At 35.0% G+C, this 69,710-nt stretch overlaps 4 protein-coding genes across 4 annotated transcripts; 2 read left to right on the top strand and 2 right to left on the bottom strand.

Annotated features, from left to right (window-relative positions):
- Positions 1-24,355: 24,355 nt before the first annotated feature.
- LOTGIDRAFT_100776 (hypothetical protein) lies at positions 24,356-24,541 on the bottom strand (the record flags this gene model as incomplete). Its single annotated transcript, XM_009054552.1, has 1 exon — positions 24,356-24,541. A coding segment is annotated over one exon (186 nt), but the record flags the coding sequence as incomplete, so codon positions are not given.
- Positions 24,542-35,373: 10,832 nt separating this feature from the next.
- Positions 35,374-35,766, top strand: LOTGIDRAFT_77025 (hypothetical protein; the record flags this gene model as incomplete). The annotated part of the gene is made up of 1 exon (XM_009054499.1): positions 35,374-35,766. A coding segment is annotated over one exon (393 nt), but the record flags the coding sequence as incomplete, so codon positions are not given.
- Positions 35,767-46,140: 10,374 nt separating this feature from the next.
- Positions 46,141-60,119, bottom strand: LOTGIDRAFT_159848 (hypothetical protein; the record flags this gene model as incomplete). The annotated part of the gene is made up of 25 exons (XM_009054553.1): positions 46,141-46,407; positions 46,628-46,767; positions 47,925-48,089; positions 48,200-48,438; positions 48,786-48,979; positions 49,174-49,421; positions 49,876-49,965; positions 50,318-50,421; positions 50,771-50,847; positions 51,307-51,902; positions 52,313-52,572; positions 53,286-53,363; positions 53,553-53,718; positions 54,084-54,308; positions 54,621-54,710; positions 55,159-55,293; positions 55,920-56,058; positions 56,307-56,402; positions 56,889-57,073; positions 57,486-57,678; positions 58,059-58,146; positions 58,275-58,373; positions 58,772-58,861; positions 59,154-59,429; positions 60,007-60,119. 25 exons carry the CDS (start codon positions 60,117-60,119, stop codon positions 46,141-46,143), a joined length of 4,353 nt encoding a protein of 1,450 aa, XP_009052801.1.
- A 4,611-nt stretch (positions 60,120-64,730) lies between these two features.
- Positions 64,731-66,131, top strand: LOTGIDRAFT_214569 (hypothetical protein; the record flags this gene model as incomplete). The annotated part of the gene is made up of 2 exons (XM_009054554.1): positions 64,731-64,898; positions 65,937-66,131. Exons 1-2 carry the CDS (start codon positions 64,737-64,739, stop codon positions 66,129-66,131), a joined length of 357 nt encoding a protein of 118 aa, XP_009052802.1. The 5' UTR covers positions 64,731-64,736.
- Between the last annotated feature and the right edge of the window lie 3,579 nt (positions 66,132-69,710).

Consider the following 69,710-nt stretch of genomic DNA (forward strand, 5'->3'; position numbering starts at 1 on the left):
TAATAAAAGCTATGTCTTATTATAATCTATTATACTGTATTGTACACCGACAGGCTTTAAATGATCATATTCTTTTTACAACCCAGCGGCGCACACCGTAATCAGGTTTTCAGAAAACGTACCCAGGCGTGCGGTGCTTATAAAGAGCTTGTTTAACCTAATTTTCTTTCAAAATTAAATCTTCAAAATGGCATGGGAAAAATGTTGAAAAATTTCAAGCAGCTTCGGTTACTTGTGTTAAGTTAAAGAGACTTCGTTTAGTTTTCATTGAACACATCGGGTATCGTTACGTTCTTGATGGACAAAGGTAGTTGACATCCGGCATCTCCTGATTCAAGTCCGGTTTCTTTTGAAACATTATAGGAATATACGATTGGTGGGCGTTCTAGGTGCTCAAGTCCTTAGAAGGGAGAAAAGAAATTGTACTTTTCCGTTTTGATATCATTTGATAATGAATTTTAGCTCCCTGAACATTTTTTCTCCACAGTGGGAAGCTAAACTACGATTACTGTTTTTCTTAAATCTTTTAAATAACCCGATCCCAGAGCTAAATGATGTAAATTTTGTGTATAGACCTTCCTAATTTTAAGAGACGCCTGAACTCAACTTTTGTGATATTTTCTGGTAAACAATTGAGCTTAATAAAGTTAATATAAAGAATAATTTATTATATTGCCTATATCTGATAACAATCAATATTTCAATATGTAATGATATATCAGTTTCTGCTCACCGATCCCTTTGATGTATATAAATATCATTTACCTGTCGTCTGCCACCCCTCGTGTTGTTATTCTACAACCAATACACGTCACTATCTCGTGCTGGGAATCCATGGATAACGTGCTTGAGTTGTATAGCGCGGAGTGATTCGATGTGTCTCGTGTTATCAGGCTATACATGGCGTGCTTTGATTCTTTTGAGAACGTAGAGTAATTGTATATATATCAGTAAGATATAGCAGGTATCTGTAAATTATACAGATCTTAATCTATCATCCCCACCACCACCCACTGGTTATTGGCCCTTACACAGATTATATTACAAAATATGAACATCAATCCAAAATTTTAAAGTAGTGATTTAGAATTGCACAATATTTTTTGTAAAATTGTAAAATCAGCCTACTAATTTTATCACGTAGTTACGCTTTTATTATTCTGTGCTTTTCTAATTGTAGGTTACAATCTTGTCTTGCAAGATTACTTCCGCTACATTACAGCACAGGTTTCCGAAATAAAATAGCTTCATAGACTAGGCTACTAAATATGTTCAATGCTGAATGAAAATATCGGAATAGTTTTGCTTTTTTTTAATTAAATTTATCTCTCTTAGAATTATCTCCCTTAAAAAGAAAAAAAGTCAAATTATGTCCCTTGGAAAGTAAGAATATTTCATTTATTTAACAACGAGTAAATCAAATTATTTGACGGATGTTTCCCTTTGAGACATTAATATGCAAATTAAGTATATAATAACTTTATATTCTCGACCTTGGTAATAAATAATAAATTTATAATATCATATTTATTACAGGTAATAATAATTACTAGTAATCCTTTGATCTCACCGCCCCGCTACCTTGATCTTCAACATAACATTAAAACTACTCTTGTAAAAGAAATAAAATGTGATGAAATTTGAATGGAGATAAAGAAAGGTGGGTCAGAACTCGTTAAAATTAATCAAGGATAGATTATATTGAGTTTAAAATCTTAAAGTATTAGCCTAGATTTCAGTTGGTCAAGCTTACAGCTGCCGTTAACTGTTCATGGTTTACCTCTCGTTTACATGTGAGAACATACTTTTAACGAACGATTGCTCGCAAGTATTTAACTGAATTGCGTTTCTCTGAGCATCATTCAAACAATTTTCGGGAAGAAAATACATCGTTGAGATGTTGAGATTACTGGAAACAACTTAACAAATAAGGACTATTCTGTTTAATCCCCGATGAAAGACCAACTCAAAGATATGCATTAAGGATTTCCATTCCATCATTAATAGGCCTATCACTTTGATGTGTCGTCATTGTAATACCTTGTAGCATACAGAGCGAGAGTTATTTTTAACCTGATATTTAATATTGCTTTAAAAAAAACGAGCATTGTTAATATTGAAATTGAAACATTATCGTTAAGTATTTTATTGAAAGTAAGAATTCACTTAACAGGAGAAATACATATTCATTCTAGGAAATGGTGTCGCCTAATTTCGAGTAGAGTCTCTGAAATGGTGTCGTCTAATTCTAAGTAATAGATTATCTGACTCTGAAATGGTGTCGTCTAATTCTAAGTAATAGATTATCTGACTCTGAAATGGTGTCGTCTAATTCTAAGTAATAGATTCTCTGACTCTGAAATGGTGTCGTCTAATTCTAAGTAATAGATTATCTGACTCTGAAATGGTGTCGCCTAATTTCGAGTAATAGATTATCTGACTCTGAAATGGTGTCGTCTAATTCTAAGTAATAGATTATCTGACTCTGAAATGGTGTCGCCTAATTTCGAGTAATAGATTATCTGACTCTGAAATGGTGTCGTCTAATTCTAAGTAATAGATTATCTGACTCTGAAATGGTGTTGTCTAATTCTAAATAATAGATTATCTGACTCTGAAATGGTGTCGCCTAATTTCGAGTAATAGATTCTAGGAAATGTTGTCGTCTAATTCTAAGTAATAGATTCTCTGACTCTGAAATGGTGTCGTCTAATTCTAAGTAATAGATTATCTGACTCTGAAATGGTGTCGTCTAATTCTAAGTAATAGATTATCTGACTCTGAAATGGTGTCGCCTAATTTCGAGTAATAGATTCTAGGAAATGGTGTCGCCTATTTTAGAGTAATAGAATTGTATCAATGACAACATTGTAAATATAAATTGAAACACTGTCATTTTGTACTTTATTAAAAGTAAGAAAGACTTCCCGGAGTTTAAGAAAATTATCTCTAGCCCTATAATGTGGCTTTATGTCAACTAATTTGAATACAAAGTGTTTCAATTGATTTTTGGCCCGGGGGTGTCCGGAACTCAATTTACATTGAGCATTGTTTGTTATTTGTAAACATATTAAGCCGATTTAAAAACAAGGTGGGGAGGGGATTTAATTTGGGGCCAAATTATCGTCACCACGGGGGTAGGGGATTGAATTAGAGACCACTGGACAAATTGTAAATTATATTGATTTTAATCATCTTCTGGCCTTGTTAAAGAACATTGATATTCTTGTCTTTTGAATTAGGGGATCTGTAATCTTCTCGAAATGGATTTCTGCCGACTCGACCCCTTTTTGATTTGCCCACCTAGAAAAATGGTTTATTCCCCCAACTGTACCCCCACTTTATTTTTATCACATATCTAAAATATGATTTTATACGTTTTTTCAACAAAATATGCGTCAGAATGCATCGAATCGATTCGATTTGTTTCTTGGGAGAACCTTCACTGACGCTCCATGAAAGGTTTGCTACAAATTCGACAGATTTCAACTTATTTTCTAAGTCAACCCAGATAAAATCATATCGGTCAAACCAAAAATTTTCATAATTTAACGAATACTCGTGAATATTAAAATGAAACCTAAACCAGAATATTTGTGTCCATGCTAGTATTTGAGAAGAGGCGACAAAAGAGCAACAATAGAAAGCGAAAGTTGACGATATTTTGTGAAAGATGATGTGTAAGGTAATTCGAGATGATAATAACGAGTGACCACTTGATCCAGACTATCTCGAGACCACATCTTAGATTGTAGACTAGATTACGAGGGGCTATAGACAGGGTTTGGATCAGTGGTTTCTATCGGGATACTGGCGATGGAATTGTTTTTCAGAGGACTCTAACCTCATATTAAAGATAAGAACTCGCGTAGAAAAACTTCGATTTAAGCGGAAATTTATACTTTCTGAGAAGGGGTCAAGTGAAATTTTGACCAACTGAACCCAAATGTCTCGTCTGAAAGACAAAATAGAGGGCTTAGTTTAAATTAAAGACTAAACTTGACATAAGCACCAACTGAGGTCTGAAAATAAAGACCGGCTGTACATTAGGATCCAGTCTAAATGTCAAAATAGAAGGGAAAGCTTTTAATAAGGATCAAACTTAAAAATATGGACCATAGAACTGTACTAGTCTTCGTGTATGCGCTCCAGTACATAATGACGGTCACGTGATGAGTTTGCGTTCCGTCTTTTACAGTTCTATGTATAGATGATCTGAAAATACGGACCAACTATACATAAGGATCAAGTCTAAATGTCAAAATAGAGGGGAAAGCTTTGAATAAGAATCAAACTTGAAAATATGGACCATAGAACTGTACTAGTCTTCGAGTATGCGCTCCAGTACAAAATGACGGTCACGAGTTTACGTTCCGTCCTTTACAGTTCTATGTATAGACGATCTGAAAATAAGGACCAACTATACATTAGGATCAAGTCTAAATGTCAAAATAGAGGGGAAAGCTTTTAATAAGGATCAAACTTGAAAATATGGACCATAGAACTGTAATAGACCAGTACATAATGACGGTCACGTGACGAGTTTACGTTCCGTCTTTTACAGTTCTATGTGTAGACGAACTGAAAATAGGACCAAGCTAAAAATGATAATCAAATCTGAAAAAATCAATTAGCCCAAAATAGAGAGATAGCCTAATCTTGAACCAGGGTGCTAAGTTGAAAATATTGACCAAACTTAAAAATAAGGATGTGTGTTTTAACAAGGGTTAATGCTGCACTGTGTTACCCCTGTGATAGATGGACACGATTTTTTCTAATCATAACCTTAATCTTCATTTCGACCAGATTTAACTCAAAGATAGGTATTTTGACACTTATATTCTTTCATAACAAAATGTCAAAAAAATCTTTTCAGATCCTTCTCAATTACTTACTCTTATCATAATTATCTCCCTTTGTTCAATCATAATTACTCCCCTTTATTACACTCTTCATTTGAAAACCACAAACAGTCGTTAAGTTTAATTTGAATGGTTATGAATGGATTTTTTATATAGTAAATCTATTTAGTTAGGGTTGAACGAATTTGTACTAAGTTTTGTAACTAATTCATTATTTTTGACTGAAAAGATGAATGATGTTTGGAGTGGGGTCGTTATTTTTTCAAGATTTTCTTAAAATCGATCATTATTATCATTAAAATCATTAAGGTAAAGTGCATGTCATATTCCACTCCCAAAAAAAATCTATACACTTATTTTCATACACTAGGGAATGTTCCGGGTTAATTATAATCAAAACAAAATCATAAATCGTTTACAAATTGGGCAGGTCTTGATCACAACGTCCATTTCATTGAGATTTATTGATTTTGAGGCCTATGTGCTAACAGAAATTAATATTACCTTCCGAATCTGAAAGTTCCATTTTGATATGACATATTATTTCGGTATTGAATCTTGAAGTCATAGACTTCATAGCTGCAAAATTCGATCAAATTCTTGTTAGATCTGTACGATTACAGACACCCCCTCCCATGAAAATGCGGCCGCCGCCTCCCCCCTTCCCTTGGCACATTGGGTTGGTTACGTCCTGATACAGGATCAATCGCTCTTCATATAAAGACTGTTGTTGATTGAGCAGTGGGGTGTGGGATGTACACGTATTTCAAATTATATTTTACAAAATCCTTCTACAAATGTTCAGGATAAGCCAATTACACCGTAACACCGTTTGATATTGTTTTTCGATATACCTCCTAATTTTGACACCGGCGTAAAATATTAGTGAGGTAAAAGGAGTAATACTGATAGAATTAATAGTGTATCCATACATTCCTTCAATCTAAAATTAATCTGTCCTAAAAAAAGGGGAGGGACGTCGTCATATTTGTTAGTGGCTGTGTATCGGTAGATTTTATTCATTAAAGCGATTAAGGTGCTGGCCTAAAATATCAGTGGATTAAAATGGGGTAACACCGTCTTGAAATTGATCAGGAGGATAAAGTAGAAGTCAGAGAATTAAGACGTTAAGCCGCCGCCACACGAGAGGTAACTGTATCAGTCTGTATAGAGGTAATCCTATAAATCCATAACGAGTCTAGTGGTAGAGCTAGGGTCGGGTTTCAGGGCGTCCACCGACTCTATTGTAACCTTATATCATCCCCTAATTCTTATTCTAAACATTTAACTTATTACGTGGGGGATTAGATAGATCTTTAGTCAAATACTCATATGGAATTATAATTTCGGATATGTTAAAAAGGTCCTTGGTTATACTTGAGTGGAATTATGAATATAGAAAGAGTGTCGACATACATGTTACAATTATCACCAAGAGCTCTTAGACAGTCCTTCAGAAAGCTGATAAAGTTCGTAAACTCTTGTTACTAAAAGGACGACGCATGCACCCACTTCCACCGACAACTGTCTTACACATACAAATACTTTATTTGATATAGCGCGATTTAGGATATTACAAATACATCAACAAAGGCGCTTTACAATAATAAAAAAAATCACATGCATATACATATAATTAAATATCAATCTTTGTTTCTATACACCAAGTTCATATCAATTAAAAGACAATACGTAATAAGAAGTAAGCAACTCTTCTCTGATTTGAGTAAAAAATATAAGATACAAATGTCGTATCATTGAGTTTCCTTATATTGCACCCTCCCTCCTCGACAAGTCCCCCACCTGATCTCTTCACAAAATCTTGTATAGAAACGACATTGGCCATCTTTCCACTCGATTCCGTTGTTGAACTTAATCATGCCGAGAAATGATAATCACTCGTTAAAGAAAATATATGAAAATGTTTTTTCTGTTTTTGGGTGTTCCTACATTACAATTAAATTGTTTACACATAATTTCACTTTTAGACCATATAATCTAGTCCATTGTTCAGATTAAAAACATGAGGCATATTTTGTTTCTTGAATTCTGGGAGGGTTCGTGACGATAAACTATTAAAATGGCTAGAAAAAGAATTGACAAAATAGAAAATAATATACAAAAAATAGAAAAAGGAAAAGAAAAGGTGTATTAAAGGGATAGTCGCCTGTCCTTTAACCATCTGATAGAACTTCAAAAATGATTTGCCGTAATGGTCTTTTTCGGCCCTCTTTCCTAACAAAATTTCCTCAAAAGTATGAAATGAATTAGGCGAAACCTCGTTGTTTCTGTGGTGGATTCATTTCCTCATTTCGGAAGATTATGGATTTGCATTTCAAATATTCTATATCATTTTTTAAACTAATTTCACAAACACTGCTCTATCACTAGAGGTTACGCCGACATGCCTGTGCCTGTGCTTTCGTAATGCTTAACCGCAATGTTACAACCTTAAATTACCACTCTTCCAATCTACCCTCTCTTGCATCTTGTGAGATATTAGTAGAATACAAACCCTCATTTAAAATCATATCAAGCCTTCTGATGTCACCTCAATGAATCAGATGACTTCTGGTCTTTCATCTCGAATAGTTGGGGCAGACGACAATGGCAGAGGTCAGATTGCCGCCTAACACAGATGTGTTAAAACCCCTGATCTCTTCTGTAGACACGCTTCATATGAATCTGATATCGTCCTCTCATTATGACCATGTTTATTCTACTATTTTAGGGAAGTTTTGTCAGCTCTGAGACAGAAATTGTCCATTTTGAATGACAGACCTACATCAAATATACTCAATAAATACTATTATACATGTATATATATATTTATATAGGCGTAGACTCAGTCACGGGAAATTATTCTTCGAAATAAGGAGAATTCTAGCCATGCAATGTCCATCACTCCGACATGCAAGCGCATCGCCATATTTCTACACCATTCTAGTAGGCTATCATCAGTCGAACAAAATCAAAGATGTAGGCCTAGGCCTAAGAATATCTATCTGTCCTTCCCTTTTTGAGGGCTCGAAGAATAGACCTGGTCTAACAACAAAATTATAATGCTTGCAGAAGAAATCGTCCAATTGAAAGGTATGGTACTATGGCTTTAGACCTGAAGAGTATGACGCTGAAAGTAGAAATTAAAAAAAAAAAACAAAATTCGAAATTAATCAATAATATTTCAATATCTTGTTTGAATTCAATATCTTGTTTGAATTCAATATCTTGTTTGAGATTATATAAAGCTCTCAGGATAATCTGAGATTAAGGATTAAATTGACCCATCCTATAAGAATCTATAAGAGAGTAAATATAGACTGTTTTTATTGTTATTGATCATAAACCAATCATAAAATCTTATCATTCATCATAAATCGACCTATTTACGATTGTCGTAAACTGGGTCAGTGTTGTCAAGGCCGCCATCTTGGAGCCATCTTGACCTGAATTGTTTAAATCTTCTTATTTCATTGTTTATTTCAGCGGGTGTGTTCACCCCGAAGCTGTAGAGTTAATTGAATAATATGGTGAAATTCAGTGAAATTGAAATTATTGGATTTTCCACCCACTTAATATAGACCTTTGTGAAAAAATATATCAAATCTACGAGCGTGTCGTTCCTATTCGTTGTTGAAAATGGCAATAGTTGTGTGTAGCCTATTTTATGAAAAGTGACTGTTTATTGATTGTTTATCAGGTTATTTTATTTAAAAAAAAAAAACATTATTGCTTGTTTTGTCATTATGTTTATAAGTCTGATGACCTTCATCGATATTCTCACCACATTCTACGAATTATATCCCAAGAAACTCTGGTGCAGACATAACCCAGGAAAACCAATTCCTAGAGATGTGGTCAGCTTAAAAAAAGAACCACCATGTTGATAACAGTTGCTTGTAGGCAGTCGATTGCTCGATGTGTTGATGTCCAATGTGATGGAGCTGATGAGATGTTTTGAATCACCTTGGTTTATTATAAATTATTGTGAATTATGACTTCCTCTTTGATTTTATTAAGATCTTCCTGGTTTTCTATTTTCATGTTTTCTTTTCTTTTTTTTTTATTTCTTTCATATGAAAGATAATTTCTGAATCTTCTGAAGTCGATCTTCCTTTCTTACTTTCTTTCACTCTACGTCACACCCGGTTTTGCGATTAATTAATTAAAAATAATTTCAAACACAAATTAAAAATCACAGAACAATTTCTTGTCCTTAAAAGGATATCGTCAGTGGCCAGTTTTATCCGGACTCTCTTTAATGATACAATCTAACAGAATGTGATATTTGGTGTTGTATTTATGATATATGAGCTAGAGTTGACATTTACTTCAAGATAAGATAATACATAAAAACTAATATTAATGTGTTTTAAAAGAGATGGTGTACTTTATCAACCAGAGAGCCAGGTTAAGTTTAAGGATAGCCTCACCCCTTCCCAACACACATGGAATTAAAACAATTCAACTACCTTTGACACACAGAAACTTCACCTTTTCCACTCATTTTTACGGCATTGTGAAAACTAAAGGTAGTTCAATGAGTAACATTGTGGTCAAATATTGTTCAGAAATGAAGGCCTTGCATGCAATACTCGGTTTTAAATTGTAATTAATAGTAACCAGGTTAGAAAAAACTCAATATTGTATGCCCCGGGATAATAAAACATGGCACCAAGCTAAGGCGAAACTTTCTAAACGGACAACTACAAGGTTAGATATATAAAAATTAGCATGTACATATACAAAATAACATGTCAAAAATGCATTAGTAAGGCAAATTTTAATCTATGTTCATTGTGCCCTCCATCTTCTTCGACCACCAATCGCAGCTGGTTGTTTTTTCATTTCGAGATGCCAACAAGACGGGGCCATATCGCATAGTAGCAAGGTATCCCAAGCATATCTGGAGGAGGCTACACCAGAATCTATTCACAAGAATGACGTGCTGCCCCATACCCAGATCGAATTGATTATGTCATATGGGATTCTCTAAAGGAAAAGGTGCACCGGGTTCAGCCAGCCAAACTGACTGAAGAGGAACTGAAAGGCAGGATAGTCGCCCGATATATGAAGAGTACGGAATTTAATGTGTGGTATTGGATAGAGTCATTGTTCTTAAAGAAAATTCTGAAAGAATTTATGTAGGGAGTTCTGAAAAACATGCTAGACATTCTAAATTCATGTTTGAAGACGAGGCAGTGCTTTCGGGCCATTGTCTTAGAACTAGCACAAGATGCGAAATCGTTACACATACTTACAACACCAAGTCCCTGTCCTTGACATCTAAGAATTTAATGAAACGGCAAGGGTCTAGAATTTACAATGCAGAGTAATAGTGTTATCATCAAGTCGTGAAAACGCCCTGCTAGATAATTTTAATGTCTTTAATATGTTGAATAGCACGTTTGTAAAATTATCTCCGACATAAAAAACAGGCTGAGAATTTACCGAGATTGTCAAAGGACATGCATGGTATAACATAACAGCAGAAAACTGAGAGTATATTTCACTCAAATCGTCTCGAAACATGCCGATATCAGGGTTTTATGTACCAATAATCTACAGTGTCCGGTTATAATGCTCACTTTATCTTATTACATGCGACAAGGTAATCCGATATCATAGTGTGCAGTTTTGTGGTTTTCACAATACACCATCTTCACAATGTCAGGTTATTACGAACTTCAACTTATACCTTGACTGCAATAGCTACCTTTCTTGTATCACATCTTCACAATATCCAGATATTGCGGACTTCGTCTTATACCTTGACTGCAATAGCTACCTTTCTTGTATCACATCTTCACAATATCAAGCTATTACGGACTTCGTCTTATACCTTGACTGCAATAGCTATTTTTTTTTGTCTCACAGGAGTTTGTAAGTGCAGAGATTTGATTGACTTGTACGCTACCAATTCATAGATCCCGAGTACACGCGTTGCCAAGTTTTTTACAGGGCGACTGTCTTGGACTCTTTTTGGCTGAATCACTAGCGTACAATTCAATACAAGATACAAGAAAGGTGGCTAGTGCAATCAAGGTATGAGACGCAGTTCGTATTTCTTGATATTGTGAAGATGGCAACATGGTAACCCGATATTGCTCTGTGCAGTTTTGTGGTATATGTATTTTGTTCAGTATGTTTTTAACAATACACATTCAGTAAGAGATTTTGTAGTTTGATATTGCATGTTTTATTTATAGCCCACCCCAACGGAGAAATCTCGTAAATCATTACGCTTTGCTAATAAAAAATAATTATTTTGTTATGTTGAAAGCTAAAAAGAAGGGTGTCGATGAGCAGTTGCGTCTGTAAGAATAAAGGAATCATTAGGTTGTGGGGTTAGAGGAACGGTGGGGGTTACAGAAGGGTCAATTGGTAGGGTAGGGGTCACCATGTTTAAGAACTCGATGATGAGAGAAATGAATTAATTGAAAGTCTTGTTTCTGTTCGCCTGAATTTTGGTCTAGATCTAATTTGTAATTGTGTAAAACCTTAAATCGTCTAAATTATTGCTTTCGCAGCTAGTAAATCTACCATTTAACTGTGATTATCTGTTTTCAGAATAAAATCCCACCTTTTGTTCTTAATTTTCTTAAGAATACATTTTGCTGGAAGTGACGTGAATCCGTAATTAACATTTAACATCCTAGAGGACACGTGTTTTGATAAGAATCTATCCAGACCCTTTTCTGATCCGGCGTTTAATCAAGCCTATATCACAGCAGGCCCGTACCCAGACTTGTTGGTTTCGGAGGGGCAAGTAATATATGCGGAGGGGCAAGTAATATATCCGGAGGGGCAAGTGATATATCTAGACGGGCAAGTAATATATGCGGAAGGGCAAGTAATATATCCGGAAGGGCAAGTAATACATGCGGAGGGGCAAGTAATATATCCGGAGGGACAAGTAATATATGCGGAGAGGCAATTAATATATGCGGAGGGCCAAGTAATATATCCGGAGGGACAAGTAATATATCCGGAGGGACAAGTAATATATCCGGAGGGACAAGTAATATATCCGGAGGGACAATTAATATATGCGGAGGGGCAAGTAATATATCCAGAGGGGAAAGTGATATATCTAGAGGGGCAAGTGATATATCTAGAGGGGCGAGTGATATAGGCAGAGGGGCAAATAATATATCCGGAGGGACAAGTAATATATCCGGAGGGACAAGTAATATATGCAGAGGGGCAATGGTGTACGGTGTTTAGTTGCAGTTATGGAGTTAGTCGATTAATGGAGTTAACCGGTAAATAATAGAAATGAAATGACATGAAATGGAGTTCAACGTCCTACTCGTCTGCTAATGAAAACAGGCAACTCAGCTGAGGACGTCAATATCACAGATTTTGAATATTATTCGTGGAAAACATAGTGTAACTTTGTGTGACTTAAGCCGCGTATCGAGAAACTCTCGTGTGTCACTCCTCATGCATTGCTATCAAATATTTTATCTACTATGTATTACTGCAATGTTAATACGATATTGAGAGCCTATCATCTCGTCTTAGATTTTTTACCTGTCTGTATACAAACACGTTGTTTAAATGTTGATATCCAGCTTAGAGACTGTCAAAATTCTACTCGACTATCTCAAGTTGTTGTTTACGAACACTCGCAGATAAAAGGAAGGCAATTATCTTTTAAAAAATACAGTTGATGCGTTTTAATATCATTTTTAAATGGGATGGGGCGGATCTTATAGAGAGCAGGTTGAATGTCTTCTGACCTAACCAAATGTTGCAAATTTACTCAAGACGCATATGTTGAAAGCAGTTTCTATATTAAGATTGTTGTATGGAAGCTATTATAGGGGTTTCCACATTTAGGGATAGTTACCACATTTAGGGATGTTACCACAATGATGTTTGTTACCACAATAGGAGTCGTCCACACAACAATGATTGTTACCACAATAGGGATATCTACAACAATAGCGGTTGTTACCACAATATGGGTGTTTACAAGGATTAATACTGTTACCATCATACGGTTTGTTGCCACATTATGGGTTGCAACCACACTATGGGTTGTTACCACAATAAGGAATGTTACCACAATACGGGTTGCTGTCACTAGAAGGAATTGTACCAGAATTTGGATTCACCTATGTAACCTTAAGAGATATCTAAAGTCGATTTCCAGTTCTCTGAAAATGAAAATGTACACTTTAAGATAAATTAAAGTTAAAAAATGGAAATAATAGCGTTGTTTGAGATTAATGTATTCAAATTTAATCCGAATGACTTTTAAAATCATGTCAACGACGTCAAAGGCTTAGTCTTATCTCTATAGTGTATCTGGGCAGCTTAAGTTTGACGTGTTGGTGCATTTTCTGCGCTCTTCCTTGTTGGTTTGTTTACTCTTGGGTGTGTCCGGTTGCACTAAATGGTCATTAGGATACAGTAATGAGAACCCGTATGTTTAATTGAGCGCTTAGCTGGAAGAATAAGGCTACTTGTTGGTGCATTTTTTGACATTTCTCCAGCTTATTTTGGGGCCCTAATCGGTTTTCGGCTCCTTTTGGTGCATTATATGGTCTATCACAAAATACACATGTAATGCATTGCATACAATGTGGAAAACTACACCCTTCCGATTCACTCCATGTTAATTCATTCCTTCAAGTAAAACGCCATTATACGGTAGTACCAGTGGGGCATTTGCCCCTCTCTAAATATTGTTTGCACTTGTTCTACTTTATTTCTAACAAAGTTAAAAATATGTGTCGGAATGCACCAAATCAATTCAATTTTCCGACAATTTTATCGAGAGAACTTCTCAGAAGCTTCACAGAGGTCTGCGAGTATGACACCTCCACAAGCTGTTGCATTCTGAATTCAGCCTCGACAGTTGTTCCCCCCCCCCCCCACCCCCCATTAAATCAGTCTGCTCCCTATTTGTACCCCCAGTCTCTAGAGGCTGGCGCCGCCACTGCATTACCACATATACCAACCGCAAGTATCAAATTTCGTAAACAATTGTTATGCCTTATATTGTGGATCATTATATTTTCAAAAGAATCTTTGAAGGAATAACCCCCCCCCCCCCCCCTTTTAAATGTGTTTGTGCTGAACGATTCAGTTCAGAAAACTAAAACAAGATATCAATACATTAGCCCATTATATTTGTATTATATGCCCTAAAAACTATAGGTATCGTCTTACATCTTCATATTTACAACAATAATGGATTTATTTTTAAAATTCTAAAAAGATGGAAAGTTTCTATAAAGGGACGCTTTCGTCAAATTATTCCTGTCAAGGCATTCAAATAAAGAATAAGATTGGGATGCCGAATAATCATACGACAGCATCCCTTTAAACTACTCATCTTTTTTTCGTGGAATTTTGCATAACCGTATGAATAATGGCTACAACCGAAACGAAATGAATAAACTTGTGCGTACTGAAATAGGTGGAGCAGAAAAATTCAAATTCTGAAATCAAATTAAAAATCATAAAAAAATAAATTGGGTGATTATTATTTTCTATAGTACTATATTAAGTTAACAATGTAATCTATTAAAATATGAATTTCATACCAGGATAGATTTTTAAAGAACTCATTAAACGTGGTTTAATGGGGTTAGTTTTCTTTTAACAGGCTGTCGAAATTCTTCAAGCTCTCGTATCATAGTGCACTTATATTGCACCTTGGACCAAGGTATATTTTGAAGAGATATCATCGTCTAGATATTTAATATTTAATTCACGTCACATAGAGCAATTTCCGAGAATTCGGTGTGTTGCTATAGCGTGTTCCAGAAAAACACAAAGGCGGAAGTGACGTTGTCCATTGCTGTTAACTTCCCCAAGAAAAGTTATCTCAAACTGTGATCGCCGATGGTTGAATTTGAGCTTTATCAACTAGCATAACAAATATTTAGAGTGGCTCGTCTGTTCGAGAAAAACGAAAAAGTGAGCGTTTCCAAGTGATAGCTTTCTTACTGATTCTAATAACGTATAACTAAATCATCTAGGATTACAGATATTTAGACGACTGTATTACTTTATAAGGGGTCTGTTGTCTTGTGATCAAAACAGTTAGATAGTGGTAAAATACCAGGAACTCGAGTTGGTTTCCGCATCGAGTGCCTTCACATGCAAAGATTGACGCTTTCAATACTGTCTGTCTGCTATGGCTAAATATTGTACTGAAATTTACAACCAGTTTAAGACATATATCTGATATTTTTCATGTTTCTCACTTATAACAAATTTTAGCACAAGATGTTTTATACATGGGGTCCTGACATCAAAAGCTTTAAAAAACGACACTATTCGATGGTGTTAGATAGTGTTTTAATGGTAAAATAACTATAAACTTTAATGTTGGCGTCTTAATAGTGGACATAAACCTTGATAAAAAACAACATGATTCTATTTGTTTAGTAAAGAAAGATAAATACCTGCCGGATTATTCACTTGAAAAATTAGTCGCAATAAAATAAAAGTAAAATAAAAGATTGATATGGAGAATTGATAATGTTGAAGTTGACCACCTACTAAGATGTAAGCTTTGATCTTATTGGTTTAGCACCCTGAGTGAAATAAAGTACACCCAATAATCACAGAGCTTACAAACCTAGCATGGTGGTATTAATTAAGGTGGTTGAATAAGATGGCCTCACGCGGATTTACTCTGAAATTAAATAAAATGCCTAAGGGTCTTTAACGTGTACATTCTGTAGCACTCGGGATCTCGGTTTATCGTCTCATCCCAACGACTTCAGAATTGTTCCATGTCAGACCCTCCGACTTACTTTACTGACAGGGGGAAACCAGAATCTACACAGAAAATGACAGTGTCTCGTGTAAAGAAAATTATAGGAAAGACACTGGACCTAACTCTTTATTAATAAATACATGAGGAAATTGTATAGAAAGTTCAGCCATGTGTTCAGTTTGTGCTGTCGAGGAAACTGGAATGATTTGAGCCTTTCAGAGACATTTAAGTAGGCTTTGTCTGCAGTGTACGTTGTTTGTACGATATTCTTACTGAAAAAAATCAATTCAGGATGGTCCAAAGCCAGTGGTCACATGTTAAAATTCGGAAGGAACTAAAATGTCGGGTTCCACATGACTAAGTCCATGCATAAAACTTAGGATCAAAAGATTACAGTTTCTGCTTGAATTCAAATAGTCAGTAGGTTGTCCGCCCTTGATCAAAATGGCGACACTGAGATGGCGTCCTGTGATGGTCATTTCATGCCGATTTAACTTACAACAATGGTGGATTAAGCTGGACGTGTGGACAGACGGCTAAAAGACCAACGTAAACCTTTCCTGTTGTATCAATTTTCTTTTATGATTTGAACATGTAAACAGTATATAACAAATACATTGTTAGGTCAATAACTACGCCACAGGAAATAGTTCCTTTGATTCTGTTAAAAAGCTATTGTGAAGATTACATTGCAAATATTTTCGAATACTGACGATCTACATCACAGCAAATTCCATCAAGATCAGGATGTTGACATCTTTATAGAGCACTGTATATCTTGGTCCGCAAGTTACATGGTTTATCACTACGCGATTCCGTTCCGGAAGTTGATGGCGAAACTAAACGAGCTGTCCAGTGGGTGTGAAGGGGTGGACATCCTGCTAAATTGTTTATTTATGTTTAAGGTCGTCAAATCCATCCATCTATATTTTATTTCAATCAGAAACAAACCTCTTGTGTTTTTTTTTGTTTACATGTAAGTTTTTTTTTCTAGCTAATTGCTATCTTATGGTTTGGTCTATTTTAAATCCATTCATCTCTCATGTCAAACAGCAAACAGCAAATAAACAAACAAACCTACAGAGAATAACACACACTGGTTCCAGAGGCTCATCTAGATGACTGCGAGCTCTGCTCCGGTAATTATTTTTTCAACGTATCTATCATCTCCTGCATTTGCCTTTCAATGGAAGATTTCAACATTTTCAGTCAATAGTTAATGCAATTTAGACTCATTTATAACTATTCTACTAGTTGCGAGAGGTTGAGATTTTGTGCTAAGCGCGACCTCGAGCACCAGAAGCGCGAGTCTGCGAAAACAATACTTGGCAATACTTGTCAACAATAGTTGTCTGTCGAGTTATTTTTCGGTCGCTTAGAAAGGCCCCAAACACATTCACAAACACACTCTCAAAAAAGGGCTCGTTCAACGTTCATGTGCAATAAGTTTATTTTCGTGACAGCACTCTAGTCGTGTTTTCCTACTATTGTATGATTTCTAATTGACTAGAGCTCAATTTTTTTTTAATGGACACGTGTTTTGGCTTCAAAGCCACTAGTTTTGAGTAAATTACCAGATTATCGTGTGCATCCACATCTCCTATGAGTGCAACAGATCTTGAAAATGTTTTAAATGGGACGATTTATCGGATTATATCATGCCTATCAACCCGTTACGAATAATATGTTTAATTTCTTAATCTAAGTTAGCCAAGCGAAACTACGTTTAATATTACACAACTATTTTAATATATTCCCTAAAAATCTAAAAACTAGTTTCAAGTAGGTTTTCAAAAATATGACATTTTTTTAACTGCTTATGATATGATAAAAACGTTATATACAGACAGTTGCGGCGCCACATGGGGAGGGGGGTGTACAGAGGATGGGCCCCAATAGTAACCCCTCTGTTTGAAAAAATGCTTTTTATACGTTTTTGACCAAAAATTTGAGTCAGAATGCATAAAAGCAATTCAAATTTTCTAAAAAGTTCTTGAGAGAAGACGCCTCATTAGAGACACCACCATAGAGAAGCCAACTTTTGAATGATGTTACGTCTTTGGAGGAGTCCAGTACTACACAACTTTTACTACAGATTTTGCCATATTTTGGACGACATTTTTGTCTTGCTTGCACTTATTTTTATTATTTATATAAAGTGCAAAGTGGCGTTTCTAGAAAACATCAGGTAAGGGAGTGAGAAGCGACAAAAAAATGTTCAGGAGGGCCACAGACCATTCTTTCACTATGTAAAAATGATAACAAAAATTGAAGGTGGGGGAGGGGGTGGGGACTGACAATCGTGACCAGGCTATTTTATGTCCCCCGTAGAAACGCCGATGATAGTGCGCCTAATGGTCGTGACGTGCCATATATTCGTTAATTATTTTGGCTTTATACAGAAAGTTAGAGCGTAATCAAACTCGAACGAGAGTATATAATTTTGTTTTAAAAAAAAATCGAAATGCATTCGGTGGTTTCAGCCTAACCATGATTTTATTGTGAAAAATCACTTACTGAGACACCGTTAATTGTATACCAGGATTATAACGATATCTGAAGCGTGTATTTGCATGTGTATGGCGCAATGCACAAGCTACACACACGCATTTGCACACTGCATGGAGTTTCACGAATCATGAACAGTCAGAGGGAGGCAATACTCCATTTCATTTCATTGTAATTTTCGATCCATTGAAATCATAATCATTATGTAAAATAAATCGTACCGGGTACCTTTTTTAAAAGCCGCTTTCCTGTTCTGCAAAGTGAAAACACTCTTGTATTGTTTCAATTCATTTTCCAAGTTTCTGTGCAGAAAAGTAGGACGTAAAACTCCATTCATTTCATTTCAGTTTCTGGTTTTACAATCACTAGGTTATTATATTTTTTTTGTAAACAATATTTTGTTCATAGAAATGAAAGGGATTGGGGAACAGGCTTTCGCCTATATTACCCCTCTCCCGGGGGTTATTATATGATACTATTAGAGAATTATTAACGATTTGTACCTACTCACATCACAAGTAATAGTTTTTGTGTCTATGAGGGCGTTTGTAAATAGTTCTCTTTGATATATTGTGTGGTGCATTCCACTGAAATTCACTTTCAAGATATCAATTTGAATATCGATAAAAATCAGACCAACCCCTTTAAAACCGAACACGACAGACGCCGCCATATTGACTGTTTATTTAATTAGCATATTTATATTTACAAATAATTCTTTTGAAAATCACCCACCAAACATAATATGAGATTAGATTTAAACCGAACCTTGTTACGGGCCAATTGAATGTAAATTCAACCCCTATATAAGAACAATGGCTCGTCTCCGCCCAGTATTCAATTTGAGCCTGAATCAGTGTGTGTTCTATTGAAATTCCCTGCCCCCTGTAATGCGGGGTATTTGATTTAATACGACCCCTATTAAGGGTTCAATAGAATATTCATACCCCCTAAAGTCAAGGACAATAACTCCCCACTGAAAGTCTTATTGAATATTTCAATGTCTTGCTGTCAAGAACAATAACTCTTCCTCAAGTTGTATTGAATGTTCCAGCCTATTGTAGTCCTTAACAAAACGAAACGCCCCAACTGATAGTGAAAAGACAAGGAGTTTTACGTCCAACTATTCTTTATAACAAAACACAAGAAATTATTATGGAATATAACACACTTTTGTTATGTGTGCTCCTCGCTTCTATATGTCGTTCAAACCTTACAACTATTCTTTAGCTTTGACTCATGATTTGAAATAGAGGGTGACGGTCAAATGAAGTGTACATTTTCGGACTTTTTCGAAATTTTGTTATTCTGAAGTTTGTTGAGTAATGAAATGAAATGCACCTAAAATGTACACTTTATTGTGATCATGGAAGATAAGAAGTGAGAAATACAACATTAAAAAGATAGAAAACCACTTTACAACCCCTTTAAGTCTATTAAGAAGGCACATATCAGACTGTTTAAACCCCGCTGTGTTCTGTAAATGAAGGGGTGAATGACCGAAATTTGCAACAACAAAAAAAATTATTGATTTATAACACCACAGTGTGAATATATAAATGTATACAATAAAAAATCTTGCATTTTTAGGAAGTTTAAAAGCTGCCTCTGTGCTATGGGCTATGTTTGTGAAAGATCCTTCGACAGTTTAAAATTGAAAAAGAGTAGTCGAACAACTTTTCCTTGTTGCATTTTCTGAATTAGATTATTCAGATGCAGATATTTCATTCATTTTTTCGTTCATAGCTGACTGGGCTGGTTTTCCGCCTTGAAAGTGGAAAAGAGGCTTTAATGGTTGTCTTCACAGCTTCCTTATAACTGAAGTAATTTTCTTTTGATCTGTATATCTTTTGGAATAAGGCTTGGAATCCAAATTAACATATCCTGCCCATAGATCAGAGGTCAGATTTTAATCCTGGTCAAACCTGGATATTGTTGCAGCAGTGGCGTACGGTAGGCTGCGTTGAGGGTGGACCCCCGCTCCAAGCACCGCAACAATCTTACATATTCAAAAATATAAAGTTAGTCATAGTATAGAAAATAAAATTTTATTTCAAAATAAACTATTTGTTCTAATAAAAAATACACTAACAATAATGAAACATGGCCCGAAACATCACCAATAAAGATATCATAACTTATAATCTCATATCATAAGTAAAATCCCAGATATATGATTGGTCAATATGCTTATAAACTGGAGATTTGTCCAATCAAATTTCGAGAAAGCATTAAGCTACGATGATCTTAAATCGTGATATTTCTAACACCAAGTCATAATATTTCAAATCTAAATCTTTCCATCTAATTTAATAAACATTTTGACACAATCTGGAAATACTTAGCAGTTCATATATTTAGTTCATGATCCACAAGAATCATTTTCAGTAAAATCAAAATTAGTCAACTTTCGATAGTAGATTCGAAACGTTGCAAAATTTCGTTTCGGTTATTCCAGCATTACATTTAATTCTACGTTTACTCATATCACTACAATGAGTGAAGTTATCCACAAAAACAATTAAAACAGAATGTCTCTGCAGACTAGGTTACCATTTTCAGTTGCCCACAAAAGTTACCATGATCAAGAAATGTCGTGTTTTTCAGCTACATAATGAATTACAAGCCATTTGATGTCTCCACTGTTCGAGTTTTACAGTTGCCCACAAATTGCACCACCATTCTTCATCAAGCGAAGCAATTCACAGAAATGATTGAATCAGAATGTGTTGGGCAGATTGGGTAACCATTTACAGTTGTCAACAAATGTTACCATCATCAAGAAAAGTCGTGTTTTTCAAGAACAAAAAAACACTTCTAGTTATTTACAAGCCATTTGATGTCTTTACATTTTCTAGTATTGCATTTGCCCTCAAATTAGATCACCATTCGGAAAGTCATTAACAATATCGTGGTTGACTTTGATTTGCATTTGTATTGCTGAAGTTGTCCAATCACTGCATAGCAGGCAAATATCCATTTAGCAGTTTTTGAAAAAAAAGTGTTGCACAATCCATTAGAGAATATTATATACTGGTTATACAATGTTGCCCTATATCTCAGGAATATCATCATCTGGAAGAGAAAAAGAAAAAGTTTTAAAATTATGAATTTAAGACATTAATTGATGAATATTATTCTGATATTTTGTGGCCAAAAACTTAGTCGAAGCCAAGTACATAAATATAATCAGTCGGAAGGGTCAGGTCAAAAGATATAACAAATTCAAGTGTCCCAGCCTTTGTACGTGTAACGACCAACTGGGCTAGGATATCAGAGTAGTGCAGATAGAAGCTATAAATGTCCACGATACACATACAAAGACAAGAAAACTCTTATGAATCTCTGTAGTGACAAATAAAAGACCAAAGTACTAACGATCCGAACCGCAAAACGAAACCTACAATCCAAACGTAAGCTGTAAAACTAAAGAATTTTTTGTTAGTCCAGGCTGATAGACCTAGACCTTGCTGATGAAATGAAAAGATGGCGACGACATTATAGTTTGAATGAGGGTTTGAAAGAAGGATAGTGTTTGTTGATAGTAGCCATAGTTTGAATGGGAGTTTGAAAGAAGGATAGTGTTTGTTGATAGTAGCCATAGTTTGAATGAGGGTTTGAAAGAAGGATAGTGTTTGTTGATAGTAGCCATAGTTTGAATGAGGGTTTGAAAGAAGGATAGTGTTTGTTGATAGTAGCCATAGTTTGAATGGGAGTTTGAAAGAAGGATAGTGTTTGTTGATAGTAGCTATAGTTTGAATGGGGTTTGAAAGAAGGATAGTGTTTGTTGATAGTAGCCATAGTTTGAATGAAAGGCTGTATCTTTAAGATGGTAAAGTGAATGTAAGTCAGTGGGCCATATGAAAAGTAAACCACGAGATAATAAAATGGATAGAGAGACACATACTGTAATAAATGTCTACAATTAAAATTTGACAAATATCATAAGTGACAATTCTTAAAGGCATTAGCGTTGTTAGTAAAAGTCGGATAGGATTAGTTTTTATACGTTGATGCCACAGCAACTACTTTCTTGATTAGGTCCATTATTGCCCCAAACCCCATCTATCTAAACGCATGTTAAAGAAATGAACAAGCACGTGAGTAGTGAAAAAACTTTAGTCATGAATTTCAAAAACCCAAACACCAAAATAAAAAGTTTAAAATGTAATTTTTAGACAGAATTCAATGTAGCTAGTTTCTGTTATTTGAATGAAATGAGATTATACGGAGTTTACAATTCTGAACCTTTGTAAAATGAAGAAAAAAACTGTGCAAAGAGTAAAAATTCTTCCATAAAAGTGGTGTTATTCTTTAGCTACGAGCAAGCTTTAATACCCATGGGCTTTCTTCTTGAATAATTAACTACAATAATTAATCACAAATATCGATTTGAAATTTTGTTTTGTTATCCAATCAGATAACTGTAATTCTTAAAATCTGGATTTTTCTTAGGTAAAGTTTTGGAGAATTAGGTCCCAGTTTTAGTATAGCAGCTTCGGTTAATCATCCTTCCAAAACGAGTTTGTTTCATAAAATTATTTAAGGCAACTATTAACATTTATCATTGGCTTTACAAGTAAAAACCATAATCATGTTATCAGTCTAATGGACGAGAAGGTTGTGGTATAATTTGTCCCACTTAGTGTTAAAACTTAAAATTTTATGGAAACTCGGATAAAATCTGATAAACTTTTAATCCGTTTTCAATTATCGTAAGAGGTTAGTAATAATTGAACATAATTTTCATATCAACTTCTGTTTAAAACCTTAGATTATAACAAGTAATGGCTAATGGGTAGTGGGAATGGGGCACAGGGTTCAGATAAGATAAAAGCTAATTATTATTGATCGTATTAGCGAGGATAAATATGTAAGGCAGTGAAAAGGATAATCCTGGAATGTGAGCGAATTTAGGTGCAAAAAAACGGGTGGTGTATGGTTCGGGGAATATCGATACAGTAGACAATAGAAGAACCAAATACAGATATAGATCCGGACACGATTCTTCTGTTCCTCTGTTCACAGCTTATTGATTGAGGTGACCAGCTGAGGATGTGAGGCTTACTTATGCGCAGAGCTGCTCATCGTTGCTAGAAAGTGTCATCCTTTTTTCATAACTTAGTCAGAAATTTGAATAACATGTGTACTGAAGCGGAACATCTATATTTGAAATACTATCTGATTGTTTTATTCATAACCCCGATCTCTAGAAAGTTTAGGCAGAAACGGGTTAAAGCTGATCCTTAAGGCTGATTGTGGGTCTCGTGTTGATGAAGACAGAAGACAAGCAGGTACTTCATAGCTTCATTAAGTGGTGTATTGGGTATAATTCTATACATACCTGGATATTTTAAAAGTTAGATCTTTCGACTAGAAGGTACACAGTTTTTTTTTTCAGTTTTCACAGTTTCATCTCCTTAATATATTATAATTGGGTATCATTCCCCTCAGAATCACCACACGTCTCCATCTCTCATATATCATTGTTGAGGTGGCGATCATCCTATTGCATCTCTTAGTAATATGACTGCCAGCCTTGATAATACTGTACTGTTTTCCTGTTGGTAAGAAGAAGTCATGCCCTGTGTAAGACCACAAAAACTATAGCCAAGATCTAAGCCCAATATTGTCATATAAACGTAACTGTTAAAATATGTATTTCAAGGGCACAGCGTGATTTGTGCTGCATATACCACTATGTCCAAGATATTGCACTTTTGGAAAGTCTTTAGATTCAAATCTGGTCTCACGGAAGAAGCTCATCCAGGTTCAGATTCATCAAATCATCCGTGCAACCGTCCGAGAGGAAAAAGTCCGATACTGGACTAAATGCGGATTCATCTCCTGACGAACTGCTATAATTAGATGCACCACTTGAGTGTCCACTTTGAATGGGTTGGTGACCCAGAGAGTACGCCTCATCTCCAGACGATCCACTGTAATTTGGAGAAACGCTTGAAGTTCCTCGGTGTACGTTCGGATCTAATAAGGAAAATGCTTCATTATAAGACAGTCCATTGCAAACTGGAGAAACGCTGAAAAGATCCACATCCTTGGGTTGCTGAAGGACACAGTTCGTGGCATCTTTAGTCGAACTGTTACAGCTGGTAGCCTGAAGTGATGATCCATCCTGAAGGGGCTGTGGAGTGACAGAACCAGCTTCGTCTCCAGAACTGCTGTAGATCGACCCACCACTAGAATCCACGCTGCTGATGGGTTGAGCACCATCTGGATATCCTAATACATCCTGTAATGATTTGATGTAGTTCATTGCCAGGCGTAATAAAGTCAGTTTCGTGATTTTGGAGCTGTTTCCCATTTCGGGTAGTGCCGCTTGAAGCTGTTCATAGCCTAGGTTCATGTCACTCATCCGACCGCGTTCTCGAGCGTTTGCTGACTTTCTCCTGTATTTGCTCAACGGTGGCGGCTTCACTTTCGGTTTGGGTTCTTTTGGCTGTTTGATTTTCTCTTCCACTTCAATTCGTTTGATCAGGGAACTGCGTCTAAGATTGTACTTTTCAACCTTGCTTCGTTTCGAGACTGAATGTTCTGCAATGTCTGAATTGCTGGAACCCGATGTGCTGCTATATCCAGGAAGATCGCGTTTAACACTTGCTGCCGGTTCTTTACTGCGTTGATCAGGTGGAACGGATTCCATTTTGATAAATCGTAAGTAGAGTTAAATTGTTATTTAAGGTAACACACCTGTGTAAGGTAAAAATAACAGTACAAATATCTTTCGTCGCGTGTCCAAATTCTAACTACAGATTTACTTGTAGTAAATTTATACACTACTTAGATGTCACACTCGAATTAATTCGCTTGAATATCATCTTTTAACCAATGAAAATCGTTTGGCAAGCCACGCCCCATATTTGAATTAAAGCCCCGAGGGTTATCAGCCCACTATCGACTATGTTTATGTTTTCTATTTGATAGATCCTACGCTCGTCTACCTATATTTTAATGAATTGTAAGAACTAACAGGTTTTCACTGACCTTCAGATTCTTCACATTTTTCTTCTCTTGTGAATTTAAAGGGATGGTGTTGGTGAAGCGGTTAGTCTAGTTTCGATAGTGGGGTAGACTACGTCAAAAGTGTGTTAGATGCCAAATATGGTAAGAATGAATAGGTATATAGTTTTTATGCAGGAACGAATATGGTGACCTTTATGTCATCTATCGGTCTTGATATACCATTAAGAAACACTTAAATCACACTTCATGCCAATAGGTCAAATGTTCACAAAACTCGATTCAAAGCATCAAGTCGTATCATGGATGACAAGTTTTAGTAACCTCCTTCAAAACAACGAAACAACACTCTCATATTTGTATTTTAATTAGATTTTCAAAATGAATTGAAATGAAATGAATGGAGTTTTACGTCCTACTTTTCTGCACCATGTGGGCTAACGCGATGTAGGGTGCAACGAGGGAAATTTTGCCAGGAGATTAGATTGTCAAAGAACACAATAATGCAGGTAAAATTATATTTAATGAAAATCGGAAGTAGACATGGTTAAGAATCCGAAGTATCAGATGGAGAAGAAAACATTTGTGATGCCTAAAGGATTGATACATAATCTCTTAGTAGCATTGTGTCCAAACTTCATACTTCCTCGAAACCATGTCATAACCTGTATTTGTGATACGATGTCTTTGTAGTGAAGCAACCTCCATAGAAGTTAATGTAAGACCAATTTAATTCAAAACCAAGAATTAAGAAATCCAAAGCCTGTCTCTTTCGCCCCTTATGTAGCAAAAAACTCGTCTTGACTATAATTCTTACAACTCAATAGGTCATTAAACTATGTTCTGTTATTACTAATTAGTTGATGGTTGACATAAATGGGTGAATTGTGATAAAACTGTTCATTCATAATCCAAGCTGAATGTCACCACTCCTTGGACCACAAACCATCATTTTTAAATATCCTAAATTCATTGCGGTCAAACGCCTACATTATTTCATGAATGGAATTTTTGAAATCTGAAGTTTATGAATGGAAAGTCTTAAAAGGATTGAAATTATCAGGATAAGCTATTTTTTTACGAGTTCGCATTCATGGAAATCTTTTTATGAATTGATCATCTCGGTCAATGTACGCAACATTCAGAGCAACTTTGACCAAAACAAATCTATACATACAAATTTGAATGGGAATGCATCCAACAACAAAAAAAAAGTACACGAGGGTCCAGCGTGTTAAGTAAAACTAAACGCCCCAGAAACTTGTTTTTTTTTAAATAAAAATTTCTATGAAGCTCAGATGTTTATCCAATTCATCCCAGTATATTGGGGGTAATCAATACTTATATCAATACAAATCCTGAAGGCTTCTCCGGTGCCCTGGTCCAATACATCTAACCCCGAGGTCTGGCTCCTCCCAGTTCCTGGGACGTATATATATTCTACCATGTCCCTATGCCTCACACGGCACCACATTATAATTAATGGTGTGAATTTCGCTCCTGAAATTCCCAAGCGGTACTAGTGTCCTAGCTTGAGAACTAAGTTGTATAGATGTTCGTATTTGGAAATTAATTTGTGGTAATGGGTGCAGTTGTATATTTGAAAAGGACACTCAAATTAACCCTCCAAAAATGGCGCAACTATCCCTTTAAGAAGTATAGGAGGCATCCAAATAAGAGAATTACGCATTACCACAATTACTAACTTATATAGTATATAATTGGCTAACATCCAACATCGCGACAAGCCTGTACAGTAATCGGAAGGTAAAAAATTGAAAGTAGAAGAATACATTACCAAGAAAGGTGCGAGGTATATCAAAAAGAATAAACTATAAAATCTGACCCATTGAACTCGAAACTTACACAATTATGCAGAATATGTAGATCTTATATATCATCTTCACAATGTCAAACGATTACGACCTCCGTCTTATACCTACTATAGCTATCATATATATATTTGATTGGACTGTACGACAGCGAATATAGTCAATCAGAGCTCTCGATAGAAGGACTAATAGCTTACAGACTTTCTGTGGAAGACTGGCTGCATTTGCTTGCGTACAATCCAACCAGTCAAGATATAGGATGGAGTTCGTAAAAGCTTGACATTGTTAAAACGAAGTTCGTAATAACCTGACATTGTGTTGACGAAGTTCGTATAATCTTGACATTGTGAAGACGAAGTTCGTATTAGCTTGACATTGTGAAGACGAAGTTCGTAATAGCTTGACATTGTGAAGATGAAGATTTTAATGGCTTGACATTGTGAAGACGAAGTTCGTAATAGCTTGACATTGTGAAGGTGATATACATAATTGTTTTTAATATTATAACGATTATATAATATATTTTTAATTTTCAATGATAATGCATGTAGATAAACCCTTTTAAAGGTGGGTCCTCGCGGTTTATTTTTTAATATATTCGTGTATTCAAATGTTTTCTATTGTTGGGTGCCATAATATGCAAACTATGTACGTTTTATATCCTTTTTAATTCTGATGATAACTTTTCTGATTAGCCCTTTTAAAGATGGGTACTCACGTTTATATTTATTCATATATGTTCATAGTTGGCATCGTCACTTTCAGCGACGGAGATGAACAATTGTGTCTTTTTAGAAGGATAAACGATTAGGAAGCTATCTAATCTTCAAGAGCCTTTTTTCCAAATCTGCCCCTCCGACCTGCATCACTTATAAGGGGAAACCGAGTTGAAAAATTCGAATATATTATATCGACCAATTCCCAGGTTGAATCGTGGACCATCAAGTTAGCGAGCAAGCGTCTAACTCATTGTACAAATCAGTGGATTAAGGAGACCCCAAATTTAATTGAATACGAAATTAAATCTTCAATATTCTTTAATGCATAGTTAATTAAGATTTTAATTGATTAGCGTATCATATAGCGATCAGTAATCTTAATAATATTGATAAAGGGCGTGTAATAATTCAATCATAATTCAAAGGGATATAGACGTCTAGAGATTGGCTCCTCGAGTTTAAATAGTTCTATTGTTAGTAGCTCAACTACCATAGGGATTGGTTGAACCAAGTTCACGGACATTGTCTTGCCTCGGGACGGATTCAAATCCACGACACCTCACTCTCTACCGACTGAATTATTCGACTGCCACCAAGTTCTTATTGCAAAATTTGCAATAACAATGTCAAGATCAAGATCAGTCTGGATTTTAAGTATTATATTTATGCACGAAACGTCATATTTCAATCTGAAAAGTACTTCGGACAGATGAAATATGCTATATGTTGGGAAAGCAAATATTTACACTACCACATCCCTTGAAGATTATTACATCACATTATAGAGTATATTGTCTTTGCTATTTACTCTGAATAATAATCGGGTTATCTTCTTTAATATTTATTTACCTTACACTTGTGTTTGAAATTAGCCAGACATCTACCAATCAACTTGGTCTGTATGAACTGTATGTATGATCCACCACAACGACTAGGATTTGGCTAATACACTATTCTGCTAGAATATTGCGTTTTGCAATAAGAAGGCTCAAATGTTTGGGACGGTGCTTAATCATATTGACAACAAGTGATACCATATGCCTATAAGATAAGTGGGTGTGGCCATAGAAATACCATTTCGCATCGGTAGTTACTTCTGAGTGAAATCCAAGATACGTCGCCTCTCAAAAACTGTCTCTGGTGTACAAAAGGGGAAGGATATATTACAAGGATATGTGCCTAACAAAACTATCCCTGACCCTTCCTGACCTTAAAATATTTTGGGGAAATTACGGGCCTATCAAGATACAAATATCTTGTTATTTCAGTAAAGCCACGTGTGTTTAGCGGCACCTTTGATCTTAATGAGACTTAACGGATTATATTTGTTCGTGGATTGTTTGTTTCAATCTTTTTCCATCCTAACCTCTCACCCCACCGCCTTACAGACCTCACCCCTTCTTCAATCATACAGTACAATCTGAAATCGTGGCTGTTTTATGAATAGAATTTATCTCAAAGGGGTCAAAAATCATCCAAACTCTCACAGACTAGAACAAAATGTGTCTTGATACAATTTGAAGGCTTCCAAAAGATGCTTGTTCTTCATTCTTTCAGGGGTAGAGCTAGGTTAACATCTAAGGAGGGGTGGCGGGGTGGGGGGGGGGGGGCGAAATATCTGAGGTTGCCCGAATTTCTAACCTAGTAATGAGAGTCATGCCCGAAAAACTTGCGAGGGGGCATTATCTCAAAGGGCCTTATATTATATTAGCAGCTTTTGCGATAGCGTCTGACTGAATATTGCAATGGTGTAAAATGCTTTCAATGCCCTCTTTACACACTTAAAACGTTTAGAAACCTCTTTGCATTCCCTTCAATCCATTTGTTTCGACGATATAAAAGAGAAGTATGAAATAAGTTTGACCATGCAAAGTGAAATATTCGAAGTATTTTGTCACTATGAAGCGAAGATAACCTAACTGGTATCTAAATACCCTACCAGCAATCTATTTCATCAGGGATAAAGCCTCTTGAAATCAGAGACAATCCAAACAACACTGATCCCAGATCAGCCCAAATCATCCTTTTATATTCATAATTGAAATTCCCTATCTTATCACCTTAATCAAGTTTCAATTTCAACCGTTACAATCGTATCATGATAGAGTTACCTTATCTTTGATAACTCTTCAATACGGGAGACGAGTAAGGTGTAACATTTGACGTGATGATGGCGAAGCCTTGAGTAATATTTCAAAGGTCTGAAAATGAAACGGCACAGCATGGGTTAATGAAATGATGCATTCAAGAAACTGCGATGTTTGTTACTACTGAAATTGTCACAGGTTTACCTTACCAAGCCGTGGAAACGATATTTGGGTACGAAGTATACAGGATAACCTTTATAACGAGACAAGCAGTCATACTGGTTTAAAATCTCAACATTTGTCCTTTAAACATTTAAAGCTTATTTCTTTCACTTTCTCACAATCTTCGTGAAGTGCTCGGAGTTGCACTCGACTATCCTTTACAAGTGCAGTCACTCATCTCGCAGTTCTCGGATTACACATACACTTATTTGATAGTTTGTAAGATTAGCCTATTCAGATTGAATTAAATTCTTTTGCACTCTGGCATAGGTCGAGATGATATCTTGGAGATTTACAACCCGATTTCTCCCTGTCAGTCGGAGTCGGGTAATGAATTTAGCCCCCCGTATGAAAGATCAATCGACAGTTAGACATAAAAAAAAAGTCTACGCTTCTATCGTTGTAAAATATCCACCATTGCATACTGATTTATGCTGTCAGCCTTCATTATATGAAACCGGAAGAGCAAAAAGTTCTGATGTAAAACTTAATTTCATTTCAATTCTGTTAAAGCCAATTCAACTTCATAAAAATCATATATAAGCTTTATCTTTCTTTTATCTTTCTAAATATTCGTTTGTTGTATTTAGCTTGTCCTACTGTGGACTTTTCAAGGATTGTCTAAAGATAGCTTAAGCGATACTACCTCTTTGAATAATCATACAAACTTGACCAATTAGATTATGTGACACATTCATCTGTTGAATTACCTGGTGTCATAACTATACAGAATCTCTCTGTAAATCCATTAAATAATAGTTATATAATTACTTAGTTTTACGTTTTATCAGGTTATATAGGGATTCTGTTGAATATATACAAAGTTTTTGAATTTTACGTTCTTTCTCAGAGGTAGTACAATATATTTCTTTAATAATCTATACCAAATATTTATGATTTTTTTCATAATTAAAATCAACGCAATGATCATACGATGTCGTGGTTAAGTTACAAAACGCCCTTAATCTACCGTCATAGACTGTCTGCATTTTTTCGACCACCCAAAAATGTATTTTTTTTAATATTTTTAACAAATAGTTTACTTTTTATTGTAAATTTCGATGATAAAGATGTTAAATTTTCGACGGGGAGCTGTGAACACTATTACAGATTGGCTTAGCTGAACAATTCCCGTTTCTGAGACTAACATATGATTAGGCTAAAAATTCGCGCATCTGCCCCTTTAAGCTTGGTACCTTTCGTAAAAAGCCTCTGATCTACCGTCATAGAATAGACGGCCTGCATTTTTTCGACCACCCAAAAATGTATTTTTAACAAATGTATTTTGAACAAATAGTTTGCATTTTATTGTAAATTTCTATAATAAAGGTGCTAAATTTCATGTTTTTCTTTATGGAGAAAAATGATATATGTGCATGCCCTATTTTGAGTCACAAGGCAGAAAGATTGGTATCCTTATCTGGGTGTCGAGTGCTCCGGGTTGGAAACAATAATACACTATTGAAATATATCTTGCGTGACTCCTGCACATAATGATATAATGAACTGCCACAAAGTTATATAGACTAATAATTGGATTTTTTAGATTTAAAATAGATATTAAATGGGTGTTGTCATACTAATGACTAAGTAAATGTTCATATAATTAATAAGCTTATCTATTGCTCTCTGACCTAGTCCAGTGCTTTCATTGAGACCCGTCTCAATACACTCTAACATCAGGCATAAATTTGACACCCCATCACCTTCGTAAAAACGTCACTGCCCGTTGGGGATATCAGGAAACACCACAGGAAGGACTTAAAATATGCCTCTTTCACACTGGAGTTTTACGTCATACTTTTCGCAATTTTAAAAAAAGATAATGGAGACAACTGCTGAGGCTGAATTCAAATTCTGTCTACTCTGTGGTGTTGTCGTAGTTGGAAACCTCTCATAGAGTGTCTTAGAGAAAATTTTTTAAAAAATGAATTGATTGTATTCATTCTGACAAATATTTTGGAGAAAAATGGTAGACATTTTGATCTGTTGAAAATAAAGTGGGGGTACAATTGGGGGTGCAAACCACTTTTCTAGGAGGGCAAATGCCACCCCCTGTACCCCCACTGGCGCCGACACTGCTCACGGTATATCTAAATATGGAAGTGTTTCGACCACATCGGATGAATTCCACCCCCTTTCTACTCGATTGTATTGAGATGCATTTAAAGTGAAAATAATTCATTATATGATTTGTTTACAGGGTCGGTTTATATGACATGTAAAAATCTTGAGATGTGTCGAATTCAGTGCAGGTAAAGAACTTGAAAAATGGAGTCATTGTTGTTCTGGGTTTTGAGTTAAACAGTAAGGTCATATCTGCCATTATCAGCCTGGTGATGACGTCAACAGACCTCAATATACGCCATTGTCTAGCACGTGTGTAGTGCACCCGAAAAACGCACATAGTACAAATTTCAATTCTTTGCACATGAACTGTCAAATATATCTTCATTAATGACAGGTTGTGATATCACAGATCTCTTTGGTGTGTCAGTTATAAATAAATTTCAATTTCAATATGTGCACGTGATGATACTCTACGTCTGCTTCACGTCTGCAGTCAGACGTCCATTGATAAAACCACGTTTTGATCTATTCTCATCTTCAAGAATTAACCGTTATTTATTTTGATCAGAAGGTTGCTTGAATGATTTTTTATTGTGAAGATGCAAAAACGGATGTAGTCGTATGTTTCAAATATATCGCTGCATTAATATATTGAAGGGCAACTGAAGCCCACGCAAACAGTAAACTTTCTGAAATTTTCCCCAGTGACTAAAAAGCCATAAGGAATACCAAATACTAAATATGTGTTCTTAATGGCACAGACACCCGAAATGATCAACATTCATTACAGCACAGTACCTCGAGATAAAAAAAATGTCCATATTAATTGTGTTGTTTTTTGTCAAAGTGAAACTGGTCACAGTAATATTGTCACAAGGGAATTTGGTAAAGTAATCTATTTGGCTTAGCTAAGAAAAAATCCCGTTTCTGAGACGATGGTATAGATCGCAAAACTCCCCTATCAGTTCAATGTTACAATATACACTTGATAAACCCAACCCTTACAATTTTAAATCATAAACCTTTGAATAAAAAACGAAATCAGCATTTTGAATATCGTTTCGATTACAGAACGCGAGGGTACCAATTTAATTATCAATGAGTACTACAGTTTATTTAAGTTTTTATTTCAATCCGACAGAAGTATATTTTACTCTGTAAACTATAGCATTTAGTCCAACACGAAAGTTGTCTAAATTAACACAAATTACCTAGTGAATGGGAGTATTGTCCCTTGATCCGTTCAGTAAATAGATGGCGCTATTGTCAATAGAATATAGTCACGTAGCGTAGAGTTTATTCACGAGACTTGAGCAATAGAATTTGTGCATGAATAAGCGAGAATCAATACACGAGATAATACAGACCGTTTCTAGATTTCAATTTACTTTGTTGATTTGTAGTTTATTTTAGTGTGGGGCGTGAGGGTGTGGTCACCATTTTATTCAACCTGTCACCTTTATCAGCTCACCGGTAATAATCCTCAAAACTAACAAGTCCACTTCTGATAATGGACAAGACTGTAGACGTGATGTTTTGGGAGGAAACGGGCGAATTAATAATGTGCGATATTAATAAGGATGTGTAGAGAATATTTATTTTATCAACTTGGTTGGTAGTTATACATTAATATATTTGATTTGGGAATAACGAGTGTTCGAAGTGATGCTTGTCGTCGTTTGGTGAACAAGAGAGCATCGCTCCTCAAAACTGGTACAAAGCGATCGCGCTGCCATAGGTTGAAAGGGAACGTTGAGTAAGGCCTATTATAGATCTCAAATTACAGAATAAAAACATAAGCCAAAGATACGCCAGATCAAGGAACGGATATTTGGTATTGCACCTCACTATCCCCTACACACTTCATTACCATGTACATATTTCACTTAATTAGTCCCACAGCAGGCCTTTTACGGGGAATGATGTTTTATGGTGGCTTTTTGGCAATGTGCCCCGACGCCCCAAAGCTGGCTACAGGCCCGAGAAAGTCGATGTGACCCAGTTAACACCTTAGTGTTGAATTTTACTACTTTTCATTAAAGTATTCTTTAAAAATTTAATGTTCTTGCGTGATTAAAATCAGAAGATACTATCTGAACAACATAAAAGTGTCATTTAAAACTAGGTCAAGGCTATGGGAACAATACAAATATATTCGATTCATGAACTACGGCTTTGTCGTTCCGATTTGCCTAACCCCCCTCATCCTAGCCTATATAGGAAATTTATTATCTATGATCCATAAGACACTCTGTGATTAAATACATTTTTCGCCCTGTGATAACAAGTCAAAGTTTCATTCAATTCTGTATCCCATAATTCAGCATTTTTGGGGGTTTTGAATCTGAGATTTGAATTTTTTTTATTGGTACTGGGCCCTGAATCTTTAAATTGTTTGCCTACGTATTTTGAAGTTTGCCCACGTATTTTGAAGTTTGCCCACGTATTTTGAAGTTTGCCCACGAATTTTGAAGTTTTCTACATATTTTGAAGTTCCTACATATTTTGAAGTTTGCCTACGTATTTTGAATCATTCCCGGACGTGCTCATAACCAAGGTTTGATTATGACGTTACAATAATAACGAAAACGTCATAATACGTTTATTATCTCAAAACGTCTTCAGAGTCGACTGGAAGTAGCATCTACGTCTTGTAGTATATATTTCTTTTATGATGGAAGGCGATCAGTTGATATCAGAATCTGATAAGAAGGGTTTAGGAAATCAAGAAAATCTTGAAGATAATTCAGATTCTATTCTTAATACCACATCATTTCCAACATTTAAACACATTGCAAAGGTTAGTTTCTTTCGAAAACGTTTTTTTTTTTCAGTAACTGGTAGATCTGGTGATAATTTGGCTAAATTTACCTCATTGCGAACTTTATGGCGATCTCATTAGTTTAATAGAAATATTTTGAAAAATTCCATTGATTTGATGCAGTCTGACACATATTTGTATCATATCATATTACATAATATCTGAGGGGGGAAGGGGAAGAATGCTAAACCCTCATGCCCCCTCACTGTCGCCACCACTGATTACATGACGTTTTACTCCAATAATAATTTATTTCATGCCTTATGTCTGTATTCCAGGCGGCTGAAGAAGAGCTTGCAGAAATTCCATTTGAATCTCGGAAGATCTTGTTTAAGGATATTCCATTACTGTCACGAACATTCAGTGAAACATTTACACGACAGTTTAACCTTCCACCAGATGAAGCTATCAGCCATGTCTTCAAATATGAGAAAATCTTCACGAAGCTTGCAGAACAACAAGGGTTACTGGATTCTAGTCAACATAGACCAGACCAATGTCCTTCTGAACCAAGTTGGTTGTACCAAATTCCACCAAGACCAAGTTGGCCCTATGAAAGTCCAGCGATATCAAGTTGGCAGTATCAAGGACCACGTGGACCAAGTTGGCTGTACCAAGATCAAAAACCAAGTTGGCAGCAACAAGGACCACCCATACCAAGATGGCAGTACCAAGGTCCACGTGGACTATGTTGGCAGTACAAAGGTCCACCAATACCAAGTTGGCAGTACCAAGGGCCTCGTGGACAAAGTTGGCAGTACAAAGGTCCAACGATAAAAAATTGGCAGTACCAAGGACCTCGTGGACCAAGTTGGCAGTACAAAGGTCCACCAATACCAGGTTGGCTGTACCAAGGACCACGTGGACCAAGTTGGCAGTATCAAAGTCCATCACTTCCAGAAGAAGTTTGGAATCATATGTCAACTGAACAGAAGTCATCAGCAGATAATACCAGTAATGAAAATAAAGAGATGGGTGATTGGTGCGTAAATTCTACAAATAAAGGGGTATCCAATGATTTGGTGGCAGCCAATTATCCCTACCCCCAGTCCTACTCCGCCCCGGCTGGATTCTGTTGTGTTACACCGAAATACATCCATATTCACCAAGATGAAGATTATTTCTGCACCCCGTTTAATGCAAACACATTTTCATCCACCGCTTCCACTTTTGCAAACTTTCGGACACCGATTCACATTCAACATCGAGAAAGATACGATCCGGTGACGCCTTTAAAAGAAATTGAGGTGGAGATTTTAGAAGCAGATGCAATCGAGTTCATCCATCACCAAAATGGCGACTATTTCTTGGTGGGCGAGGGAACATACGGCTCAGTATATTTAGCACAGATGAACAATGTGTCTCATTTAGTTTGTGTCAAAGGTTATTCGGCAGAACTCTCTCCAACAACGGCCATCGTTCATGAAGCTAAAATCTTAACATATCTTCAAGATACTGGACTTGTTCCAGAATTCCATGGAATTTTAAGATTAGGGGATTACCCTGGAGATTTTAGCCTTGTACAAGAATTCAGTTCCAATGGCATCACGTTTAGAGATCTTCTAAAAGGACCTGAAAATGAATGTAATAATCGAGAAAGGATTAGGATTTTACATAATTTGGCGAGTGGATTGAAAGTTCTCCACCAGAAAGAAGTTTTGTGGAATGATCTGAAGGCTAATAATGTTCTTGTGGACATTGAAAACAAACATCGAGTAACTTTCATAGATTTTGGGGTGGCGAGCTTTAAATCTGGTCGACGATTTTGCATCACTGGTGATACAGAACCATTTCGTTTTCTAGCACCAGAAGTTCGAGGCGGTTTTGCCACGTCAGAGGCCTCGGATATATATAGTCTTGGTTACCTAATGATGAAATCGTTGAGGAATCAGCCAATTTCTCAAAATCTTGAAAATTTGATGCATGAATGTTTGAATGATGACCCAAATGACAGGCCGTCTACACAAAAAATAATTAGTATTCTTGAATTATTCGTATAATAAATGTATATTGTATAATCCACTCTGTCTTTTTAATATATACATGCACAAATTTCGAGTACATCGCTGATTTACATCTTCACATAGTCAAGGCATTATAAATTGCGTCTTATACCTTGACTCTTGTATTAGACGTAGTTCGCAATAGCGTGATATTGTAAAGAAGCAATGACTCTCATGTTTCGACTGCAATGTCATGAATGCATTGTACTATTTCGTGTCGGATCGGAAAGAGGATGGAAATAATTCGCCGATCCCGATACTGTACAGGGCAGAAAATGTGAAATCAGCTGTCTAAGAGTTGACAGGAATAGCTAGGAATATACTTCTCAATATTGGGTAGGCATCCAAAAATGGTATTGCGGGTGACAAAGAAGCTGCAGGGCTTGAGAAAAGGGGAGCACCGTTTTTAATTCTACATCCAGGCAGATGTACATGTCTGTGTGTTCAGGGTCTTCATCGATTTCAATGCTTTCAACTTCAATCTGCATCAAGGCTGCACAGACTACCCATTCAATACTCAAGAATGAATGAAAAGAAAGAATTCATCACACCTCATGCTCAATATATGCTCATATTTTGAAGATGGGAACGAAAAATGTGATTCTTCGCTGTTTGTTTTAACCATTTGATTATCTTAAATATAATTAAAGAGGCGCTGCTGTGCTAAATGGGGATTTTCGCTGAAACGCTTAATGATAGGAATTTTGGCGCCCCCTTGATCACTAGAATGGAGTAATGCCTTCTCGAATTTCTTAAGTACAGAATACAACTGAAAAGAAACAATGGTGTAGAATTTATAACTATTTATATAAGCTTTCTATTGTTTATCATAAAACTCAAATCATCTTCTTCAGATTGTTAACAATTTTTAACTCCGAAGCTACAGTCTTCATATTTATCAACGTAGAATTCGTCGCCCTTGGTGCTGTAGTGAAAACAATCCTCTATCTCGACAGAATTGAATGTGGTGAAACTCTGACACTTGTCATCTTCGAGGCACTCGGATTGACAGTCATCGAATCCAAGACTTGGGTTAAAATAAGTGACGGGACTGCCATACCTCAAACAGGTACCATGGTCAAGCACGCTGAATGTACATTCATCGTCGTCAGAACAATCCAGGTCACAATTCGTTTGGGACGATGCGGTCGTTGCAGGTAGTGATATATTGAATGGGAAGTGTAGCTCACCGTTCGTGACTTGTATAGTACAAGCTCCTGCAAAGAAACAAACATGGAGGGTATAAAAGGAAGGATACAGTAACGATCACGTGTTTATTTAACTCGACAATGGACTCAAGACCACTAAAACATTTTATGCATATGATACTGAATACGAATGTAGTCTGAGATATTTTAAAAATTTTCTCCCTCCCTTTTGGAGTATCTGAATGCCTAATTTTGACTAATGATAGTGATAGTTTTATTCAATAATAAAGAGGCCACAGGCCCATTATACAAATCATAAACATTTACATAATATAGTAACTGGTCTAATTTAGCCTTTGTTAGTAAAAAATAACTTTCTCTTTTTGAAAGATAAAAAGGTATATTTTGCTAAATTATTCAGGATGGCAGTATTTTGGGAGGACATAAGCATGGATAGTTTTTGATGGGATGGGTATTCATAATAATATTTGGGAATTAGTTTTTCCCTAAGATCATGGTAAAATGCACAAATTAAAACAAAATGGTACTCCGTTTCAATATGTGGTCTGATGCACAAAGGGCATAGTCTTTCACCTCTAGTTAGTCCGAGTTTTCGTCCCTCTTCTATCAGTAAGTTGTGGTTTGAACACCTCAATTTGCATAATGCAGTGCGAAATTGATTAATACTAATACTAAGATACATCTCGTTATTTGGATATAGTTTAAAACTGTGATAAAAATCTAATTTAGAGGTTGTTTCTAATATAGAGTGCCATTGTTGGCTATCAACATCTATACATCGTTGTCATGTAATTATTTGTACTGATTCTGAATTTGATGTCGGAAATTACGTTTTCGTTCAGATTTGTTTGTCTCTGACACCCTGACTTCTCCTGTCTTCCACTAGGATAAAGTCCTGGACCTGCGAAGTTTGTGTTACGACGCTTTCAATTTCCACCAAGGAAAATTAAAGTTTAGCTTATTCGATCGTATGTCTTAAACGACTTGTTTACAGCAGAAACAAAATGGCAACCCTCGCAAATTTGTTCAGTTTATTTGTGATATTTTTATCACCTGATGTTAAAAGTATCGGTTTCTCAAGATTAGAAAAAATATCCGAGACATATTTCGTATTACTGATTCATTAATACACATGAAAGCTCTACTTTTAATTTATGTTGTCCAGCAACAAACATCAACCAATCAGATTAAATAGCCACTATAGTCTCGGCCAATTACATAGATTTTCAAAAAACGGTCCAGCATTCGGCTCAACCTTCGCCAATATTCGTTAGTTACCATTATGTTGCACATACACCTACAAATCACTGTGAACATGTTATTAGAAAATATGCATGACGAAATAGTTTCATGAATAATAATTGGTAGTTTTATTATGGTATATGTTTTTTTTTATAATATATTATATACTGAAGTAACCACTTTAAAAATATAGATTCACAAACTAGATTGGCATGTTTGATAATGTAGCTCTGGCGTATTTAATTTACTAAAAAAAGACATTGCGTCATTTGTACGGAAACTCCTGGAAATAGTTTTGCATTATGGCGATCTTCGGTCAATATAAGAGGGTAACTAGCAGCATTATAGTCCCGAAGTTGATACGAATGTCGGAACAGTACAGGCCATCTTTCGTCGAAGATTTGCGTATAGAAAGTTGGGTGGTATAAAAGGATTTACAGGTGGAAGAGAAGTTGTTTAAAAAGTCGTTTTATGAGCAGTGACTGTCGGATGTAGTGATTTACTTTCAGTGTGGCTGGCTGAAAATGTCCATGGTCATGATCGTTGAATTTTTGTTAAGAAACTAAGTATTGGCCAAGCTTTCATGTGGTAGCCCCGTCACACCAGACTGCGACCATTTGCGATCTCATGAAATGTATATGTCGCGGTCAAACGTGAGGAAAACTAGTGAACGTTTCCCCAACACATTACAAACTTATAAACAGTCGACCTCTATAACCAAGAGATATGCGACCATATTGCGAAAAAGAGCAGGCTAATGCCGCTGTCCTGGCAAAATTTTCTTTCATTGCACTTTACATGGCGTTGCCCATCTTCATTAGCCCACATGGTGCAGAAAAGTGGGACGTAGAACTACATTACTGCTCTGAGCGCAGTAATATCGCCTTTCTTGTGTGATGGAACCCTTATTTGATATTTTTCAAATATCCGATAGCAATTTAAAATGTTCCAGTAGTAAATCTGAAGAAGATCTTGGCAATGACATAGAGATGCCATATATATCTAGATTTTTTAAAAATTCTCACGAAAAATATATAATAAGATTTGATTCGCAGATCGTCGTGATAAATTTCAATTTTTGCAAAGGAAAGGAGATATTGGACGGTAAAAGGGGTCATTTTGACTCGTTAATTGCGATGCGATACTGCTTAAATTAAACCCTGATCCCATTTATTTTACTCTTCAATTTGGTGCTGAAATAACTCTGTCTTTTCATTCGCCCCTTTATATAATAATCTAAGTCTTACCCATCACAACTCTAACATAGACACTGATAATCAGGAACACTGGGATAGTGTTCTGATTCATGGTGACAGTAGTATATCTGTACAGTCGGTCTGTTAACTGAATCTCTACAAGGTTCTAATAATATTCTAGATAATCTTGACTGTATTTATAATGCCTCTCGTCTAATATTCTTTTAGTTTATTACACGTGGCTCATTTTAACTAGTTTAAATTAAATAATGTTTTGATTGGCTTCAATATGTTTTTCTTTTTTTTTAAAATCTTATTAGTCTGCGTCCCAACATACACAGATGGTAGGTAGCGTTAAATTGCTTTTAAAGGGGTTGTTAAAAGTTTTTCTAAGCTCTGTACGTTTTATGACGTCACTATCGCAAGCAGTTTTGGGATGTATTGAGCATTTTTTTTAACTGTGGTATTTCATATCACTCTACAGTTGATGTATTAAGCACTATCTTAACAGTGGTATTTCTATATCACTCTATAATTGATGTATTGGGCACTATTTTAACGGTGGTATTTCTCTAATGCTCTACAATTGATGTATTGAGCACTATTTTAACAGTGGTATTTCTATATCGCTCTACAATTGATGTATTGAGCACTATCTTAACAGTAGTATTTCTATATCGTTCTACAATTGATGTATTGAGCACTGTTTTAACAGTGGTATTTCTATATTGCTCTACAATTGATGTATTGAGTACTATTTTAACAGTGGTATTTCTATATCGTTCTACAATTGATGTATTGAGCACTATTTTAAAGTGGTATTTCTATATCACTCTATAATTGATGTATTGAGCACTATTTTAACAGTGGTATTTCTATATCGCTCTACAATTGATGTATTGAGCACTATTTTAACAGTGGTATTTCTATATCACTCTACAATAGATGTATTGAGTACTATTTTAACAGTGGTATTTCTATATCGCTCTACAATTGTTGTATTGAGTACTATTTTAACAGTGGTATTTCTATATTGCTCTACTGTTCTTGTATTGAGCATTATTTGATTATAGTGGATTAAAGAAAGAATATATCTGAAAATTGTTGTTTCCTGTACAGCCAGAGGTTTATATCTGGTAGTGTTCTACTTTAGATATGCCAAACTTAAAATGTTCACGATCATGATATATTAAAAAACTAAGTATTGGCCAGGCTATTTCTGGAAAAAGTTATAGAAGGTTGAATTTCTTGAGTTAACATGGAGATGATAAATGAATTAGCATAGTGGAGTCGGTCCAACTCGCGTTAGTCATTTAATACTCTGTAGATGGGAGTTGTGTCCCTTGACGGTCAGCGTTCTAGTGAATTGTAAAATATACAGATGATTGGCTTTCATGCATCACTTTTTGTGCTCCAGTGTTTGTCTGTGTCTTTCTCTCAATATTTCAATGTTGTACAACGTTAACGTTCTGCTTAATCAATTTAATAATATATATATTATAAGACTAATTTAGTAAACTATGTAACTTCGAATCTAAATTATCAGAAATAAATAAATAGCATTAGAATACTGATATTAAACAAATTCACAATGAAATATGAAGATTAAATATATGAAAAAACAAAATAATAAATAATAAATAATAAATGATAAATACAATATTTATAGAGCGCATTATATAATAACAACAATTACTCTAAGCGCTTTGCATAAAACATAAAATACAAAGCACCGACGAATAAACAAGCAGATGCTATCACTCTCTATCTATAATGTCTACAGAATCGAGTTTTGCCAATCATTTTCGTTCGAATTTAGTCCAAGACTCGCAGTACATGAAAATACCCCGGGGTAGGAAAAACGTTTTTATGTGTAGGCCTGTCTCCTCGGGTCAATTATTTTGCTCTATTTTCACTTAAAAATTGCAAGATTTGAGAATTTTCATGTTTTAGTTTGCTATGAACAAGATTGTCGTTAAAGTTCTGATTTTTTGAATATCCAACTATCATTTTCTGACATGGGGGAATTTATCTTGAAGACTCTTATAGTGGTCATGAACTATCTTGCTTGCTAAATTACTGGTTGTAATGAACGAGACTATTTACATATATCCAAGACCCAAATCAACCCCCGAATAGCAAATCTGTCTCTTTAAGCAAGTTAAAATATGATTACATTTTTACAGTGAATTAATGCATATTTCCACCAAAAAAATTGACAATAATTGAATAAAACCCACGTGACAGACAATTTACTCAGAAAATAATTTTTTCTTCTAATCAATTAAAATTGTATATTATGATGCATTGATGCTTTAATAACACTTATTATTTAGAAAACAAAATAGGTCTGCTTGCCCGCTCATGGTCCGCCATATTTACTACTAGCAGTCGCCATACTTGTTAAAAAATATGGCCGCCACCCAACATAAAAGACAGATGAGGCACGCCTATTCAGACCTCGGACTGTCAACATCGAGAATAATCGGTGTGTGGTGGTCATATTTCTTGAACAAGTATGGCGGCCCAAAGGTTAAATATATTTTTTGATAATTGATTTTAGCCTAATCAGAACATGATAGCTTTAAGTAATACTAATCGTATGAGCTGCATATGGTAATAGTTTTTATTCAGCACAAAAAGAAACAATGCCCAATAGAATCTTTTGCCAGGATGCATTATTTCAGTTTAAAATTTCCTTTTTTTTTCGACAGCCATTAGTTTCTTTTAATATGTCATTTCGGAGTTACCCCACGTCATGTTGCCCTCTATTGTTCAACGTCAACTTGGACACGTGATCGATCATTTTTTGGGGCACATTGGTTTACAATGGGGCGAAATTGGAAAGAAACGACTTAACTCCGGTTTTTGATAACAGAGTGTTCGTCCGATGTACGGAAAGGTGTAAACGTGTATCCATCGACGGAGATGTTTATTTGTTTACCATGGAAATTCCACATAAAAAAGGTTTTCATATTTTCTTATCCTACTCCGGCCGACAACTTTTACTGTAAAAATAGCTGGCAGGAATAGAGGCAGATGTTTCGGACTATTTTCAACATGGTGTATATTAATATTATTGTTAAATACAATACTCAAAAGTTAAAAGACAGACATTTTCAATTAGAAAGTATTAATGGAACATTATCGATTTTTATAGAGCTACATGGTTATGAGTTTACGTATATACCTACAGGGGAGGCAGGGGGTGGGGGGCAACGCCCCAAGTATTATCCTTTCTGGCAGCGACCGAAAAAAATATCGGGCAAAAACCCCAAAACAAAGATAAGTACTGGTAAAATGATCTAGAAACAATTAATACCCTTCAATCTGGTAGCCCCGAAAGAGTTAAAATGGTGCCAAAGCCTATTAGTATTAGCTATGCACAACCTCAAGCCTGAGACAGATGAGAGGATAGCTGAGTTGCCTGCCTCAAGAGAGCTGAGCTGTTTCTCCCGTTTACGCTGAATTTTTAGTGAGATTTCTTCCTCAAGAGGCTCTGAGGGAAATATCTATCTTGTTTGATATTTTCTGAAATCTGAGGCTTGAAATTCACCGAGTGCGGACGTCAAAGCTGCCTGCTGAGCTAGAAAAAGTAGCTTACCAATAGAAACGCGTTGACGGATCACGTGGTATCAGTATGGGAACAGTGAATGACGCAATCTGTACAAGTCTTATCTATCCGTTTTTATACGCTGTTTATTCTGTGGAATTCCATAACAGGGAGATGGGGCCATTTTGATTAGTTATGTGGCACGGATGCAGTCCGAATGTTCTTCGTTTTTTTCCGTTGACATAAGGAATTGGCCGGGTATTTCTAGTGAGACAGGCGATGTGCGATAAAAAAAATAGTGAAAAATGTTGCTCAGCTGACAACCTCTCGAGGTAGGCATCTCAGCTAGTTCCCGTCGTCTGCGGCAGGCCTTATCCATCGTTCATAAAATACCTATTCCGCTTTCAGGGGAGATAACAACAATTAAGCATATTTAATCTACCGCAACAAATTAGTAACCCCAACAAGTTTAGTCAGTTTATTTGATATATTTATCCATAGATTTATTTATCGATTTTTCGAGAAAATAATTTAAATTCGAGTACATTGTTATAATAAATGAAATATTTTGTAGAGACTGAATTCAAAATGCATCTCTATAGTGTCTGAAAGGCTTCTCTTCGACATTTTTTCGTAAGATTGAATTGATTTCGTTCATTCCCACAAATAACTTAGGACAAGAAGATATAAAAATATTGTTTTTAATTTGTTAAGATAAAGTGGGAGTACATTTTTCGAGGGGGAAAGTTCAGAATATTTTTTTTTATGCTACAAGTCATAAGTCTGTAAATCATTCAATAAAACTTTCTGATGGAAAACTTTCAATCCGCTTGCCAAATTATATAAAGTACGAATCCTGTCTCGCACACTACACTCGTTACCAGGTTCTTTTAGAAGATCTCTTAAAGTGATGCCATTTGAACAGAATTCTTGTACTCCAGGCTACCCACCCATTTTATCAAATATAATCCAAAAAATGTTTCAAAAACTGATCATCATAAAATTACCGACTGAATAAATTGATGAGGTTTGTCAACGTTTAAACGTTTCGCTCTGCTTAAATCACATGATATCGTCTGTTTTACGTCTTATATCGCGAGACCTAGATTGACCCCGATAAAGTGCCGTGGGTTCGAATCCTCCACTGATGTTCTATGGGGTATATTATAGTATAGCATAGTAAAATTGAGAGTAAAAAGTTGCATAGTAGTGGACTCCTTCCAGAGAGACGTATAATTAAATATTTTGAAAAGAGTGAAGCTAGTCTGCTTGTACAAGCCACCACCATAAAGTCAACATCACAATATAAATTAATAAATGGTTTATTCGATAATGATATAAATGAATAACATTATAAACACAAACTAAGCTTAAATTAAAAACTTTACAATCTATGTAATTAATATTGTCAATTAACAAGTTCTGTCTGGCAACAATGTGTGAGAAAATAGGTTGTCAATCAATTTATTAATAAATAGATTGGTCCATGGTTCACTTTATCTAAACAAAAAGACCTTTCTTTATATATAATACTCACGAGTGCATGTGTTTATAATTACAAAATAAAACGTATAACCTGGATAATTCTGGACGTACTTAGATTTGAGTGCTAAAATTTCAATGGTGACTTGTGAACACTACTACTGATAAGCTTCACCGAAACATATTCTGTTTCTTTGACCAAATTAAATTGATCATTTGAATGGTAAATGGCATGCAAACTTTCAGTCTTAATTCTGAAGTGTTACAGATGCCACTGGAACAGGTGCCCATTTGAGCTAATGCAGACGTGCAACACCAAACAGTGTGAAATGAGGGAAATTTATCAGGACAGCTGAAATAGCTTACATAATATGCCACCTTAGAATTGATCTAGATTACAGATTTTGAGCTCACTGTTTCAAGCTCCAACATAGCTATCTGAAATGAAATGGTCCTATTTTTCTGTAAACACAGCACAGTGTACAATGGGGTACATTTTACCATGACATCTGCACTAGAGAAGGGGCTACATGAGAGTCAGTTGGTTTCAGAAAGGCAACAATTATTTTGAGTTTCTCACCACTGTATAACATAGTTATCAGAGATAAATTATAACCCGAAAAGTTATAGAATAACAAACTTAATGATGGAACTAGTGTCTGGATTTTTTAGATGGTGGTGGAACATAATCATCAACGTCCAACGCCAATTCTTTGACACGTTTCTGAAAATATTTATTGAGTATTGTCCCTGACTTGTACTGAGGTGTGTTCCTGTTATTGTATTCCACACAATTAAAAAATATTAATTTCACATCTTCAACAATCTGATTTGGATCGCGATATTCAAACTTGTGAATTTTATTTTTGATCGTTTGGAAATCCATTGGTTCTTTAATGACATCATAATAATCAGGAACCTAAAAAGATAACAAATCATAATGCAAATTTTCAAAATTCAAACTATTGAACACAAAAGTAGAGTTGGAATAAAATCTAAGTGCACCATTTCAATTTTTAATTACACCACACCATTCCTCTTTAAAACCTCTTTATAATTTCTTTAATGTTTTCAATTGGTCTCAGATGTCCATAATTATATCATTGCTGGACTAGACAATCAAATCAATAATCCCTTACCTCTCGTCTGTTGACTGGTTTTAAAAATGGCCAGGCATCATCATGCTTGACGAGATCAGCTATTAATTCTTCTGCCATCTTTAAATGCTGGATTTTAGCGTTACCTCTACTTCCGCTTTTAGATTTCTTAGCACTGTTATCTATCAAATAGATATTTTACAATTCATTATGGTCGGGTGGTAGGAATTTGAAATTTTACAATTCATTATGGTAGGAATTTGAAATTTTACAATTCATTGTGGTAGGAATTTGAATTTCACATTTCATTATGGTAGGAATTTGAAATTTTACAATTCATTATGGTAGGCATTAGAACTATTACAATTCATTATGGTAGGAATTTAAAATTTTACAATTCATTGTGGTAGGAATTTAAACTATTACAATTCATTATGGTAGGAATTTAAACTATTTACAATTCATTATGGTAGGAATTCAGACTATTACAATTCATTATGGTAGGAATTTAAACTATTTACAATTCATTATGGTAGGAATTTAAACTATTACAATTCATTATGGTAGGAATTTGAACTATTACAATTCATTATGGTAGGAATTTAAACTATTACAATTCATTATGGTAGGAATTTAAACTATTTACAATTCATTATGGTAGGAATTTAAACTATTACAATTCATTATGGTAGGAATTTGAAATTTTACAATTCATTATGGTAGGCATTAGAACTATTACAATTCATTATGGTAGGAATTTGAACTATTACAATTCATTATGGTAGGAATTTAAACTATTACAATTCATTATGGTAGGAATTTAAACTATTACAATTCATTATGGTAGGAATTTAAACTATTACAATTCATTATGGTAGGAATTTAAACTATTACAATTCATTATGGTAGGAATTTAAACTATTACAATTCATTATGGTAGGAATTTAAACTATTACAATTCATTATGGTAGGAATTCAGACTATTACAATTCATTATGGTAGGAATTTAAACTATTACAATTCAATATGGTAGGAATTTAAACTATTACAATTCAATATGGTAGGAATTTAAACTATTACAATTCATTATGGTAGGAATTTGAAATTTTACAATTCATTATGGTAGGAATTCAGACTATTACAATTCATTATGGCAACTCTAAAATGATTGACAGTAATTCTGATCTGATGCAAATGTGCTATATTGTTTGCATTTTTCATGTAATCTTTATAGAAATTTGAACCAAATCTAATTTTTTACACATTAATATGGCCAATGGGGAATTTCTAAATTTAACAGCACTAGTGCTCACATGGAAAAATCTAATCCAAAACATACCTTCTTTTTCTGTTGTTCGTGGAGTGGTTCTCCTGGATTTGGCAGATCGTACTGGAGTATCATCATCAGATTCACCTTTAGTTGATGATCGAGGTGTTGAGGCAGGACTGTGTTTCGGACTATTTCTAGCTAGTACGGCTAAATTAGATTTGGAGGATCTCTTGGCTGTCAAAATAAAAATTTCAATTATTTCAATTTTAAACAATCTGCATTCGCATTTTAATCATATTGAATTTTAAACTCTCGTTCAAAGAGGAGAGAAAAAGTTTCCTTACCTTTTTGTTTCTGTCCAAATTTGACTTTGCCAACTTTATTGATGCCCAAACATTCCTGGCAGAGCCATTTACCACGTGGTATTTTCTTCAAGGCAGGGATAGCGCAGGCCAAGTGGTACGATTTAGGACAACAGTCACAGCAGATCAACATGCCTGGTGTATTACAAACTGAGCAGGTGTTTTCATTGTCGTCTTCCATTGACTCATCTGCTTCTTCTTCCTCTTCCTCTTCTGCCTCACTGGAATTATTACAAATAAAAATATTAATTGAAGTTGAACAAGACAACAAGTTTGCCTTCATGAATTATCGTCTATTTACTGGAAGTTATCAGAAGTTAAGGTGGCTAATAAGGCAGTGAGTTGGACAAAGCAACAATCTTGTATAATAGTTCCTTATAAGGATAATCTGCAACGCCGGTTTCTGTAGTTAAAATAGGAATGTCAAGTTCATTCTGGATAGCATTACCCCACACAATATTACAATAATCCAATCTTTAAATCTTCTACCTGGAACTTCAGATTAGCGAGAAAGCGTCCTACCATGGATCACTTCCCCAGAAATGCAAGAAGAACTAACAACTGTTACCTTTCTTCATCAACCTCGCTGCATGCATCTTCTTCCTCTTCCTCTTCCTCTTCAGCCTCCTCTTCCTGGCTACTCCCTTCCTCTTCCACTTCCTCATCATCAGTAAACGTACGTCTCCTCCCCTTCCTGGGGCTTCTGATGATCACTTCTTTAGGGCGACAGTTAGGACAGTACCAATCACCCACTGGAACTTTCTGTAATTTTGAATAGGGATTTTAAACCCCATTGCTTTTAACTTATTGGACTCATGAAAATGCAAAGCCATTGAATTAAATTAAGTTTTAAAGGAGTGAATTAAATGAAATTAAATGAAGTTTACATCACACTTTTATATGCCCTATAGGACTTAAGAAGACAGAGAAAACTGAATGAGATAATCCTTTCCTACCTTTATAGGTGGTTTCAAACAATCCATATGATGACCTCTATCACATCCATCACATAGTAACATACGTTCAGCATCGCCTTTTTTACGACACAATCGACAGCGAGCATGGAGAGCCGATTTGTCCCACATGACGCTCTTTTCGAACGTAGATAAATATAAGTAAACTTGGGATAAAGACGTCACATGTTTCAAAGACTCCTGCCATTTATCAAATGTCGTTATTTTCTTTTTTTCTTCTTCTTTGTTATCTAGAAAATAAAAATACAATATTAAATGGCTTGTAGGTAGTCCAAATTTGCATAAAATAAAGTAATGAAAATCAAGTCCTCTGTTGGTTGAAGAAAAATGTAATAAATACAAACAAGGATTTTCAGTTTCACTTGATATAATTTTTTAAAGGCAACCCAGAATTCTGTGCAATGATTAGTTTTTAAGGGTATCACAAACAAGATTGTAAATTTGAGCTTTTCCAAGTAGACCTTTTGCTACAAATTTCTCAAAACATAAATGAGAGAATGGACACACTGCCAAGCTATAAAATCCACAAACTTAAGACCCTGTGAATAATAATAATTTCACCGCTCAACAATATGTAATTTATCATTTCTGATGTGTTTCCTATGTTATTGTCTCCTCAATCTAATAAGGGGAGATAATTAATAGTGAGTTACACCAAGGAAAGATAATCACTGGTATACTTACCATCACTGTCGTCTCCATCCTTTATCTCTTCTTCCTTCTTTTTCTTCTTCTTATCTCCCTTACCACCCTTCTTCTTTCCATCAGATTCTTCTGCAAAAACAAACAAGGGGGAATAAAAAAACAAGCGCCACGTTTGAATTGGACAATAAGCTAATATTTTTCTATAGTCTGTGCATGCAAAATTTGTAACAAATGGGAGGTGGCTCGATTGGTTCTGCACGTTTGGAATCATGTAATCAACTGAATTTTCAAAGAAACAATGTGGAACAGTGTTCAGAACACATTCAAAGTGTGCCAAAAAAATTTTCAATGTGGCATATTTGCTTCTGTACCTTTCGATTGAGGTCAGAATTGGAAAAGACAGGATCAATTCAGAACTACCCATTCAAGCTTCACCTTTGTTATAGAGATTATCAAGGGCAACAACTCTTGTCATACTTACTTAAAGGTAATTGAAGATATCTATGGTCAATGCCCTCTGATATTTCAAACAAGGCTTGTGATAATTCTTTAACACTGTCCTTTTCATTCTCTAATGGGGCATCACTGAAAATATACAATTTGATAGTTCAAACGTCAGACATATTAAATTTGGCTTAAATCTAAAAAAAACCCAGACAATTACAGGGATTCCTTCATGCCAGTTATGGCTCCAATTGGAGAACAGGTACATTTACCTCACAGGCGGGTGAGCTATCAGACTATCCATGGGAGGCGTCTGCTATGGTGGTTAAATTTTGGTAATTTAAAAGGTCTTTGAAAAATATCCGACTGACAAATAACCAGTCCTGATCTTAAATATCCCAATTCCCTGACTTTTTAAAGAATCTGACTAACTGAGTGTGTAATATTGTACAAGATAGCAATCAAAACAAATCAAAAGAATGTAACTTACCCACTGTTGCCACCATTAGCTAAATTTCCTGAAGCATTTGATTCTATTTTAGATCTCCACACCCCCCTGTCTTCAACCTTAAATAATAAATGGTTTCAATACTTTAAGAGTTCAGGGCCCTGTTTCTCAAAAAATCTTACGATAAGAATTTGTCATATTGTGAAATTTTACTTTGAGAAATACCATACAATACATCAAAATTGATCGTGAGGTTATTTTGAAAAACAAGGTCCAGCATTCTTTAGTACCCTACTGTTACCGTCGGTAACACAAAAGTAAAATTCAGTAATAAACGTTCAAATATACAATTGGATTTAATGCGCAGAGCGTCATGATGAATTTTAATTTTGGCCAATCATAGAAAAAATTAGAGCACAAAAGGGTTATTTTTAATCGCTAACTGTGATGCGATACCACTTAAATGGAACCCTGTGTATAATGTTCGAGTTCCATTGCTCTAAGAGTTGCATATCAATAAAGAATAATCATATAATTACTTAGTAACAAAACTTTGAATTCCATAAACAGTGCCATACCTTTAAATACCCCAGAGCTCCAACAAACATTCTGTCTTCAATATCTAGAATAGCATCTCGTAAATTTAACTCTAGGTCTACATCTGCTGAATCACGTTTCAAAGTGTCTTGAGCTGCCTTTTTACTGGCGATACCTCGAGTTAGCGCTAGCGCCTTAATCCTCGCTTCTTCCGTATCCACTCCTGATTGACACAATTCCTCCGTCTCACATCTGTCTAACGAATTCACGACTAACGGCTTGATTTCTGTGATAGTCTGTTTCAGAGAACTTTCGCGGAACCCACGAGGATTGAGTACATTCAATAACTGATCCAAACATCCTGGTGAAACAAAAGACCAAGAGTACTTCACTCTTTCCTTGATTTGTAAAATTGCTGGCGTGTCTGGTATTTTAATAAATTGTTCTTTTCCGTCATTTGACCTACTTTCATCATCACTGATTACAATGCAGTTGTCTCCCTTGTCATCAGGGTACAAGTCATTTTCCTTGTCACTGCTTGTATTGTTTTTGTCCGTGTCACAGACTGGAGTCTGACTTTCGTAACAAAATAGTTTTTCTTCATCAACAAATAAAGAGTTATCTTCCACAAAAATTCCTGCAATGACAACATTTTGAAATTATATTTTCAATTCATTTGAAACAAAATATTGAATACTAGACACGTTAGTAACGGTTAAGGTCATAGAAAACTAAGAGATTTGACCTTAGACTTTATCTTAGAGATTTTTAAGTTATTCTTTCAATGCTTTTTCAATGTTTTTTTACAGAAAGCATATGCTTTACAGATAACTGTGAAGACCAGATGCTGATTTAAGACTCTATATTGACAAAATTTAACTTTAGAAATTTATCTAGAGATTAACTGATTTATACTAAAAATGTGTAAAAGATCAATGTCAAGAGGTTTGGCCAAGGACCAGCTGGTAGAAAGGATCATAAATAAACATAAATTGTTATCCTTGTTAAAACCAATTGTTTGTTTGTTTAATTTAAGAGTTGTCTTACCATTCATAGACTTGAACAACCAGTAGCGTCTGAACATTCTATCACGACCAAGAGGATAAGTGGCTATATTTTGTTGTAATTCCATAATCTCGGTCATGAAGTCTTCCTCTTTTCTGGCAAACTCTAGCTTTTTCTTCACTTCTTTTTCTTGATATTTTCTCTCCTGAGCTTCTTTTTCTTCTGCTGTCAGTTCTTCTTCTTCCTCTTCATCTACCTCCATTTTGTTTTCATTCTGATCTTTAACTGCTCCTTCGATGTTTCTACAACAAAAACAACATTCAAAATGGTTGTCTATGATGGGACGAATACTCTTGGTGTTAAACTTTAAATCACGTTGTATGTTCTGTTACTTATGGTGGTATTAGGGGGTGAGAGCCCACACAAGGCGGACTCTAGAAAGCACTGGCACAGGCATCAGAATTTTGTTCTTACCTTGAAGAGGATTTGAACCCATGGCACCTAATTGACTAGCAGATGACAATCCAACTCGCTACCGACTGAGCTATTCCACTGCCACATAAAGACAGTGTCCCAACCCAGAGTTACAGGGAAGTATTGATGTTTACGCAGTTGAAAATTTGTTAATCCCTTCCAGGAGATATTCATATATCACCATATATTCATGGTGGTGTTTGATTGGAAAGTTCTAACTGATTCCGCTTGTTCTAATTTTGGCCTCAAAAGAACGGTGCTGAAGTAGATTATTTCACATTCAAAATTTTCCCTTCCAAATCTTTCTCGGCCATTTTGAATTCTTTCTACACCATCATTTTTTTGGGCACAAGTGAAACGCTTTCTGAACTATGTTCGATTTTGTTTACATTAATGTCTGATTGATTCCTTGAATCCTGAATGTGCAGAACTCAATCGAGTGGCCCCTGTATTTTAAGTTTTAAAAAAAAGTAACTGTAAAGGTTACCTGTATATTTATACTGTGTAAATAACAACTATGTATAACATATAATCTACTTACGCTTTAGGATTTTGTTCCATCAATAATTTCATTTTTTTCATTCTTTCTTTCATCTTATCTTCTTGTTGCTTTTTATACCTGTGAAATAATTGAAATTTGAATTATAGTTCACCAATGTATTTATCATTACAGTTACTATAGGATATTTTTCTCTTATCATACTCTTGCGTTATCTCCATCGCGCACTTCTCTTCATTTCAAACACATTGATTGGATTGTAAGCTAGCAAATACAGCCAATCAGTACCCTAGATAGAAAGACAGTTACCTTGCTGCAGCGTCTTCTCGTTCTCTACGTTGTTCTGCCCATTGTAGTTGTTTTAAATCATATTTCAATGTACGTATTTTATCAAAACTTTCATCTATCAAATCTCTAATAGCAGCGTAAGATAATATTTGTTGTAACAAGACACTGATTATTTTTAACTTGTCCTCTGAAAACAAAGTTAGAATTATATGATAAAAGGCCTGAAACCACTGTAACTCTGGAGTACCATCTATATATCGGTTATATACTTTGATATGCCAGTCTCTCTAACTAGATCATTTAATACCCCGGTTCCCAACTTACGGTGTTTTCACCCCTTGGGGGTGTGGGGCTAGGGTGTCAGGGGTGTGGCTAACTGGTGTAGGAGAAGAATTTATTTTGAATTGAGAGAACACCTCACATCATCACATGCTGGAAATGTGGATGAAACATTTTTTTCACTTAGCAATTGCAACATATCTATGCTCAAGTGTTGATATTCTACCTATTTTACAAATCTCCAGATATTTCATTTAAAAAAAAAACACACACCTGGTTGAAGATCATACACGTTTTTAGAATTTAACGATTTCAACAGATTCATGTCTGTTATTTTAAAATCTAAACCAGCGTCATCTTGTGAAGTATAACCACCACGCTGTTGATATCGGAACCTGGCGTTACGTATCGTAGTTTTACAACCGGCTGACATCAAATGAAGTCGAAGAATCTCAGAAAGAGTAAATTGATCAAGTAGCATCTTTTTTAACGGCAATCCTATATAAATATAATATAAAAAATTTTTAACATGCAGTACGGATGTAAAGCCAAATGAAGATATTAATGCAAACACATCAAGGTCCAATTCAAACAGAAACTCAAGCAGTCCACTTTATTTATAGGTAGTTTAAGTAGTAATCAACTCAATGTACATTTAGTCTGTTTGTTACTATTACTATTTATTCTACCTATAAATAAAGTGGACTGCTCATCTTTATTAAGGTTAACCACTTAACTGTCAAGGGAGGTAACTCTTAATGCAGATTTGAAATTTTAAGACTACAATATTACAATGAATCCATAACATACCATGAACTTGTTGTGGAGTTTGAGCTATCATTGTAGCCTGTTCTATCAGCTGATTGGTTAATGATTCATCTTGATCATCATCACGTATTGCTGAAATAACGATTAAAAAATCATGTAATTAATCAGAACAATAATTGCACATACATGAGAGTTAATATAAGATGAGATGAAGGTCCACTTTTTGAGAATTGTTACTAAAGTTTAAATTGAAGAAACAACACATATACAAAATTGAATGCAAGAATTTTTGAGGTGCAAAGCACACATCCTTCAACATCAATTAAGATCATGATAATTTTATCAAAACTGTGCAGGTTTTCAAACACATGAATTAATATAGGACCTTTCCTCAGCATTAAATTATTAACTTTTTGAACATTGAATGCAAATATTTGTCATATTTGACTGTTCATATGAAGTGACAATGCCAATATAACTCTATCTTAGTGGGTTATATAACAAAATGATGTTTGACACCCTACAATCTTCTTGTATCTTATTGGGCTAATAATAAAAATGAAGCAGGAGCACAACTTACACGATTCAGTTTCCAGCTCTGCCACCTCCTCTGCTTCTTCTTCTTGAAGAGTAAAAATAGCCACTAGTAACATCTGTAGTAAATCACATAGTGGACCATCTGTATCATTATCTAATATAGCTGATTCTAACATACCTTTAATATCAATACAGTAAACAACTTAAACTGGGCCACTGTTGTGTTCGCTTATCCCTACACTTTCAACAGGTAAGGTCTTAATCTCACGGTCAAAATATTGACAGTACGATTGGGCACAACATCGTCTATTTAGTGTTGACAACTAAGATCCCCAATGACGTTACTTTGGTATTTGACGTGAATTTTGTCCAATCAATGCCAAGATACCAATAGCTTAATCCAGTTCCTTTGATGCAAAGCTTTAGCTGGTATGGCGGACCAAGTTTATAATACACTAAGCCGAGTTTATAATACGCTAAGCCAAGTTTATAATACGCTAAGCCAAGTTTATAATATGCTAAGCCAAGTTTATAAAACGCTAAGCCAAGTTTATAATATGCTAAGCCAAGTTTATAAAACGCTAAGCCAAGTTTATAATATGCTAAGCCAAGTTTATAACCTGTATAATAAACGTTATTTGTGATATGGAGTCTGTGAAAAATATGACGAATAAAAAAAAAAACACCAAGTAACATTATAAGCGAAGTTGATTCTCAAAAGGCATGTGTATTTGACAGTGAATTTAACTCTTCATTATGACGCTGATTTTCAAAAATACTTTGTACACTGCCACTTTAACTTACCGTAAGTGAAACCTTTAGGAAAGAACTGTTTAAAATCAAACATAGTTTTAAAACAATGTGTAAACTCTAAAACATGCATAGTTTCTCCGAATAATTCACTTGGTAACCTGGTTGAAACTGGTGTAAACTCCGGCATTATCTGAAATATAAAGTAAATAATGATGTAGATAACCATAATATACTTTAATACGTGAACCTTGTATTGTGACAGGGGTATACACTGTCATTATGGTACAAATATTTCAAGCAACAGTCAGTTAGTCACAGTATTTTATGCTACTCTTCTAAGGCATTCAGTTAGGAACAGTGATTTTATGTTTAGATGGGAGACAGGGGTTTTGAGGAAACAGGGAGGGAGAAGGGGCTTGTAAGGGGAGACAATTCTACCTTAAGGTCATCAAGTTCAATATCTTCTCTTATTCTGTTATATTCTCTCAATATCTCTAGTTGTTTAAATTTCTCCTTTCTTAGTTCTTCTCTTTCCTATAAAAACATTGAAATATATCGTTAAATCTTATCATTGGAAGACTCCGAAGGGACAATAAACTGAGATTCTGTTTGCTACAGGCTGAGCACATTAAAGCTCCTTCTTCAGATGGAAATTCAAAAGGTGTAGGCTTATGTCGCTGTCATCACAAAATATTCCTCCTTCTTCTTTCGACCTGTCTTCATTAGCCCAATCAGGTTCAGAAAAGTAGGACGTAAAACTCAATTCATTTTGTTTATCATTCTATCAGATGTGTTGCTAATTATCGGAAAAAAAACATTTTGCTATGAAAGATTGGGTGACATCTGCTCAGTTTAAGGTTAGATACAATCTGACAGGCAAATGCCCCTAATTTTACACATGAACTCTTCAAATAGTAAGTTTTTAGATTACATTGATCGAAAGTATGCATATGTGGAAGAGTTCAATAGATAGTTGAGGGATGTCAATAGATAACAAGCACCTGAGTAAGTCATATTTACCTTTGCCTTTTCCTCTCTCTTTTTATTTCTAATTTCTTCATTCCTTTTCCTAATTTCTTCTTTTTTTCTCTCTCTCTCTTCCAGTCTCTCCTGTTTGACTTTCTCTCTTTGTGCAGCTCTTTCTTCCGTGGTCATTTTTAATAGAGTTTCTTGATCCACACCATAGTCAGGTATAAATGGATTGTCTAAAATACAACAAAGACATAAGACATTGGATCAGGGATGATAAAATGTTTTTACTTGCCAGTCATGTCTGGTTGCATCTCTAGACTGTTGATTTGATTATGTAAGCTTATATATTGAAACTTCATTAGCTGCTACCAATGTTTTGCCATGTTTGGTTTTGCGGGGTTGGTGGTAATTGATTTATTTATATATTATATATGCCAGTAATGTTTAATTATAGCTCCAAAATGTCTAATGTTAATTTAGGACACTAGACAAGAAAAATGTGTCAGTTTTTGTAAGATCTAACCTATTTACAACCAAATTTACCAAAGAATGTTAATCTAGATGCTAAGAAATAATGGACTGTAAAATTTTCAAAATAGTATGGCAGTAGAGGTAGAAACACAAGGACGCTATGAGTATACTCACGTTTAGCAGGATCTGGTTTCTTGTCCTTTGTTTTGGATTTCTTCGATGCTGACCCCTCTGTACCAGGTTTGCCGTCTGATTTTTTACTGGCCGGCTTTTTCTTTTGACTAGAAACTTCAAATGTTGGCATTGGTCCAGCGTAAAACTGATCAAACTTGCAGGAATTCAACTTGAATTTCAATTTACTCTCATCCTGTTCAATAGAACAAAAGTTTGATTGAGATTTTTTTTGTCAAAGTTAAATATTTTTCAGTATTTGGTTAGCTAGATACTTTCTGACTTTTGCCTTGATCTGTATTTGCAACCATATGCAATTAGTTGTGAGGGCACCTTTACACTTGATTGATCCAAAAAACCCAATTTTTCAACTTCAATTCTTATAAAGTGTATCATAGTTCACTAATTGATTGAATGATTGATTGATTGATTGATTGAATGAATGAATGAATGAATGAATGAATGAATGAATGAATGAATGAATGAATGAATGAATGAATGAATGAATGAATGAATGAATGAATGAATGAATGAATGAATGAATGAATGAATGAATATCTCAGAAGAAACACTTACCTTGACCTTCCACACTCCATCAACAGGTTCACAATGTAATTTCAAATATAACTTATTCTTATCTCTTGTATATACGCGGTTCTTACGACTAAAATAAATCATTTATTCATCATTTTTCATTTTAATAAAATCTTAAATAACAAGGGTGAAAAATAAGGCCCAAGGCCTCTTTACAATTTTGCCCTGTGAAACAAGAAAACATTGTCAGCAACTAACCTGATAACACTGCATCTGACAGTAGACATGGCACCACCTTTCTTCTCTTTTACAACATATTTATATTTAGCTGGTTCTTGTAGTGCTGGGGGTTTAACACTGAAAATACAAATATTGGTATTAATTAGGGTATTTGGGCAAGGCAATATGTAGACCCAAACATCTCCCTCTATTCCAGCCCCTCTGATAGCTATTATCAAATTTGTTGGCTAGTACAGAAACAAAAAAACTAAGCTAGCCCCTTTCGTTCCATAAAAGTGTTTTTTAAGCAAAACTGATTTCTCCTAGGCCATTTCTAATTTACATTTCAGAATTATTATAAGAATGAGAAAAAATATGATCATAAGATAAGATGTTCTTCATAACTATGTTGGTATTTGTACATATTTCATAAGATTCATAAGAAAAAACTAATGCTCATGGGTTGAATATACAGGCCATTCACATTCACCAGAATCCATGAATGATACAAATATTATACTAATATTCTTACATACCTTTCTTCTTCATCATCATCAATAACAATGACATCTCCATTTTTAGCTTCCCCAGGTGGTGGTATAATCTTGATAACTTCACATGTTCTCCTGAAGATAAAAGAAACATCAAAACTTACATCACTGGCAAAATTTCTTTTACAAAATGATAACATTGATAGGATAGATTCAGACAATTGTCAAGAGTGCTCAAGGGCAATATTTTCTCTGTGTAATTTGATAAATTTGAAAGCATGGCTGGGGGTGTTGGCCAAAGCCAGACCTGTCTCAATTATGGGTGGGCCACCCTCCCCCCTCTTCTCTAGCCCATAAAGAAACGCCACTGTATTACAGTCAGATTATGATTTCAGCTTAAAATTGAAAAGGGGATATTGATTTTTACCTGACATCGTTGATGACCACATCTACAACTTCTCCAAGAAAAAATCGTTCTTTAACAAAACCAAAAATATCATCATTAAGATCATTGAGTCGAGTTCGGTGTGTTTTGGTGGCCAGATATAAAATTGGCTTCTGAATGCAGGAAGGAAAAGATGACAGATTCTTTTTGGCTTTTTCTTCACATTCTACAGCTTCTTGATAAGTCAGCCCGGATTTACCAGTGATTGCACACGACCATACCAAGCTATTACACAGTATAATTCTCTCAAAAAAACTCCTGAAATGGTATTTTTAAAAAAAATATGTTGGAACGTCAAGTGCTTAAAATAGACAATTTATATGGATAGATACTTCTAGAATATTTATTACTTCCAATATAATGTTTCTGATGACGGTGTGAGAACCACATTGAAGCATTGCAAGTAATAACTTGTGCTTCTAATATGTCATTGGCATTGAAGGATTGTTAAAAGCTTAATTCTATTAAAGAAGTGTGCATATTCAATAATATTGTCTTGTGTTTGTGATAATCAAAAACAGATTAGGAAACACTTAATTCAATCACCTATCACCACATCAGTTACTAGTTGATGGGATTAACTACTGTGTCCATTGTTTAGAAAAGCTTTGCTCAAAATGGATAAAATCAGGATTTGTGGGTTTGTCTAAAAATTACAAAAATGCATTAAAAAGTTGTGAAGTTGTTCCTATTTGATCAAATGATGACCTAGAAAAAGAAAAAAAATCATGAAATTCTCATACAAAAAACTTTTCATTCATGAACTTTTTGAGAAAGTTGGCTACATGATTTTCAATTTCAATGCATTAGAAGGTGAAATGGAAGCAAAACTTACTCATAATCTGTGAATATTTCTTTAGTTATTCTGCAGAAAAACACTTCACTGTCTGGAGTAAGGTCAGGTGATGGCTGCTCACGTAAAAACGGCTGTTTTCGTAGTAGCGGCATGCTGAAAATAATTTTGGAGGGAAAATAAGGACACAAAATTCATTCATTGTTAATCGAAATTCGCGGTCTCTGACCCACTTTCAGCCGACTTTTGAGAGACACAAGTCAAAATCTACGAACTTACAATGAAACGAAGCTCTCAATTTACTTACTTCTTTGTTTTCCTCCGACTTTCAGCTATGGCGGTCTCGCAAACACAAAAAGGTCATCTATTCTCAACAACTCGATGAAAAATTTGGTGAAGCGATCAGAAAATTCGGCTGCTGTTCGACTTCTATGTCGGTTTTCTAACAAATGTACACATCCAAAAAATGACTAGATCTTCAACTTTGTAAAGAATTGAATAAAATTTAGACTAATTCATTAATTCTTGATCAATCTACATTATTTTTTAGGCTTCAGATATTTTAGCGAAGAATTTAGAATCATGCTTTATTTATCCGCGACAGGAAAACTCTTCTGAGGTGGAGTTAGTAAATAGTCTCCATTAACCAGCCACTCGAGAATATTTTAATAAGGCGCAAAAGAATCTTTCATTGAATAAAAAACAATTTGCCCGTTTTTGCCAAGTCCTAAATCTAAAATTTTTTACCATAGCTGTTGCGGCTCCAGAAATTTGCATTGGAGAGTGTGGGAGTGGAGGGGCGGGAGAGGGGGGTGACGGCTCTTGAAACCGCCACTTGCGGTGATCGTATCTAAATCAAGGCAAATGCCTCATAACAAATTTGACAAATGGAAATTTTGTTTCAGAAATCAAAAATATTAATATGATATCTGCTAAATATATCGCTTATTTCATGATTACGGTAAAAGTGGTTACTGGTTGAAGTCTACCGAAAGCGGTGCGATGAAAGACCTAACTGACTTCAAAGTCAAAGACAACAGAATTTTTGCCTTATAGACAAACTACCCCATTCACGACCCTACCATCTTCACAAATCACAATGTCAAACTATTACTATAATGTCTTATAAGACGCGCTTCGCAGCTTGACATTGTGAAGATGCGGGCCTGTTGGATCATTGAGTTCTCAAATGCCTGGTTCTGCTACTCCTGTGAGCCTCCTTAACATACCGTTCCCCACCACCCCTACCCCTATTTATAGAAACATCACATTTATGGCGGGGAATGTGTGTCAATATTAAATGCTATGTAGCTAATGCATATTACAAGTTCAATGTCGCAAATGTAAGAAGTTAATGCAAAATGTTGAATGCAACGATGTTAAACTAATGCTGCTAATGTACACATTGTGTTTAATTTTGTTATCTGATTATCAGTCACTATTTTAATACACCTCTGCGCAAAGCTATTTATTTCTCAAAATATTAGGTGTAAATATAAATGATATAAAAGACTTCTCTCCTATAGAAGCATTGACCAAGGTCACGAGAGGAGTCCGTGAATATCGGTGTGATTATTTTATTTTATAGAATACTTTCTACTTAAATGTTATGTATTTATATTAATCATAACATCTAAAGAAAATGAAAATGAAATGAATGAAGTTTTACGTCCTACCTTTCTGCACCATGTGGGCTAATGAAGGCGAACAACGCCATGCAGGGCGCAATGAGGAAATTTTGCCAGGACAGGGGAATTAGCCTTCGCCTACTCTTTTTCATTTATTCATATAATTCAAATAGTGAAACATTACATCCAGGAAATATGGACATATATATATAAAAAATAAAATAATCGGACAAAAAAAAGACATATTTCAGGCTTTACAAAATGTGACCTTGATATATATCCTTGAGGTCAAACATTTGGAAATATTAGGCCTATATTTTAGATACAAAGAGATCACAAGATAAAAATTTTTTTCTAACACAAATAATATTGTCGTATTTATATAAAGTCTAGTTGGAAAAGACACCATAAGACGAGTTTGATACATGTATTTACAAATGAAAAGTTTTAAAAGAAATAATGGCTTATTTTAGTTGTGGTCTGTAGGCTTAAATGATTTTATCAAAATCCAAAAAGGAATAGAAGTTGTTTTTGTAATTCAAATATTGGTTGAAGAAATTTTCTTTGAAGTCGAAATATGATTCACTAGCGGAACAGAAATCCGGACTGTAATATCGATTTTTCACTTTCATCCAGAAACAGTGAAGAAAAATGAAACTTGGGGCGGTGTCCATTTTGACAGACGGATGTTCGAGTGTCTGGATAAACCAAGACTACAAAAATCAAGATGGCGATAAGGAAGATGTTAATTTCTGCGGCTTATTTATTGAATTATTCTCTTTAACAGGCCGATATTATAGAATAATTCGACAAGAATAGTCGCAAGGAAACAGTTGGATAATTGTGCTATTAGGCTACATAAAGATCGGCGTGAATATTTGATATTTTGTGTTTGAAATATTGAATGAAAGTTGACCCGAATTTGACAAAATTTCACTTTGTTTTTCGCCTTTTTGATGATTATTACAGTCGTTGAATCATAATTTTCGTTTATTTACACGCTCTGGTAATTTTGATAGGAGCTATCATTGTTTTCATAAACAACACATACCATCATTTGAAATCTACACCAGTTGAGCTGTTATTTTGAACAAAGATTCAGAAATTTTGCTACCAAATTTAATTTGAGGTTTGACATTTAGATCTAATATTGGTGTCTGAATTGGATCAGTGCTGGAGGCAGAAGTAAAAGTGATCTATTAAAAAGTGTCAGTTACTCTCATCATTGAACTAATTTTTATTTCGTACATCGACAAGATTATCAATAAATACAGCCATAATGAGGTTAGTAAGTTAGAGAAAATTAAAAATAAAAGCCCATCCTTGTCATAACAAGGCTAGTCTACTTCATTTTTCTAAGCTTTTATGTTTATATCTCATGATTAATGCTTTTTGCATAGTCTTAATAATACATAGCTAACCAACAGACCATCCCTTACCCGCTGTTTTCTTAAACAATTTTGATAAAAGTTTGCTTATTTTTGAAAAAAGTCTTTGTTTTGCATTCCCTGTTTAAGTTACTGCATTTTTCTTAGCGTTTATGTCAATGTCATGATTAATGCTTTTTGCATAGTCTTGATAATACACAGCTAACCAATGGACCATCCTCTACCTTTTGCTTTCTATAACTAATTTAAAAGAAACATCTCAATATTTTTTTGAAACAAATGATAGATTTCATTTGGATAGCAAATGATAAAGATCCAATGGCACTAGCTTTAATGCTTAAAAGATAATTTGTGTACCATTCTTGTATTTAAAGGAATTGTAAATTTTTGTATGTATTGGGACACTCATGATAGAAACAGACAACTGAGTGGAATTGCAGGAACCACAGACATCTTGACTGAAAATTGGAATGATGCAAATTGATACAGACACTATCAATGTCACCAAAACATCTAAAAAATTGATGAAACCTTGAGAATTCCTAGATCTTGGAGGGCAAGGCATAAGCACACTTGTTATTTCTGCAAATTTTATTAAAATTCAAAAAGAAAAAATCGGTTGATTTTCACCAATTAAGAATCGAGTGACCTGACAAGACTGTCTACTTGTTATAGATTTTATTGTTGTGAATAATGTTTTTATGGGTGTGTGTCGATTTTCTTGTTCTAATGTGAGATAAAGTCATTAGAACTAGATCTTCTGAACATTTTAATTGTTTACAAGTCATTTTATTCATATAACAAGACATGAACAGGTTTTAGGAACAGGCTTTTATTTGTTATAAACTTTGCATTGAAAATTTTCAGTCCTATTTTAGTGCATAACTTTTGATTTGTTGCCAGTTTTCATTTTGTATGAGCTTATACATGCATATGAAAGGGATTGTAAAGGAAAGGTGTGTCACTATAACTAAGTGTTTGATGACGTCACTTATCACAAAATACACTTTGTGTCATATAAATTATTAGGTCCTTTAAGATTAGTGACGTCACCAAACACTTATTTTTAGTGGAAATGCAGGAATCACAGATGTCTGATTGAAAATTGGAATGGGGCAAATTGATGCTATCAGTGTCCCTGCCTGGTACACATACAAAGTTTAGAAAAAATCTTTACAATCCCTTTAAATAGATGAAAATGAGTCCTTATGATAAAAATATGTTCTTTTTTAAGTTTTTTTCAGACCTGACTGGCAAATACATACTTATCAACAGCCCTGCCAATATGATAACTAATAGATTTCATACTCTGTGATTAACAATATGTAAAAAAAACAATTACAACGACTTCTTTATTCAGTCTAATGAAAACATAACACATCTTAAAATTGATCTTAGGTCAACAGCTTCTAAATTAGTTAATGAGGGGAGGGAACTACTTACAATCAGGTTTTTAATCATTAGGATTAATAAAGATGGAAAGCCCTTGGGTAAAATGGCTGATGAGGAAATTAAAAACATTTATGTTAGCTGCAAAAGCTTAGACCCTGTAATTTTTACAATGATGGTTAGTCTCGAGCTTACAGCAAGTCTATAATATTCACAAATTTACATTGGCTTTTTTTATACAAAATTATGAGCGCTATATCATTGGTTACTCAAATATTCTGATGTTTTTTGTAAGTGTGTATTTATTCACTATCTTTATATCTAATATCACCTTCACATTGTGTTTAATGTTTTCCATTCTAGTGAAATGGCAATAATCGCTGCCAGGGCGTCTGTCATGATTTACGATGATGCCAATAAGAAATGGGTGCCGAGTGGACATACACAGGGGTTATCTAAGGTTCAGATTTACCATCATACCACTAATAATACATTTCGTGTTGTTGGTAGAAAGATACAGGATCATGAAGTAAGTACTAGAACTGTTTTTATTTTATACACTGTTAGCATCATGCTCACTGTTTTCTAGCTTTTTTGTTTAGTTTTTCTGTCAAGGGCTCTTGTTCAATGGCAGTATTCCCTAGCGTACAATCAGACCTTTACAAGCTACAAACTAATGTGATGCAAGAAAAGTGCTTATTTATGTCAAGGTATTAAGTTTGAAATAGATTGACATGCGAAGATGACCCGGATATTATGAAACTGAAAATATGTAAGGAAAAATATAGAAACAAAAAACACAAGGGAATATTATAAAGTTACCCCTCTTCTTCATTTCATCTGATGACAAATCATATTTCAAATTGTGTTGAAAGTTTATGGACTTCAAATGAATAAGACAATTTTATGGATAGATACTTTAAGAAAATAAAATTGTCTTATTTATTTAGTTATCTGTACTTGTACTATGCTATTGAAGGATTAGTTATATACTTTGTTATTGTGTACAACACTGTGTTACACCACACTATATTCCCTCTTATGTTTTTTGTTATTTGAATATATAAGTACTAAAGAATCATCATATTATTCTGTTGAACAATTGTAATAGGAAACAAGGAACAGGAAGTTTACACTAAAATAAAATCAAAACATTTATAATATGTATTATAAGTGAATTAGAGTTATACTAATTAACATGTATGTTATTTATTAACAATTATTAGTTCAATATGGTACATAAACTATTTTTAAGCTCAACAGAATACATAGCAGTACCACATTAGCCTCATGATAAGTTGATTATGGCATAAACTACATTTCATTAGCGTTATAAGGGTGGAAAGTGATGAAACTTCATTTTCTTGGCTAATTAGAGTATGAAATGAAATTAAATATGATTTCAAATATGATGCACATCCTCATTGCCAACGAACTGTGCACTATACACAAGATATACTGCCCATTTCTAGGTTGTAATAAACTGTGCAGTATGCTTATAAATTAACGTCACATTTGTTATTTCCTGTGATTGGCCGCTACATTATTTAATATCCTTTCGTTTTAGGTCGTAATAAACTGTGCAGTATTAAAAGGGTTAAAATATAATCAAGCCACGCCCACATTTCATCAATGGAGAGACAGTCGTAATGTTTATGGATTAAATTTTGCTAGTAAAGAAGAAGCAGAACAGTTTGCTCAGACCATGTTGACAGCATTAGAAACTTTGAACAGTAAGTTTATTTCGCCCAAATTATCGTAAAGGTGGTTATATTTCTTTGCCCTATGCCCGTCCTTCTTCAGTTTTTAAAGGGATTGTAAAGAGTTTTCTAGTCTTTGAGTATCAGATACACTTATAGCTTCTTTTTAAACCATTCTGATATATTCGGTGGGATGCATACTTCCTCTTTACTTGTGCATTGCATGTGTTCTTTGAACTCTGAGTGTAAATGAAACAGAACATCATATACCCTGAACTCTAAGTCATAAAAGTAAAAGCCTACTAGTATGACATCACTTAGTAACGGCTGGTTGCCGGTAAAATGACCACCGAAAGGTTAATAAAATTGTTGTACATGCAAATAATCATAAGATCCAAAACCAAGCGATATTGTTATTGTCTTTGACCATCCAAAATGATCCATTTTCCTGTACAAGGATAGGTTAATTATATATAAGGAAGGAGAGTCTTGTGTCTTGAGTACTATTAAAACAAGTTATAAGACTAGTCATGAATCAGAAAATACACATACAGAATAAATATCAACAACTTGAATTGAAATTAGTCATGTGATATTTAAACTAAGAGGTTACTGTTATAGATCAGGGGGTTGTTTACTCTTTGTTTACCTGTTTTACCTAATTAATTTGTGACTTGACAAATGAATCTGTCTATTGTACATCAGGTAAGAAAGTTTGTAGTTTGATTCCTTAGATGAAGAGAGTCAGAGATGCACACGGAGGAAGGTTTTTATTATTCAGATTGGACAGAACACTAGGTCTAGAGGTCCTGTGTACAACAGGCTGTGTACATTAAAGATTCGTTGATATTTAGGAAATATAATAAGGAGAAGATGAATGATATTGTCTTGGCGATATTACGATTTATTGCACACTTCTGGTTGTTGTGGGCAATCGTAGCTCAATAAGGAGCAGAAAATAGGTTGAAAATTGTGTTTATTTTATAACAAGAAGGTATTTTGTGGGGTGTTTTTCCAATTATTTCAGTTGTCAGATTATGACGTCTCCATTTTCTTTCTGAAGCCATTGTTGTAAAATAGTGTTTGTCATGTTAGTGAATGTTATATTTTCTTCTATTTATAGATATGTACAGGACACCACCCCCTGTCACCCCTGCTCCCCCACCCCCACAGACCATATATTCACAGATCAACGTAGTTGGACCAGTAGATCATTCAGACGGCCAAAATGATAGGTAAGGCTTTTCTTTTATTTGATTGGTTGGAAGGTTTTATTAAGTGTTATTAGTATTTTTATCATAGTTTTAATGTCTTTGTTAAAATACTCAGAATTCCCCTTTGTGGTATTTTTCATGTAGAGTTGCCACTTACGTTTGAAAGTTAAAATGACGGCTCGTCATTTCTTGAGACACTGCCATATATAGAAAAGACAGATAAGAATATCAAGTAAAATTCCTAGTTTGAGATATCTATGAAGGAATTATGCGATTTTCATAATTTCTAGTACTTCTGAAGACCATTTACATATATTCAACACTCAAATCAACCCCAGATAATGACACATTTGTCTCTTTAAATGAAAAGTCACATTAAAACAGTGCTGTTTTAGATTAAAATGCTTAATCTCTCAGAACATTACTGCCTATTTGTGACTGGATTATTCAAGTCTGGAAGTAGACATGGTTAAAATATTTGTGTAGTTTGTCTTCTTTACATTCCTTTCGTAGATGTCAAGCAGCTATTAATGTCATTTGTTAAATCGTCATTGTATATTATATTTTGTAGGATGGCAAGAGAAGATATTTATAGTCATAAAAGAACCAAATCTGGAGGCGAAGGTAAAATAACAATACTCTGTCACATCTTAGTTAAAATATCCAGTTATTTTATACTTAATGTGTCTCCGGCAGTGTTAATTAAGCTTACATAAGAGCTCAATTAAAAAAAAATGTTCAATGACATTGTGGTGAAAACCATCTCTTTGTAACTGTGGCGGAGGTCAGTGATGAAAAATGTACATGTTAAGTTGGATTAAAGATTGTTTTGAATTAGTTGAAGATGACATACAAAAACTGTTACTTTTTCAGAAATGATTCAAGAGCGTAACGATCCATCACCAAGTTTACCCCAAGCACCTGCAGCTCCACCTGCCCCTCCCGCTCCTCCAGCAGCTCCCCCTGCACCTACCCCCCCTGCTCAACAAGGTATCCCTAAACCTCCTGCAGTTCAGAGTGGAGCACCCCCTCCCCCACCCCCTCCTCCTAGTGGTGGTGTCAGTAACAATTCTAATGATACCCCCTCGAGTGTCAGTGGATTAGCTGCAGCCTTACAGAGTGCTAAATTAAAGAAGGTTGCCAAGGTGAGTATATAAATTGGAGTTATGTTCAGCTTTTCTGCACCCAATTATGTTAAGACAGGCAATGCAATGCCAGCAGTGGGCAATGGGGGAAATTTTGTCAGCACATGGTATAAGTGTACAATTTTACTTTTGAGTATATTAAAGGAATACCTGGCTATGGTAGTCATATAGCATAAAACAATCCCATTCTTCACCTACTTATCCTAATGCCTTGAATATCCCTTGCAGCATTGCTCCAACATTGATCTGTTAAGAGATATATTAGAGCCTTGAAAACAGTTTTTGGATTAACTATTGGCCTAACCTTCAACACTACCAGTACCAGCTTTGCAAAACTATTTGGCTTGAGCAGTATTTATGTTGAAGATCTCACAGTGTTGGCAATAATAAAGATTATAATCATTATCAATCTGTAGGCAGAAGAAAATAGTTCTGGTGGAGGTGGTAATATGAATGATGTGTCTGGTGGTGGTGGAGGAAGTGGTACTATAGGTCGTGCAGGGTCAGGTGGTTTGATGAGTGAAATGCAGAAAAAATTATTAGAAAGACGAAAGAAGGCAGAAACTGGTGGGGTAAGATAGTTTTTGATTTTCGTTGCAAGAAAATGGGTTTTGAATTTAATTTGACAAGCTTGATTTGAGTTGAATTTCTGTAGTGGTTGTCTATATGTATATGTTTACTCACATAGTGTACCTTTGTTAGCATTTTAATTGTTCCAATTCTTTGATAATCATTATGACCCCAACCAAGACAAGATCGTGTTTTTAAGAGATACAGTAAATCTGACTGGATAATGAAGCTAAATTCAAGTTGATTCAGATGACAGGAACACTAAAATCATGCTCAGATAAATTTCCAAGAAAAAGGCCCCTTGTATGTCAACTTTCAGGATGAGACCCCTGGGATGTCAACGGGTTGATTTTCAATTTAAATACTTGGTTATTTCAGGAAGGTGATACAGGTCCAACAGGTCCCCCTCCCACCATCAATAAAACCTGGGGTGCTGATAAATCAAACACAATACAGTCCAATAAACAGGTCAATGGTTCAGAATCTCCCAAAATGTAAGAATTTTAGATAGCTTAATTTGATGTCTTGTAGTGGTTATCTTTCAGTTTTGCTTTTTAAAGCCTAAAAATCTTGTAAATGGTATTGGCATCAATATTTAAGTTAATTAAGTACTTGGCAGGAGATACCCTCTTACATGCACAAAAAATATCTTTCACAATCTCTCCAGAAGTAGGTAATTTCCTATTGAATTGTTGTATTCCAATGCTGAAAT

The sequence above is a fragment of the Lottia gigantea genome, assembly GCF_000327385.1.
Source record: "Lottia gigantea unplaced genomic scaffold LOTGIsca_22, whole genome shotgun sequence".
Taxonomy (NCBI): Eukaryota; Metazoa; Mollusca; class Gastropoda; family Lottiidae; genus Lottia; species Lottia gigantea.